The sequence below is a fragment of the Haliotis asinina genome, chromosome 10 (assembly GCF_037392515.1).
Source record: "Haliotis asinina isolate JCU_RB_2024 chromosome 10, JCU_Hal_asi_v2, whole genome shotgun sequence".
Taxonomy (NCBI): Eukaryota; Metazoa; Mollusca; class Gastropoda; order Lepetellida; family Haliotidae; genus Haliotis; species Haliotis asinina.
The window spans coordinates 16,488,417-16,549,754 of NC_090289.1; the positions used below are offsets into that span (position 1 = coordinate 16,488,417).

The 61,338-nt window shown below is 40.3% G+C and overlaps 2 protein-coding genes across 3 annotated transcripts; both read right to left on the reverse strand.

The window, feature by feature from the left end:
* Window positions 1-19,304: 19,304 nt before the first annotated feature.
* Window positions 19,305-38,524, reverse strand: LOC137298907 (uncharacterized). Of its 2 annotated transcripts, none has more exons than XM_067831277.1 (23): window positions 38,470-38,524; window positions 36,343-36,415; window positions 35,914-36,111; window positions 34,006-34,093; window positions 33,202-33,596; window positions 32,800-32,961; window positions 32,348-32,527; window positions 31,933-32,091; window positions 31,321-31,674; window positions 30,752-30,929; window positions 29,739-29,914; window positions 29,018-29,125; window positions 28,545-28,687; window positions 27,359-27,502; window positions 26,628-26,722; window positions 25,763-26,040; window positions 25,039-25,238; window positions 24,632-24,793; window positions 23,753-23,871; window positions 23,017-23,279; window positions 22,411-22,480; window positions 21,063-21,262; window positions 19,305-20,291 (listed from the first exon to the last, which is right to left on the reverse strand). In XM_067831277.1, the coding sequence occupies exons 2-23, from the start codon at window positions 36,407-36,409 to the stop codon at window positions 19,960-19,962; spliced, it is 4,071 nt and encodes a 1,356-aa protein (XP_067687378.1). In that variant the 5' UTR covers window positions 36,410-36,415; window positions 38,470-38,524; the 3' UTR covers window positions 19,305-19,959. The 2 variants fall into 2 exon arrangements, with proteins under 2 accessions (XP_067687378.1, XP_067687376.1); XM_067831275.1 differs by lacking the exon at window positions 38,470-38,524 and adding an exon at window positions 38,235-38,283.
* Window positions 38,525-40,316: 1,792 nt separating this feature from the next.
* LOC137298908 (uncharacterized) lies at window positions 40,317-60,110 on the reverse strand. Its single transcript, XM_067831278.1, has 23 exons — window positions 60,061-60,110; window positions 58,421-58,502; window positions 56,939-57,127; window positions 55,994-56,081; window positions 54,911-54,987; window positions 54,454-54,594; window positions 53,968-54,159; window positions 52,603-52,752; window positions 51,728-52,078; window positions 50,782-50,959; window positions 49,037-49,212; window positions 48,514-48,621; window positions 47,853-47,995; window positions 47,345-47,488; window positions 46,902-46,996; window positions 46,518-46,786; window positions 45,019-45,215; window positions 44,342-44,509; window positions 44,066-44,184; window positions 43,696-43,958; window positions 42,725-42,794; window positions 42,128-42,327; window positions 40,317-41,877 (listed from the first exon to the last, which is right to left on the reverse strand). The coding sequence occupies exons 2-23, from the start codon at window positions 58,494-58,496 to the stop codon at window positions 41,543-41,545; spliced, it is 3,729 nt and encodes a 1,242-aa protein (XP_067687379.1). The 5' UTR covers window positions 58,497-58,502; window positions 60,061-60,110; the 3' UTR covers window positions 40,317-41,542.
* Between the last annotated feature and the right edge of the window lie 1,228 nt (window positions 60,111-61,338).

The following is a 61,338-nucleotide window of genomic DNA, read 5'->3' on the forward strand; positions in this document are numbered from 1 at the left end:
TCACACTGGTGGCGAATGCCATCAGTGGGTACTGGGAATACGCGATTTAGTTACCGACAGATGTTTGTGCTGAGCTTGTCGTATCGTTGTACGAAAGCGCCCATCAACACGAACACATAGTGTCCCTAAAAATAAGTATCCCTTCTTACATCTATTTCAGTGTAAATATACGAAGATGGATGTGTCAATAATGCTGGTGCGTTAGGACACATTTCGACGGATAATTACGGTTATTTGGTTCGAGTACTGTATTTGTCCAGTTATGGTTAGTCGTATACCATCACTACAGTCATCTTCATCATCGTCGTCACTTGAAAGTCACTGTGAACAGGAACCACAAAACGACTTTACGCCAACCATCTTCAGCTAGTAACATCACAGCGAACACGTTGAACATCATGATAGAGTACAATCGTCAAACACCTTTAACACCCTTAGTGAACTCTCTGAGTAATATTCATTATTAACACCATTAGCGAACACCTTGAACACGTGAAGCAAACATCACGATCGAGCTTCATACTCTAATCAGCAATACTATCAACGAATACAGTTATCAAACATCATCAGCGAACACATTAAATATTATTCTACAGTACCGTCATCATCAATGGTAATCACTGTCATCAGCAACACCGTCAGCAGACACATTTAACATCATAATCAAGAACCATTGTCAAACACCTCCATTGCCGTCCACAACACCATCAGTAATCACCATGAGTAATCATTATCATCAACAACATCCATCAGGGGACACATGCAACATCATAATCAAGAACCACTGTCCAACACCTCCATTGCCGTCCACAACACCATTAGTAATCACAATCATAAACAACACCATCAGAGGACACATTTAACATCACAATCGAAAACCATTGTCAAACACCTCCACTGCCGTCCACAAGACCATCAGTAATCACCATGTGTAATCATTATCATCAACAACACTATCAACGAACACAGTTTAACATAATCAAACATTAATACGGTCATCTGTACATATAGTTAATGATTGTAAGGACTAGGTACAATCGGTTGCAAAATGAGAGTGGCAGGGGTACAATACACCCTTAATTGGCAGATAATGTAATCAGCAGTAAATTATGGTGATAACAAACTCAAAATGACTTTTCATCCTAGTTCCTGTATCATTCGTACTAGAAAATGATACAAGAACCTGCATCGAAACGTTGTGCTCTTGAATTAAAGAAGTTTTCATCCACATATACTTGTTCTGTCTTCTAAATATGCCACTGAAACACGTAATTCCATAAAACCGTTATTCGTTTTACAATTTTCAACTCACAAATTCAGCAAAAGGCAAGGGTTAAAAAAGGTTCTATATAACCGTCATTGCATTACAAGCGCAGTTTAATGTGACTATTTGATGAAACAGCTGAAAAAATAGATTCCACATTCTTCAAGATTACGACAGTATTGATCACACCGTTCAACTGTAATTACACAAGACTTGTAGTTTGAAATCTTAGGTTACATCTGAAGAGTTACTATATAGACATTCAGACAATGCCATTATGATGTTATCAGCATCCACAGCTAGCCGCCATAACTATTCGTCCTAATCTCACGTAAGTCCTCCGTTGTGTATCGTAGCCCTGAGTGTGATAAAGTTCTGTCCTGCTCTGCAGGCATGTAGATGGAATTTGCGAAAGAAATTGAAAAAGTATTCGTTTAATCGCCGAGTTAGAAAAAGCAACAAAGTAAACACTTGCAATGCATACGATTTATAGGCATACGGCTCATTGTCGTTAAAGTTGGGAACTCTGAACTTGGATAGGTTTTTAAAGGCAGATTGCACCCATGCAGTATAGCTGGACATAGTAATGTGACTATGTGTCCTAGTCCAGCCAGCTGGGAATGGGTGTGAATGTGGATGGGAAAGCCACAATAACTCGACAGCAAGAGTTGTAAGAAGAAGGAGATCCATCCTCCTCAGCATGTACTAGTTTCGTGGATAGGTGCGCCATATATCCCTTAATAAAAATTATAAAATTTCATTAACACGAGAATGACATATTTAAACTGCAGATTGTCCTGCAGGTAATGCCACGTGAAAGTTAAGGATTAAGAAAAGGCATGGTTTTTTAGGTCTTGAGTAACAGCCTACCATAAAATGAATTGTGTGTCGGTCTTAATGATACCTGTTCCAGATAATACCCATAGAGCTCATTTACTGATTAAAGTGACGATAAAGAAAGTTCTTAACTTCAGTAGCGCTACTATGGGAGAAATTCAGAAATTTTGATATGGTCTTAACAAAGGAATAGACATAACGGGGACATGTCCTGGCACATTGGACTGTGACTCAGTCCCTGAAATTAGATGATCTTGATGTAAAAAGATGCCCAGTTAAACTGCAACAGAGCTAGGGGATTAGTTAGACTTTATTCTTTTTTAACTTTTGCACTGCAAAAATGGTCAGGCGTGGTATGGGGGTTGTTGTGGTCGGGGAGGGGTGGAGGAACCATTGAGGTTCTGGTTCTGTGACAGACTCCCTTGACTAACATGATTGGATGGTCAGGCTTAATGATTTAGGTGATGCGTCACATCACCTCCGAACAGCGGACATAGATGCTCATGATGTCAATCTCATGGTTGCCTGGTCCAGACGCGAATGTCTATATAGCAGAGTGTAAAAGAACAGTGAAGCTAACTTACATTCATTCACTCACTCACTCCGGTCCTACTAACATGGGCCGATATGGACACAATGACCAAGTATCCATATTCGGAAGAAATGGAAGACTCATTACTCCCGAGATTCCATAGATTTAACTTCGTTCTTTCTTCCAACGAGTAAAATGAATGACATACATCGATGTAATAATGTATGTAACCCACTCAGTTCCCATCATAAAACCATTCTCCAGAAGTTATGTTAATTGATATCCCTACAAGTGTTGAACTTACGCCACACTGTGTTCGCAGTAAACACGTCAACCGTTCTCAAGGGGCACAGCATATGTCAATGTCCTACGATAGCCTCATGATCACACGTTAAGCAGGCTCATTTGAAGAAAAAGATGGAGTCAGTGATTACATCTTTGGAGTTTAGTAAAGAAATAGCTGTTTATGCAAGAACAGGATTGTGAGACCAATAGCACAAACTAGCGATTCCCAAATATCAGTTTAATCAGAAGAATATCAATCCAAGCATGTAAAATGCTTCAGAGGCCAACAAGTGACAGCCGATATCAAACACTGAAGCCTCGATAAAATTTGCATGAGGAAATTATCTCAAAGAAGTTTCAAATAGTGATGAAAAGGTTACGTGGGCGAGGTAGTTTGGTTTTAATGCTTGAATTAAGCAGTCCCATAATAAAGTGCATCACATCGTTTTCAGTAAAATCCAATATGTATGAATGCAACGTTTCAAATGGTTTCAATGGCGTTGCTTCAAAATGATTCAAATTGTTTGTTTATCGTGACTTGAGGATATACATTTCGTTAATCAGCAGTCTGAATGGAATCGATCCATTTCGTAATTTACGGAATGGATAGTTATCTACCAGACGTGAACATGCCATTGTTAACGCATTGATGCCCAAATGTTTGATTAAAGACAACAGTAGAAACAACTTTCTCCTCAAGGAATTTTTTTCAGAACTGGTGATGAATGCCGCTAATGATTAAGACATGGCATTAACGGAGTTCAGCAGCTGAATGGTTCTGATACGTTTCTTGACAGACAGTGTGTTTGTTTTGTTTCAGTATCAGTGATTAGGTAAAATGATAGGCTGTGCCTATCTGTTTCTGTGTGTTGTGTTGTGCTGTGTTGAAACAACCACACTGACGTTCTTGTAAGGATTTGAACCAACGATCCAAATTTATGCCATGCAATGTTACTCTACTCTTTTGGTTGGTCTCCTACTGCCTTGTTTATTACATCAAGAACAGAAAAATAATGGTCGCTCACTTCACAACGCTGCCTCGAACACCCATTGCCTCACTGTCGTCCAGGATGATATGACTTGATCGGGCTTAGTTATGTGCGTGTTTGCGTTTCATCGTGACCTCATAGCGAGAATCATTGCTCGTCACTTTAACCACTGGTTTCAGTGTCAAAACCCTTTGTTGATAGCAGTATTGGGTAACAATCAGTTACAGATAATTTCTTTCCAAGAAACAAAACAAACTGATGATGTAAATTTCTGGGGGAATGAGGAACGAACATCTCCGACATATGGCAGCAGTTTGTGAAGCGACCTCAGTTATGGAGGACGATAGGGATATCGCTTGAACAAACCAAAATAAATGTTAGATAAACTTTTCATGTTCAGTACATCCCTCTGCATCTTTGCCAAGTCCTTCCAGAAATGACTTCACGGTGCGTCTGATGACGAAACCATGAATGAAAAGCTTGTCTGCAAGCAGAATGCATCGCTGCATGAAAATTGAATGAAATACACATGCTGTTATGCACCCAAACAAGAGAGGAGTGTAGACGCAATGAGTTGGAGATGATATTTTATTGCTTGACATGAAGGGAAAATTCACTATCGGAAAATCGAAATCATCTCTCTTGTGACACAGTTTCCTACAGAGGTCGCCAACAATGTAAAATTCTATGCATAAATTCATGTAGGACACTGAATATGTTTTTTCAAATGTTTTCTTGAGTTGCCACTCCATGCAAAGTGAAGTTGTTACCTAGTCACCTAGTCACCAGAAAGAGGAAAGATAATTTAACGTCACTTCTAGGACGCGCACAAAGACGCAAATATTAACGTCAACTACTAACGATTAACGTCAACTGTAGGAACTCTAACTTTCCAAGTCAGTATGAAGGACATAAATATGCTGTGTGTGTGTGTGTGTGTGTGTGTGTGTGTGTGTGTGTGTGTGTGTGTGTGTGTGTATTGTTGTGTTGTCTTCTCAAAATATGTTGCTGTAAATGTTTGTAGCAATAATATTGAAGTAACGGGAACACTGCATGTGTGTGATTGTATCTAAATTATTTTCATCGATCACTGAGAGAAACTTACATTGGTATTGTCTGCTATTAACTTCGGAGGAGATGCGGCCGTTACATGAACTATTTCAGTGGTTGGGCGTAATTCGAAAAATATAATGAACTAGTCAGAATTGATTTGAAATGCTGGAAGAATGTGGTTTATAAGCCAGAATAACAAAAGCCAGGAATGGTTGGTCCTACACAACGCGTTTCTTTTTTAAAACCGATGATAACACGTTTCACTAGTATCTCGAACTGTGCTTATATCGACATATTCGAAATACGTGTAGCGAAAAGTAATGTAACATATACGTGACTATATGTATTTATATGATAATGTCGTTCCTTTAAGGACATGTTGCAATAAACTCAGTGATATAGCTTTCACTTGAAAGTTGAACTTTTCGTCTTACCTAACTGCAACCTGGTTGAAATTCAGTTAGAACGCATTTGGTAGATGCCATCCCTGGGAAGCTCTGACGCCATCCTTGATGAAGGGATGAGACAGAGATCACACCTTAGTCCGTATTTTTTATGAAAATTTGGCAACTTCTCTTCCTCGATAATTACCCCTGGCTCCCTTGTCTAGAGGAAAGAAATAGAAGTCTACGTTGCCATTGATCACATACTCGACTTATTTCGTCAATACTAATCACTTTTTCTTATCATGAACTCTTTTGTCTTATTGATGAACGACAGTCATGAAACACACTGTGTGTTATAAGCCTTAACGTGATTGGAGTAATTAGTCAAAACGATGAGATCGTTCTTATTCTTGCTATTAAATATGCACGACAAAGGCAAAAATACATTACGCCCAGGACTTAGTTTCTTCCAGTAATCGATTTTATTCCAGTGCCCTTTGTTGCTGGTCTTAATATTTCACGCGGTGCAAAAATAGACATTTTCTTATTGCTTCCATCTCTCTTGTGAAATTGGAAAGAATACTGAACTCCCACGTTTTAAGCACCTATGAATTTACATATAGATTTGTGTAATTTAGGTTATTTCATAAAGCTAATGTGATTCAATGGTTCGTGTACTTGTTGAGAATGGAAGAAATCATTACAGGTAACGAAACATAAGAAACATACTTGCCCATGAGATTTAAGTATGGTAATAATCTAATTGAGTGTACCTGCGAACAGGCAACCTGTAGCTCCTGGTAATTCACCAATGGACTGGCGTATGAATTATTAATGTAAGTGATTAACCTAATTGGAGTTCAGGGTATCAACGGTTTACTGCAGTGCTAAGGAGTGTGGTCCTTCGGCTATTCATTGTAACTGTGTGAATAGAACACGATACGAAATGATCTTGGTCATATGCATCTTGTACCGATGCATCTTGCAGCATTGTGACTTTTCAGTGTATTGTCAAATAATTTATTAACATTCGATGTTGTCGGTCTTCCATTTCATAATGTGAATTTCCTTCTGGCATGCGAAAGTTTATGTTATATAACTACCGGTAAATATACGGATTTGATTTGATCCGGATGAAAATAGTATTTTTACAATTCAACATTATATATAAAAGTCACTGAGAAGGTGCGATGGGTGTTACACCGCATTTTTGCAACGCCACAGCGGGAACCTCCGAAAATGGGCTTCCAATAATGTGGCAATCGACGACCATCGGGTAAGACAGGAACCTTTATTATCAGATGCTTTCCAAAAGATCTATTGTCAGATTAGGCAATAATTGACGGCACTAACATAGTCTTCTGATGCTAATCTTTTGTAAACCCATGTTAGTTCGAGAGAGAGAGGGAGAGAGAGAGAGACAGAGAGACAGATAGATAGATAGATCGAGCGAGGGAGCGAGCGAGAGAGAGAGAGGGAGAGAGAGACAGAAAGATTGGTTTTATGGAGACGCATGTACAATGTAAATGACTCCCTTAATTGCATGTAGAAAGTAAATAATACCGCCACCCCTACACCGAAGACCATTCCCCACACGGGTACACTCTGATCACCCTTGTCATGTTGTTGGAAAAACCGCATGAACTCATCTTTTCCTTATGATCCAACTCACGCCACGACATGTTCGTGGCTTTTGATACATATGTGTGTACCGATGCATGTGAAGTTCTCAAACTGTTGATAAAGTTGCTGCATAGTTAAATAAAGCATTCCAGCAATACGGACCTTCATTCACAAATGAGTTACAAACTCCTATGCGAGGTGTTACAATTATACATTGTAACTGACATTCGAAGAATGGTCGGAACATTATGTAAGGGAAGTAACTCCGTTTAGTGTCATTTTGGACTGTATATGTATTTCACGAGTATTCAACTGAGCAGTACAACAAGCAATATTCCTTAGAATTAATCACTACAGTAGTTCCATTATCAAATCTTACATAAAATCTTGCCAACGAACCGTCTTCTCGCTAGTGAGTTTAGTTTTACGCCGCATTCAGCGATATTCCAGCTATATGGCGGCGGCCTGTAAATAATCGAGTCTGGACAAGGCGATCCAGTGATCATCAGCATGAGCACCGATCTGCGCAATGGGGAACCAACAACATATATCAACCACGTCAGCGAGCCGTTAGTCGACTCATGACCTTCACGGGTTGTCAACTCACTAATACGTGGACAGTGCAAAATGCAGTTACTGTACTAAAGAAATGGAATATGTCACACATATATTCCAGGAGTGCAACAAGGTGACTTTAATGTTAAGAGACCTAGAACGCTGGGGATCGAACAAAATGAAAAGCCGAATAACAACATCCAAGGAAAACGATCTTTTGGGCTCGCTATCGAAAATAGCAATCCCTCAACCCTTGTAATTATCCTGTAAAAACGAATCATTGTCGCTTGAGAAAGAATACCTATCCACCAACATTCCAGTTCATGCAGACGGGCCTCACTAATTCTTTTAAGTTAACAATGTAAACCGCTGCCATTAACTGTAGTAGAGACTACTAAAACAGAGTTTGGTTAAACCTTCACTGCCATGCTCTATTCTCGTAAATACATTGTCACGCGAAACCATGTAAATGTTGAGAATGAATTAACAGATTGTATAAAAAATATTCTTTAGAGCAAGTTATAATAATAGATAAAGGCTTTTGAGTTTTTATTACGATTTTGAACAATTTTTAATTTTCACTTTCAAAAGTAATGTGTTAATTATCCAAGGCGTAACTGAAGCAAGACGAGAAATTTGTGGGATTCCTGTTTCATGTTATCAAGAACTAGTTCCACGAGAGACGGCTGAGTACAGCTGATTTAAATTTACTGATGGTTTTACAGATACTCTGCTACCGTCCATTAAACAGTAACATTCACACGTTGATCAAATGGCAGCCGTGGCGTGATGTCTCGCCTCATCTTTCACTCGCCACTGCTTGCCTAATGGGTCTATACCTTATTTAGATCTTGTTCCGTGGCGTGTGGCAGTCTTTGTGTTGATAACCATGAAATGAACAAATACGTACCATTTGCGTATAAAATGTGATGAATTTTTAAAACGGGGTGAAGTTAGAATGATGTTTACCTCACGCGATGCATTTCTGTAAACTGTTTATGTGTTTATTGGTGAGATTCTCTGGTGCTCTGCCTCACGACTGAGTGTTGAAGGTGTCTCGTTGGTCCTGGATCATGATGTGGTTTGGAGATAGTGTGATACTCCAACGTATTTATAAGCATCGGGTGTAGTAAAGACAGAAACCTAAACGCCAGTAGGGTAGTCAAGTGGAGAGACAGATAGGCAAACACGCAGGTAGATTAATATGTAGATACTCATCCTCTTATGTTTAAGAAAGGGCTACATATCTAGATACAGGCAGATTGACAGACTGTCGATCAGACGTACATTCAATCAAGTGTACAGATATATGGTTTTATATTGATATAGGTAAAGTGTTTGACGATGAACGACTGGCTGACAGATACACATACACATACACACAGAGAGAGAGAGAGAGAGAGAGAGAGAGAGAGAGAGAGACTCACATACATACATACATACATACATACATACATACATACATACATACATACATACATACATATGCAGTCACGTATACAAACTGACGGATGTATATAAATTAAAACTCCCGTGGACAGACTGTTTGACGAATATACACTCAGTCAGGTGGGTAGACAGATGCATTCGGCTAACAGAGAGAGAGGCAGGTGCAGTTTGGTAGATAGACAGATAGATAGACATGTGTTCAGTCAGGTAGACAGATAGACATACATTCATTCAGGTGGATAGACAGACAGATAGACATATAATCAGGCAGATGGATAGACAGGTAGATAGACAAGTATTGAGTCAGGTGGACAGACAGATAGATAAACACACATTCAACCAGGGGAACAGACAGGTACACATACATTCAGTCTGGTGGATAGACAGACAGACATGCATTTTGTCAGGTGAGTAGACCGATTGACAGATATTCCAACTGACAAACAGGTACACTGACATGCAAACTTATAGAAAATCATGAATGTATTCGCATATCTGCAAGCGGACAGGGAGAAATTTGAGAAATGCACGCACGGGATAAGCGACAAGTAGCCAGACAGTAAAACAAAGGTCACAGGTGAGAGCTTCCAATTATTCAGTATTTACCCAGTATCAAATGTACATATTATCCTAACCATCTATGACATGAACATGAACACAAACCTTGAGAAGAATCCTTCTGCTTTCGCTAATGTCATATGACTGCCATTTCAATTCAAGTACCGTCTGGCGGGAACTCATTGGTCGTGTGGGGATGCTTCTCATGTGACCGTAAAACAAGACCTTGAGACATTCTTAACAATTAAAATAATTATTGTGCAAAATACCGGCTAGTATGTCTATGCATATGCACTGACATCTGTGTATCCTCAGAACGCAATGTTTCGAATCCATGAGTGGAAAAAACATAAGGTTCTAGTTCAGGAACTTCCTTGCAGTCTGTTCGAAATCTAAGTGTGTACTCATATTGCGCGATATGCACTTTTGCATTGGTACGGGAGAGTGGCCTCCCTTGACAATTGAGACGAGGCCTAGATAAAACAGACAAGAACACATGGTCTATTCGGTGATGAACCTCAAAGGTGTCATGGTAGAGTGCATGTTTGCACGGGAAAACTGAAATATATCGTGATGTACATCATTGACATAAGCTTCTGGAAAACTAGTGATATTACTCCGTGTGTTCTATCAGGGAAGCAGTCCAATTTGGCAAAGAAACAATGAAGTTATGTAATTCCAACCAAGAGGAATTAAGGTAAAGATTAGGTACAGAACCATTACTGAAATGACGAGACTTGAATCGTTGTACATAGGTACTTACAGAAATGCAATCTTTACAATAATTACTCGTCTAGTAAATGATTAATGTCCGGTGCATAATAAGAATGCCTTGTTCATATCGTGTTGTAATTAGACGAATAATGTTGGTAACAATAATTACGTTTTTGATTCTCAGGGGCATTGAAACATAAATTTCTGATACTAATGATAATATTTTTACATGCCATTAACTCATTAATATAGGTCTAGCATTACCCAGAGCACTCTGATGATAGGTACCATGTTGGGCTGCCACAGTAAGGGAAGGTCGTTCTATTACAGAGGGTGAGTGAGTGAATAGGGATCTTCAGACTTTACAACTTGTAGTTTTGAGGAGAGCTGAATCATGGCACATATTTTAATGCCATATTTCAAAAGGTCAGGAAGAAAGTAAGCAGAGCGGGTGTCTTGATGAATGGATGTCAGGAAAGAGCAGATCAGAAGATGGCCCGTCCTGGAGTGTGGAGGTCAGGAATGAAGAGAAACTGTTGTTACGAGGTCTGATATCAGAAAAGAACCGGTAAGTATGGGGTGTCGTGGCATAGGGGGTCAGGAAGGAACGATTTTGACCACTGTTTGTCTCGATGAGTGAATGGTGTGTTCGAATCACATATTGGATTGTCAGCATGACTACTTCTGTAGACTAACGCTTAGTTTCTAAACATATATAATTTTGATAGTAATAACCAAACCCAGAAAAATAAAAAGGCGTCCCACTGTTCTGATACTGCGAGCCAGACTACTCCTCTAATGAGTGAGGAATCAAGTATTGGTGGGTTCAGTAATAAGCAATAACTATTTGCTCGAACAATATAGTGATACACTGTGTTTAAGTACAGTGCAGCATTTAGGATCATTAAATATTATGTGATACAGATAGTTTATTTGATTTAATCTATGCATCTTGCCAGTTCTACGTGTGAACGACTATCAGTGTGAGAGCAGACCCCCGTAAATCCAATCAAATCCACGGTATTTATTAAAGATATCATCCTTACTGTGATGAAATGTTGCTGATTGACCAGGTATACAAGTACAATGACTCTGAGTCACGAAAAAGCTGATCTAGCACTTTGGACGACGATACATAAATAACCTAATCCTGGCAGTACATTTCTGCACAGGATGTGCCAATATCAGCCCATGGCGGTAGCCTAGTGGTATAGCGTATAGCGTCTGGAGACCTGTCTTCAATTCCTCACATAGGTACAATGCACGAAGACCATTTCTGGGGCTTCCTGATATTGCTGGAACAAATGCCGCGAAAATCATACTTACTCAAAATCCGTCAGCACCATATCTACCTCATCTTGGAAGATAAAAAGATATATGCTGGTTGATGCGAGGAGACAGACATTTATGAAGAAGACTACATAGCGTTATTGGGCGTTAAACGAAAAATAACTCAAGCCAGAATGTGAACGAGGGGTATATAGATGAAAACTCAGATCAAACGTTTTAAGCATTTTTTGTACTGACTTTCAGCATCTACATATCTCAGCCATCAAAAAATATGTTTATGAACTACTGAAGCAGTACACGGTCATCTTTGAAAAGTATCAGGCCACAAACTGTTTGAAAAGACCATTTTTTTCTCATGTTGAATACAGCTTTTTCGTATCGATTCGAGTTGATCAACACTTCAAGGCTGACGTTTAAAATTTTATCTTTTTCCTGCCCATGTCCATTAGAAAGGCGGTTAAGTGCCTGACACAATAGAGGAGGTATTGATTATGCAATCAGTATGAAATTGACACTTAGTGCTTCTCTATTCCGACGTACTATGTGGGTGGGATTACTGAAATCAAAGAGCTATATGCAATTTCAGTGTAATGATTTCGTTGTATTAAAGACATTTCTGTAATAAAATTATAGTTCAAGGGTAGCAGTGCTCATATAACGTTTGAGTTTCTACTCTTGATACTAGGATGTGATAGGGATTTCATTTGTATACAAGTACAATATTCATGGAAATTTGTGAAGATCTGAAAAAATGCAATTCATTTACTTGTTTTGAATAAAATGAATTGCCGTTTTAGAGATGAAACGTCTAATTCGTGTCTAACGTAATGAACGTTTATTCACATTTTGTTAATATTGTAACTCTGATATATGACCCAAGTAATCAATCAAAGTAATCATACATAGATGTTCCCATCATTACTGATCCAGATCAAGGGATGCAGATTAATCAAGCATTGGTAAAGTTTCACATTCAATTGCAGTCTGAAGTGTCCAGATTGCTGAGGGACTGTTCATATTTCTATTTCGTTGTAATTACATGTGTTTATTGTTCTTTTTGTTGTTTGACGCTTCAGTCAAGAATATTTCAGCTATAGTATGTAAGATTTCATTATGTACCAAACAACGCGAAATAGTCATGTCCATATATGTCTGTCTCCTTGCCTGAACCAGCATACATCTTTCTGTCATGCTAACGGAAGATATGGTGTTGACGGATATTGAGTGAGTGAGTATGATTTTACGCCGCTTTTAGCGGTATTCTAGCAACAATACGGTGTGGGACACCAGAAATGGCTTCATGCATTCTGGGGAATCGAACCTATGTCTTTGACGTGACGAGCGCACACTTTAATCACTAGGCTACCCCACGGCCCCTTCATCTATAAGGTGGCTGGGATGCCGTGCTTTCAACGCCATTTAGGATGAGAGAAAAATGTTTTGTTTCTTTGTTGTTTAACATCGCATGTGGTGTAGAACAGGTTCAGTCTACCCACGAAACCACGCGTGTGGTTATCACACTGAGCGTCAAATCGTTCATTTCACGAAAACACTGAACGTCAATTTCTGCACGGCAAATGAGTTAATCGACGCCAGATTACGACACAGTGTTGCTCGGGGTAATTCTATTTTGAGGGAATGGTTACATCAATCTTCAAAGAATCTGAAGTATTGCTGCGATGAAAAATCCCTGTGTTCTCTCTTCGAACTTGGAAGGTGAACAATACATCGTTATCATCATTATTATATGTAGGATAATTGGGTCTTATAGATGTTTGTTTTATGGGTGCCTTTTAAGAGTGAGTGAGTTGATTTTTTTTCTCCGCACTCAGCAATATCCTAGCTATATGGCGGCGCTTTGTGAATAATCGAGTCTGGACCAGACAATCCAGTGATCAACAACACGAGCATCGATCTGCGCAGTTGGGAACCGATGACACGTGTCATCCAAGTCAGGGAGTCTGACCACCCTATCCCATTAGTCGCCTCTTACGACAAGCATAGTCGCCTTTTACAGCAAATAGAGATTGCTAAGGCCTATTCTACCCCGAACCTTCACGGGTTTGTCTGTTTAAGAAACTCTGAAATATCTTTGCGAAGCTTTGCGCATACACAAATATAGTTGTACGATAGAGATGTGTTAAAACACCTAATACCATCGTATTGAAACGAGGTGGTGGGGTCACCTTGTAGCTAAAGCGTTCGGTCGTGACGTCGAAGACCCGGGTTAGATTCCCCATATGGGTACAATGTGTGAACTCAGTTTCAGGGGCCCGTTTCACTCAACTCTCGTGAGCCTAAGATCTAGTAACTTTTCTCGTAGTATTTGTACCTGGTATACTGTATCATATGAGGTGCAAATACTACGAGAAAAGTTGCGACATCTTAGGCTAACGAGAGATCCCAGGCTAACGTTGCGAAACGGGGCCCTGGAGTCCTCTGCCCTGATATAGATGGAATATTGCGGCGTAAAACTAAATTCAGTCATATATCTAGACACGTGGTTTCAACCTCATAATTAGACACGCACCATCCTATTGATTCTCCTCTTTATTCTGATCGTTTGCCCACAAGACCTTTATTATACAGTGTTTCCTCTCTAATGGCAAATATCAGAAGTGAAGCATCCTAAATATACCATCATTAGGAAAGACTTAATTCTAAAACCAACTATATACATCATTCATATACCTGTCATGTCTGTGAAGGGATCCAGATTGGAATACCGCCCACATTTTTGTGTTTGATGTACGAGGCGTCTTTATCGTTCACTTCGTTTTCAGTCACCTTTTACGCGGAAAGTATATCCACTTGGATTTTCCTGAAAGGTAAACAATGTTTTAAAGTTTTGATACCGCATCTTATCACGAGGGTCAGATTACTTTCTTTGATTTAATGGCAATGTCTAGCTTTGGATGCAGTTTTCTTTTATTAATCAACATTAAATAACGTTTGCTCTATGCTTTTGATGAAAATGTATCTAAGCAACGGTTGTCTACTCCGACTTCTCACTTGTGCAGCTGGTGCATATTGCTGCACTTCCGCTGGACGAATTCACCAGGATGCTGCCGTATAGTGTCTACAAAAAACAACCAACAAATAAAATGGTAGCATGCGCTAAAATGTCCATAAAAACTGTTGTACTTGACTCTTTTTATCTCACAATTGCACAGAATGTTTAAAAAACTCCCCCCAAACAAAGTCTTCAGTGGTGTTATTTAGTTGTCTCCCTTCTTTTAGTCAGGTCACGTGGCCACACAGTAGTAGGCGACGCTGTGACAGAATTAGATCGCTCTGAATTGATTCTATTATGTGTATGAAGTTCGGATAACGTGTGCTCTTCAGATGCATGATATGAAACGTGTCTGCAAAACAGGATAAACTGGAGCAATTAGACACTGCTCGCACTAAGTACCTTAAGTCAGGCTCCGGATGTCAGTGAATGTTTATTGGTAACAACTCACATCGGATAGTACATTGCTGTCGTTCATTCGGTGTTGTCATCTGGGCAAAATCCTTTTGAAGTGGAAAGGTGAGGTGGTGAGGCGTGGACAATGAGTAAGACTGTACAGACCCATCATAACAGCTTCCTACATGGAGAAAGAACTCGCATAGTGCAGACATCGCATTGCTCCTGACCTTTGAAAATTGTCATGTCCGTCTCAAATTGTTTTCAGAGCTGACAGTGTGGTGTGGCATTTCTTTGATGGAATTTATAAATTTTAACATTAAGCCACCCTTATTCTTACAATTTGGTGTTTGTGAAAGTGAAATCCCATTTATGTTTGAACAGGGCAATGACAGCCTTCACCCATATACAAAGACAAATCAGCGATTTCAGGACATTGACGTCACTTGATTTCAGGCCGTTTCGTCCGTGAGAATGTGTGGCGGTGTTAGAGGGACACTGGTGAGAAATTACAACCTAGCAAGGTCGGTGTTGGGGAGCCGCTTTAACCAAGCCTTGGCTCTCGATTTACCTTAACATACTGCAAATATTTTGATGGACGAGACGCAGAGAAACGTGTGTTAGTGTATTAAGATTCTTAAATTATCAACTTGACGTTTCACTATTATGAGGTGTGTATCTACGTGCATGTTGCAAGGGAAATTAATTCATTTGAAAGTTTAGATGAACTGGTTGCGAACAGTTCGTGCAATTTGAATAAATCACTGCCGCCCCGTTAATACCTACATCTTAGGACTGAGACATGTTTATAAAATCATCCAAAACAAAATCCAGATGTCGCGACGTACGTATTATCGTATCTTCCCCATCCTGCTGGTGTTTCAGCACAGTTCCAGGCTGTTAACGATAAAACGGTTCGATGATACAGTTTTCTCCACATTTCTCACGCACAACACAGTTAATCACACACCTGTTGATAGTTTTTATTTTTTAACGGGAACTTTTATTACCGAATCTATAAAACTACCAATCTCTCGACAGGAACGAAGTTGAATTTTCTCGATAATGGACCTGAACATCACAACTGGGTATGATTAAAAATAGCTCGTTTCCTGGTACGTGTTGTTTATCGTCCCTCAGTGGGCTGCGAGTATTCACGAACACCTGCCAACGTTGTTATCGCACTGCGACATTGTGTCTGCCACTAATCGCTTCCTTTATTACTTGACTATATCGCACGAGACAACGATACGAAACGGGAATATCCCTTGTCATTGGCGTTTAGAAGTTCCTTTTGCTCTGTATGCACTGGATATTAGTACCAAAGGACGAGTTAATTAAACCTACGTTTGATATGCGCTCACGTAACGTCCCTGAAGGAAAACAACGTCAAATGACATTACACCATTTCGTGACATTGTCATGGAAACATGGCGTCATTAGCAGATGTTGAAGGAAATAGGGTATTATAATTTTGTGAAACAATAGTTTGACGTGATAAGTGAAGGGCTGGAAAGAAATGATTATTGATCAAACGTATGGCATTTACAGAGAAACCGAGACCTGTTAAAAGTGTTTTTTTTAATACTTTCAGTCTTTTTTATCGCCTTTTCTTTTGTCACGTTCACATCGGTTAAAAAATATAAGCTGCCCAGATACAGTTGTGGCTATGACGCATGTGGATACCGTTGCTAGGAATCACTGAAGGGCTGCAGGTGCACCGATGTTGACGTCGCATGGATGACTGGATGACTCTAGAGGTGGTGAGTGGTTTCATTTCTGGCAAACCAACAATGGATCAAATTGATGAGCTGCGGCATGTTTATAGTATTTATATATCACGTACAAAAACAACAAGTACTACTACTACTACTACTACTACTACTACTACTACTACTACTACTACTACTACTACTACTACTACTACTACTACCACCACCTTTGTTCGTCTCTTAATCGTTTATACATGCCAATCAATTCTGGAGGTCGGGCTTTGATTAATGTGGAAGCTCTTCATGACAGAATTTTATTGTGTACTTTTGCACATATTTATTTATCGGGTGATCCCTGTTGATGCACGTCAAGACTCACGATGAAAACAAGGAATTCCACAGCTATCTTAAGCGTACCAAGGTTGTTGGACACAATCTGAAATTTGAAGTTGATTTTGTTGATGGCGATGCACTGCTAGACGGTACAGCGATGGGAGTAAACCAGGTGAAGTCCTTCACCAAGTCTGCACAGAGTCGGTCCTTTGTGGAGAAGCTGTCTGAGAATCCATTGTATCGTGTGTACAGAACAGCAATCCAAAAAACTCCTTCGCCTGGATGAAGTCGGCTGGTCTCAAATGTGAAACTGAGGGCTACCTTTTTGCTGCTCACGACCAGTCACTACCAACTCACAATCGCCAGAATGTGATTCTAAAAGAAAATGTCAATATGAAATGTTGTCTGTGCAATGAATTCACAGAGACTGTGCATCACCTTGTCAGTGGATGCCCTTCCTTGGCAAAACAGCATATCTTAAGAGACATGATGGCATGGTTCGCTGCTTTTGCTATCGTCTCCGCCACGCCTGTGGCTTTGACCCCGAGGTCCATCCATGGTACGACCCTGAACATGGCCAGGGCGTCCTGGAAAGTGATGCTTTTAAACTTCTCTGGAATAGGCCAATATGCAGCCTGAGACGAATTTCTGCCAACAGACCTGATCTAGTAATTTTTGATACAGCCAATGGAATTATCTATATCACTGAATTTTCTGTCCCTTTTGACAGCAATGTGATTGGCAAGATTCAGGAAAAGCATGATAAATATGCGGACCTCGCCTTTGAAACGTCTCGCTTGCATCCCATGTACACTGTCGTTAGGCTCCCCATTGTTCTCGGTGCCCTTGGTTTGGTACCTCCTGGACTCTTGGCGCAGATCGGGAGAGTGCCCGGGTTCTCCACCTAGTATGTTTTACGCCGCACTCAGCAATATTCCAGCTTTATGGTGGCTGTCTGTGGATAATCGAGTCTGGACCAGACAATCCAGTACGCAACAGCATGAACGAGCTACGATACCGATAGTTTAGTAAGATGCTTCCTTTGATAATTGCGCAGCGCAAGATGCAGGATGTTTGGATGGAGATTTCCAGCTTCATTGAGTTTATGTTTTAATTGTTTACTTGATCTGGTTTCCAGTTTCTTGTCAGCTATAAAAAAGACTAAAACTACTTCAACTTGTCTTTATTTCAGATATACTGTACATTCCTTTAAGAAATGACTTCAGATGAGGTAAGTCAATGAGAACAAACAATAGTTGGTCGTAAAAGACTATCGCTATCGTAATAGTTGTTTCCCCCTCAATAGTCACCCACGATTATATAGCTTCAGTATAAACCGACATAAGATAAGCCCGGGAACACGGTCCCCAACTTCTCCAAACTCGAAAAACTGACGTTATCTTGCCGCGCTAGGTCGTGAAATACTGTCACCTTGTTTAACATATTTGATAAGAGATCTTCTACTACACCCAAGATCACTTTCACTAACCGATGAAATGCAGCATTTGGTTTAAGGGATAAGGCTGAGCAGTCAAAGGGAGGCAACTCTGACATGCGAATCGTTGTTACCAGAGTCCTGCCCGATGTGCTAAAAGACATGAGTTCAACGTTCAAATCCCTTCAACAGCAATACGCACACTACTTCCCCTCTGACTCTGTTCATCTGTTGATTGGACGGTGTGCAACATTCGTTAATCACGGTGACAAGGGGACAAAATGGGCACCCGTCCAATACTACATGGTTACTCTTGTAGAGAACATGTTCCCATTATTCGGAAGTGATTGTAACTTTCCACCGCCTATAAGAGTTATATTCATCATGAATCCCGTACACAAACTGACGGAACAAGTAAACTGCCTTCACATATTGTACCCACGTGCGGACAATTGTGACAAGCCAACGCTTTAGCCACTAATCCACCCCATGAAATTATGGTAATGGTATTCGAAGGAGTTGAACTGGGAGAATTGATTCAGTACTTAATGATACAAGACACATTTAAGCTGAAATATACACAAGTATGACACGATTACATGCCAACCATTATAAGCTTGGTAAACCCTTCCTGGCGTAGGCTATGGGCGTGGAATCCTGCAAAGTGGATCAATACCTAGGTCAGACGCTATGAATTAGTTTCAGAGCATAACGAATGAATGCGTTTTAAATGTCGTCAGTTTGTTTCAAGGATCGGACAGTCACCAGCTTGTAAGACAGGTTTAGGTAAATGCAACATATTTTTCAATGATGCGTTGTGCGTTGTAAGAGTTAACTCACTCAGTTATACCCACTATCAAACATAACATAAGGCAAAAAGGATGGTTCATAGCATATGATTTATTACAATTTTATGTGACGGCACATATACTTTCGCACGTCATGGCATCGTTTCGCTGGCGTCGAATTTCTGGTCTCATAAATAAGAACCACCACGCCCGAAAGACATATTTTACGCCCGTTTCTTATTGTTCGTGGAGCGTGTGTTTGATGCATAAAATTGCCAATAATTTGAATAAAACCTTATTTTGTAACAGCAAAAACAAAAATCAGTGTACCTTGTCAATATTTTCTTGAAGGCTTGTACGTTTATGAGGCCTCGTTATATGTACAACAACCAATACATAACATAGTGAAATCCTATCGCGCCATAACGGGGACATTAAAGTAATTCTTCTATGCATTTAATGCCTAAAGTAATACTTAGATTGTCTTGTTGTACTCGAACATGGTGCCAACATTAGTAAGTTTAGTACATGAAAGTTACATACCAACTAGGGATACAACCTTGCACATACCACAGAAAGGAGATTTCGGGATACTGACACACGTAATACCTTTCAAAGCTTTCAAAATGTTCACAAACAATCCACAACAATGTAGTTTAAAACGGTATGGAATCATCATTATTCTGTCATTGCTGGATTTTATGTAACACACACGTCTGCACAAAAATAGGAACGCGAGTGCTAACATCAATCCAAAGAAGGCGTTTTGCATGAATGTCTCAGCTGAATTGGAGGATGTTGGTATGCCCCGTTAGACTCTCCAGTGTCAGTGGTTCGGTTCTGCTGCCCACTGGAACCGGAATGGTTCTGAGAAGCCTTGCACAGGCGCCTTCTTCCGCCATGTACGGATTTCCTCTTCTTGCAACACATCTCTCTCCAGCTGTCTCTCACCTCCTTGTTACGGGCTGTGAAGAGGATGAAGATGAGGAAGCCCTGTAAGGTGTTGGTGATGGTGAAGACGTACTGGAACACCACCCTGGCGTCGGCAATGGCTAGGTAGCCGAACACCCAGCTTAAACCTGGAATTGTTTGAAAAATAGCATTGACTTGGATTGCTAAAGTGTCGGTTTGTGACCCTTGTAGTGTAGACATCACTAACAGTCAGTGCGCAACGAACTCAAAACATCAAGGGAGGAAACATTAATCTGACAAAGACATAGGGAATATTGTTGACATCTTATGTAGCTCATACTCAACATCTTATTTTGACTTTTAGATGCATAATTCAAAAACAGGAATCTCTGAATCTTATCGGGTGTCCGCGTTTCTTCCATGCATAATGGTAACCAAAGTGGGGGAATTGATTGTTCGATTGTGATGCAGTTGTCATGATTGTGTTTTAAATATTTCCTGTGAATCAGAAAAGAAGCACAGTGTAACAATTTTCATATTTCTGTGCCTTTTTAGACATGAACCAATAGTCACACTATCATTTTCTTGTACACAGACAAATATAATCTATTTTGAAATATACTGAATTGTAGTCAACAATAAATATATATGTAGAGGCATAGATGACGTATCCTTACTTTGTCATCTAGGTGATTGCACAAACCTGTTTGGTCATGTGGACAGGCGTCCGACATCGGATGAAAAGGTCCGTGGTTCGAATCCCAGCAGGTTGTAATATTATGGCGGTTACATTAATAATAACGGTTACCTTGTCACTGAAACAGGTACTGAACAAATGCGTACATCTTTTCATAAATGGATATATCTCGCCACGAATGCCAGTTCAAGAATTAGACGGAGCTACGCATGGTTGTAAGTCTCTTATTTCATGTACCAACCCAGAAGTATAAAACAGAATATAGACGCCCGGATGCTGACTGCATTTCTGTCCTGTTTTGACTGACTCGAGTGGACAGCAGACGAGGACGTTCTGCAGATGTTGACCACCACCATGATGTAGAGGACGATGTTGCTGACGATGATGAGGCCGACGGGGAGGGAGAAGCCGTAGTAGAAAGCCGTCAAAGACATCCAGCAACTGTAAGTTAGTGTTACGATATCGATGTTAGTCAATTTAGTGTTCACTCTAGTACGGTGTAAAGCAAGAGGGTAAGAATGTTTTCCGAGATTGGTTTTTAATTCAATTGAAAAGTGAATGTAAAATGTAAAATCTGACCATGTATTCTTACTCATCACAGATTTGCTACAATAGTTTCTTAAAAGTAATTTGTGGCGGTGTTAAAGTAAATTGGTTCATGTAGCATGGCAAGAAATGAATATGTACTTATCGTAGTGATGACTTAGATGTTTTGGATATACAGGTGTTATAGATGTTATAGATATATGTTATATAGATGTTATAGATATATGTCATAGATGTTATAGATATATGTTATATAGATGTTATAGATATATGTCATAGATGTTATAGATATATGTTATATAGATGTTATAGATAGATGTTATATAGATGTTATAGATATATGTCATAGATGTTATAGATATATGTTATATAGATGTTATAGATATATGTCATAGATGTTATAGATATATGTCATAGATGTTATAGGTATATATATATATCGTAGTGATTTTATAGATATGTGAATTATTATGTACTTGGTATAAATATAAATGAAACGTAGTGGAAGAAAGTAGGGAACGTAGAATTAAGAACTTAACTAGACGAGATGACTAAGTTACCAAACAACAGTTGTGTATTATGCGAATTCGTTCGATTAATTTGTTTTAAAAACATTATCAAATTATATTTTAAAAAGGAAAGTTTTAGGAGTATTATATTTGGATAATGACAGCGCAGGAAATAGATGTGTGTGCTGCAAGTATTCTTTTCAACTCATTATCGAACGTATTGTAAAATATAGTGAGAGATGTAGCTTGTCCCGATTTTCTTAGTCAAAGCAAGTCACCTTTGCAAGCTAACGGGGTTTCAGCGTATAATACTATGAACCGAACTTCTAACATGGACTTTTGTGGCATGAACTGTGACAGTCTCAGGCAGATGAAAGCAGAAGGGCAATATAAAGTGTACCTGTGTACGTCTGCCTTTGGTTTCGTTGTACACTCATAAGATCTGCGTTTGTGTGTACCAAAACTGATCAAAGTGCCTTCATCACAACTTATACATACCATAGTGACATGATAATGGTCTATGGGGATACTCACTATGTATCTCCCCCTCTGTACAAGTCGGGGTCGATGGCCAGAATGGCAAGAGGAGGCAACAGGGGTATACCTAGAAACAAGTACCAAAATACATTTTTTAAAATATTTATGTTTGAGAAAAAAGGGAATGAGCGTGTAAGTCATAACAAAGTAGGTTGGCTTGTTGTTTAACTCCTCACTCGAAGCCACGTATCTTGTCAAACAGACTGATGGGTACTTAATTGTCGTTCTAAGTCTCTGTGTTTAGATCTTAATATGATGGTCTCTTTACTTCTCGTGTTATTTACTGGGAATCGGTCATGCCACGAGGGAGTGAGTTTAGTTAAAAACGCTCAGCAATAATTCAGGTATAAAGCGTCGGTTTGTAAATAATCCAGTATGGAGCAGACAATCCAGTGATCAACAACGTCAACATCCATTCAAGGCATAGTTGAGATATACTATAAAACTTCCATTACCACAAATGCAAATTTGCGTGGATCTGAGTTCATCACATTCCAGACTGTCACATCAAGTGGACTGAGATGTCTCCAGAGAAATGATATCCCCATAATATATAAAATGAGAACATTGAATTTTGTGAAACTATAACGATGAGACACTCACCCCAAGCTGGTATGGCAGTCTTCAGTAAGAACCTGGGAATGTAGGTACCAAGAACCTTGACAAACAGGATGTAATGAAGCACTGCCTCAATCAGCATCCACATGAACGAAGCCAGGATGAAGTAGTGCAGCAACACGGCCACCACGATACATCCAGTGTGGTTCACGGTCTCGTTGATGCCAGCCAGAAATACCGTCCACGAACACAGCTCCGCCAGGGCCAGGTTAAACATCGTCTGCTGGGGACGAGTTTGACGTAACTTCCTGTTTGTAGAAATATATTCCTTCATAACGCACACAAACTTGAATACACTCCAGGCACTCCAACCAATCCACGCGCAGTTGTCTTGGTTATCAAGTATACACTACAACAACACTAACACAAATGTCTCTGAATGCATATATTTTAATTTTGATAGAAACAAACAATTCATGAATTTAAAAGGGAGATACAGAACCTGAGGAAATCTGGGCTTGCTTTTTAAGAGATTTAGTATTGCAGAAAGGCCGTGCTGAAGTTAAAATAATTCGGTTCTTGGACTGTGAGACAACTTGTTTCGTGGCAATGGATAAATACATCATTATTCATAAATAACTATTTTTGTCTAGTATATAAAAGATGTGTCTAGTCACAAAAGAACTATAGGCGTGGCTCATGGGTATCTCATACTCATAGTTTGCTGAATGTATCCAGAAAGGGTGAGAGACATCAGAAATGTGTTCATACTAATACTTACCTGAAGGTTACAAATGAGAGCACTGTTAAAGCCAGCCCAAATATTGAGAGTCTAAGTCCTATAATGGTGATGACACTGAGAGCAAGGGAGTGTTTCAGACTGGCTTGGCCGTAGAAATCCTATAAGAACAGAAATGGTCTGAAAAAGGCTGGCTTGTGGTGATGATGAGGTTGTCATGCTGCAGTGGTGCACATGTAATGGCAGCGATCTGTAAATGATGGACCAGACACTAGAGGGGTCAACAGTATGAGCATCTATCTACGCAACTGGGATACGATGACATGTGTCAACCGGTCCTGTTTGTCTCCTCTTACATCAAACATTGGTTGCTGAAGATCGGTTCTAACCCAGATCTTGTCGGGTTTAATGTTAATGCATAGCACAACAGGTCACATAATGCAGGCACAACAGGTCACATAATGCAGGCACAACAATTATTCATGTTACGACGCATGTAACCACTGTGTAAAACACAATATATCTGCGTTTGATGGCGGATGGTATGAAATAAACAAGACGTTATTATTCGATGAAACACGTATCATGCGTGGGTAGTGTTTCGGCCACTGTTTCCAGACAACGAACTGAATTGTAGTATCTGGTTTTGTGCAGTCTATCAAATGCATACTTAGTTTTGCCCGGTCGATCATCGGATACATTCCCAAATTCAGATAAAAAAACATGCCAGCATGCCATTTACTGTTGTAATACAAGTAAACCCATTACACTCTTTCGCTATAGAAATTCGAAAGACAAACACCTTTATACTGAGACCAACTACTGTAACCATTCTTGTGCTTACGACATCCGTTAGTCTTATGAAAACAGTTTTTCCTATAACCAGATCCTCCAGAAGTATACAATATAAAGCAGCAGTACCAGTAATACAGCGAAGTTTGTCAGGTGATCACAAACACAGACATCACGGCCATTCTGCTCTCCCACATAACGACAACCGTGAGTCGACCAGGATCCGGCGTTGTCATTTCCGGTGAAATTCCAGTACCCACAAGAAGTGACATCTGTGTGTGAGCCCATGGACTGTCCAAGAAAAAGGTTCTTGTCAGTTGCAAAACAAAAAATATGTACAAGTACAAAATGTAAGTGTATTGTTTTCTTTGAAATATTCGTGAATAATGAAATTCGAAACTTTACTTGTTACCATAACGTCAAACAATCAAAGCGACATTGATTCATTAGTGGAGGACCAGGCCATTGTTATTATGGACTGTTGTTCTGTACAAACAAGGATTTCTCATTTCCTGATCACTCAGTATCAGCTGTACCTTCATCGGTAAGAAGACAGTTGTTACGTTTGACTGGTTCAAGTCTCGGACGGGACGACCATCAACGAGAAGCTGAGCTGCAATGACCTTGCTGTTGAGGTTGTATTTGATTCCTGGCCTTAGTGTGTTCTCCCGTGCAGTGAACAGGCGGATGTTCTTGAATACACTCAGTACCAGAGTCACGTTGTGACTACGAGAATCTGAAGTACATGTCATTATGTAGTCATGACAATTCTTGATAAAAGTGGGTCAGTGAGTTTAGTTTTGTGCCACACTCAACGGTAGTCTAGATATATGGCAGCGGTCTGTAAATGTTCGAGTATGGTTCCGAACACTAGAGTGATCCACATCATGAACAGCAATCTACGCTACTGGGAACCTATGATGTGTCAACCAAGTCAGCTAACCTGACCACGCGGTCCCGGTAGTCGCGTCTTACGACAAGCATAGTCGCCTTTTGGGGTATGTATGGGTTTATGAAGACCGATTGTACCCCGAATCTTCACGGATCTCTTGATGAAAGAATACTGTTCGCCATTCCTCCTGTAATGTTTTGAAATGTAACAGATGGCAGCTATATGCTACCTAGCCATCATACCCGCTTGTATCCATAGCGCGTACCCTGTGGTCATGTTATCAACCACTGGCTTGCTTGTTCCTGACTCAGTAATTGACAACGTGCTACGACATTACATCTTTTTACTGCGAAAAAGGACTTTCTCACCATTTACAACTTGCTCGATGTAATCTTTGGCAAATATAATTGCAGCTTCGGTATCCCCATAGTTCAGTTCCGAGAGAGCGAACAGAGAAATTAAGCTGTCATTCTTTCCACTTTTCTCGTATTCTTTTTCAGAAAACTGAAGACCAATTACAGGGTTTTTCTGGATCGAATCTGTCAAATCCCAAACATCGGTGCCGAAGCTGCTGGTGACTATCCGCTGGTGTCCCGAAGGCTGTGGTCTAATCTTGCCCGTAGCCATCTCAATAGCGCCCAGGATTCTGAAGGTCAACGAGTTAAAATGCTGGATCTTGCAACATTTGCACAAAACACGTTCTTAGAAGATGCAAAATAGTGCCAGAATATTTCGTCTTTCAGTGTGAAATATATGCATACGTCCGACATAGCTGAAATCGTTTGCAATCAACAGAAACAAAACCCTGATGTTGTTACTGTCCTTTGCCACTTCTTAGTGTAAATTCTCTCAGTTACGTCCCACGGTTACACCCACAATCTGATTTCTGTTACAGTTGTTTCGGTTAGTCGCATCATGACATTTCGTTTTGAAAAGAATAGCATGGTTTCGTGACACCCAGCATGGTCAATAAACTAGTTATATTATCAATCGAAAAATCTCAGACATATCGTTTTATCCCATATTCCCACGAACATATTACGGTCTTTTCAATATCTAGACACCAGGAATAACAAATGGCAACCCTTACCCATGAGATTAGTATAATGTTCCAGCCACACATTCACCTCTTTTTAACCGAAATAGTGAACGCTTACGAACGAGGACATTCTTTCTATATCAACATTGTACACCCAACTGAAGTGATAGTCATGACAGTGTGAAGATTCTGACCTGTTAGGAACTTGACCACGTCTCTCTACAGTTGTCAGGACTGCATCTTCCGAGTGCAACACTCTTTCGTAAATCCTCATCATACTCTGAAACGTCTGCAGTTCACAATATACGTTAAGGATTCAACCCAGAGCTGATACTCAAAGCATTAATGTTCATACCACTGGCGGAATCAGATTCTGCGATAACGTCATTCAGCCATATTTGTTTACGGGTTGCACTGCTGTAATGACGAGTGGGCGTTCAACAACCCACTTTGATTTTGGTACTGTACGAGTTCTGTAGTTCACACATCTTCTGTCGCACGGGCCAATACTCACTACATAAAGACTGAATGAGATTTAAAGAATTCAAATTCATGCAAATGCAAAACCATAGGTATATGGTTCATAACATTTATATATATCTGGAAATGTTTTATTATGTTTTAGTGAATGTGCTGTCCATTATATTGGTATATAATATATTAACTGGTGAGAATTGTCCAGACATCGAAAATATTTTATTCAAGACCGTACAACGTCATAAATCATAATTTCAAATACTCATTATGTATGCATAAAGTCATATACTCAATATTCTTGTCATAAGGCAGCCAAATAGGTATAAACAACCAAACACAAATGTTTTCGAAAGTCGCCTGAAAATTGAACTAAGTGATTACCATTGGCCGTTCAAAACGCGTATAGCCATATAAATCCAACTGCACATATACAGTTACGCTTTCATACCTGTGCGGACATCTCTGAGATACTGGCGACGTTCTCCAGGATGGTGGTTATATAGATGAGATCAGTCTCACTCAGCGTCGTGTCATTGATTATCGCTAGGGACGTCTGCAGAACGTCGTCCACATTGCTGTCAGTCACATCAATCTGTCACAGTTTGTACAATTGCCAGTAGAAGTACGTATAGTAGTCAAGGCATTTAGTCGTGCTAAATACGTATCTGTCAAAGACATACTAAATCGTTAGTAGGGAACTCTGCATTTTGCAAACTGTTCTCAAACTAACTATGGAGCTTATGTCACTGCTATTAAAACAACTATTAAATATGCCTTAAGTAAACATCGTTGCTGCGTTAATACCTATTGAGGATAAACATTAACATTTCATATTTCTAAACACACTTCGAGTAGGGTACTTAATATGGCCATTACAATGCTCCTATAGTGAACGTCACTGATTATGTGAGAACACTATTTCGGGTAAATAATAAAGAACTAGGTCTGAAACGGTATACGGTGGTATTTTGCCTTCGGTTCGGCATACTGTAATGCAATAAATAAATCGGTATTTTCGGTTTTCGTACATGCATTTTGTTAACATTTTCAACAAAAATGTCTAGACGTCGAACCATTTTGTCAGAATCTATGTAGGTTTGGCTATTGTAAGTTTTTCTTAAGATGATCATATTTGTTTTACCGAACCGAAACGGGCTAAACCGAAAGCCTTGTATTGTATTACGTTCCGATTCACGCAATACAGGACAACAGAGGGAAAGAATACCAACTTTGTTATGGTTTGAAATATGTTCCATTTATTGTAAAAGACACAAACCCTGTGAAAATAAACATATCACTGAAGTGATGACACCAGGTGTTCGTGAAAAGGTAAGCATGTTATGACTTATACCTGTAGAACGCGCCTTTTACGGAAACGCATAAAATCAAAGTTAACTATTCTACACAAAGTACAACGCATAATATTACGTTCCCCGGCAAAACTCTATGTTCGCACGTTACCTTTACATCAGTAATATTGAGTTTTAAAGGAATTTGGAAGACACGGCATTTTACTCTATGAAATATGAAACAGTTTTAGCTGGAAGAAACGTGACGCCATTCATCAACTGTGGACAAATTAACTTTGGCTGTCGAGTCAAAAACAAAACGCAGTCCACTAGTCGCAGAAATACCTGTGATTGTTTCTTCAGTGTGGCTGATACCACGGAGTCAGTTAAACCAGTCACATCACAGCTGGCCTGAACTTCGACCTTTCCCCAATAGGCTCCGTACAGCTTGTTTCCTTCGCACTTCCGTTTAGCCAGGGCCTTGTTATCTGGGTATTACGAACACGAACGTCGTTGAAAGCAGGAACTACTTGCCATATATCAAGAGTAAACACAATTACTTGATACGACAATTACCAATACTAATATTTTCATTCAATGACTAACGTTCGCTCGTCATTCCGTGAGCATGATGCCCATTTCCGGTGTCCCCTGTCGTGTCCCCTTACCCGAGCGACTAAATTGAACAGGTTGCCTAGCTTTCTGCACTTCAGTCGCGGTTATTCTTCGGAATACTGTGTTATATGTGGGAACGAGACATTAATCAACATTCACTGAGGACTTGCTAGTCAAGAAATGCATATAGGCAACATACATACTAGCTGCGCATTTCACTTTGGCGTAGAAAGTCCTCCCGATCACGGTCGTCGGAAACTGAAATGTTTGGTTGGTTTTCCTGTCCACATACATCGATCCAAAACAATAATCTGGAAAAAAAAGAAATGCGTGTTTATGGTTTCAAGACCTGTCAGACATATTAGGTCTCTTGAGTGTCACTAATGGTGCAACATTACGTCTTCAGAGTAAACAGTGCAAATGGAGGCAGTTGAATATACATGATGATAAGAAAGAATATATGTACAGTAACTCTGTATATACAGCAAGTTATAGGTCAGGGTAACCAGAGTAACATAACGTCGTTTTTCTACTTCTTGCGGTTCAACCAGTACGTCTCCTTATATCATCCTTCTCTTTGTGTTAAGCTGTATTGATCGAAAACATTTTAACATGTTCTTCAGATCTGATTATGGCAAATACCTTCAAAGAAAAGATGAGGTCTAATTATGCAATGTATTGACAAAACTGAACTGTTTCAGAGTTTTCTGCAGTATTCCAGCTACATAAAAGTGCACATTTACCAAGAAAGCCCACACTTTGACGACGATTCATTTGCAATTTGACCTACACCGTGGATTCAAACAAAAAGAAATTGACAAGCGCTTCTCATAACATGAGAAAACGTTTTAATGAAGCAGAAATTCAGTTCAGTCGAACCCCTTTGGGGGATTATAAAATATTCATAGTCATACTGCTGCTTACCAATACTCCTTAGAACCAATGTGCCTGGTTGGAAATATTTCTTGGCAGTGTCCGAGTCAAAACCGCTCTTCAGGTCAAGCTTTGTCGTAGAGTATATAACACCAGGGGTAAACATGCTCCTTGTTGGTATGGCTGTGAACTGATAGGACAGGAAATCCAGCATGGAACCGTTTTGTCTGCAAATGAACACCGGAAACACCAAAATGTTTGTTTGTTTTGTTGTTTATCGATGCACTCAGCAATGCGCCATCTATATGCCCGCGGTCTGTAAAATAAACCGAGTGTGGACCAGACAATCCTGTGACTGGTATCATGAGCATCAATCAATACAATCGGCATACGTTCATATGGGTCAACCAAGTCAGCGAGTCTGACACCCGATCCCATCAGATCAGTTCTAACCCGGATCTGCACGGGTCAACGCACGTAAAGTAACTGTTGACAAAAACGTGACCTCACATATTTTGCATGGGCTGCTGAGGACCAGCTCTCACCATGAACTCCATCGGTGAAGACGAAAATGAAGCAACATTTATATAGACGCGTCAGCGCGATTGTACGTATATATTGGTATACACATTTGGAAGGTGGAGTGAGTTAAGAAGTTCTTCTCGACGTACATGTGTATTCGTCATAAACACTATCCCTTACTCCGTGTTTCGAATTCAATATGGATTTGGTAATAAAATATGATATATTCACACCATGCCTGCACTCACAATGGAGGCTTTCAATAGTATCGTGAGATGACGTGATAACTAGAATACTGTTAAAAGTACTGACGCTAAGTGTTAAGTATCAAAGTACCATTGAAAGGCGTTAAACATTCACGCATCTTGAGTTTCAACTTAAAAATCGAATATGATAATAACTACCTTATAATAGCCATTACAGGGAGTGTACCTAATGTGAACATGTACACTATCATTATCATATCTTATAAAAAACTAACGAAAATTAATAAAAGATGTGAAGTAACTGTTTGCTCAATATATAGGTTGTGGTGGACCTACCTGAACCTCAGCGGATAAATGTTGGTAGGGGCCTGGTTCCTGGGGGTGTTGTTATATGCTGTGATGAGTGTGTCTATGTTTGGGGTCAAGGCACCGAGGAGGTTGAATTTGGTGTATATCCTGGTCAGGCTTCTACGGTTTTCCAGGATACCAATGCTCCCCGCATGCAGGGTCAAGTCTATACAAAATACAGCTGTAACTTATTCGAAATGCTGGATCGATGACACTACTACTACTACTACTACTACTACTACTACTACTACTACTACTACTACTACTACTACTACTACTACTTTCCTTCATTCCATGCCAAATGGGAGCAGATGAACAATGCATTACAATACATGATTGTGTCATCATGTAAATTCTAGTTTACATTCGCTTCAATTGCATTATTTCACCACTGACATTGCAGAATGTACACCTGCTGAACTGAAATGAATATAAAAGATAAAATAAACAAACAAAACAAACTTACTACTACTGCTACTATTACAGTTTGACTGTCATAGTACAAACAAAACATATACGTTACACGAAGTTACGACTCAACACAATATATCTCCTACCTTCAAAACGTAGAACTACGAGGTTTGAGCGCTGGAACCGAGTCCTGTTCATATCCAGTGCCTCGCACCAGTAGTATCCGACAATATCCATTATCCGTCCCTGTCCTGAGTACATGGATGCTGGGAAGGATATAGTCACCTCATCCCCTCCTGGTTTGTAAAGCCGCCGGGCGACGAGACGGCCGTTCCTGTACCATGTAACCCGATCTATTGGTGTACTCAGACCCTTAACCTTGCATAGCAGTGTCAAACCAGGGGCCTGTCCCGTTGTGAAATACGCCTCCACATCCCCAGACTTTCCCAGTGGCCTAATGGAATTTGCCCCTTGTGCAACGGCGGTTAGTTCGAGTTTATCTGAAGAACGATTTTCAATAGATTTTTAAAAACATGTTTCTGTTGTGGATTGAATTTTGTAATGCCCATTTAAAAAACTAGTCAATAGGCCTTTTGTATATATATTCTATATGAAGTTATCAAATATGAAACATAAACATATGAAATGTAAGCAGATGAAATATAAATATATGAACATATCCTTCATTGTACGTAAACCACACGGAATGTCTCTGGTTGTATAATATCAGACTGAGTATAGTTGCATTTTATGCTTACTATCATAGATAACTGGTGTTTCACAAAGGTAGTTCAGCCTTGCGTTGCAGTCCCATTGACGTGGAGTGGTGGAATTGTCGTCAATACCGCTGCAGCCTTTACCGTTAGATACCCATGCTTTGGAAACCTTTGTCATGCCTTTACTGTCACTGTTCTGTGCTGTAACACAGAAGAGTTAAAATAGATGTACTATCTACGTTTACACATTTCTCAAGTAAAACATTACAAAATTGAAAAATAATAGAACTCCGTTCTTAACATTGATCTAACTGTGCCTTCTGTTGTTACTATCTATTTTCACTAAACTGTTTGCAGAGACTTGCACACCTCGCGCTTTGTATTTAAAGAAATATTGCTTACGGCAACGTATGCCCATCTATATCTCCTCTAGATCATTGCAGACTGTAACGCTTACATTTAAAGTACTCCAAGGCTTCAGTGACAATCCGCCTGTAGTATGGTGTTGATCTGGCCAGTTGTCCACCTTTCACCTTGCACCGATTCTTTGCTTCAGTGAATGTGGCAATGTCTTCAGGCACCTCGTAGCAAGTCTTTATCAGGAACGACCCGACGCTTCCATTTAAACAAACAGGAACTGGAGAAAAGTGGCAACACATCTTTTAATGGCCATTCTGTGCAATCCAACGTGAATGACTTAGACAAGGGATCATTAAAGGAAATTGTGTTATACCCGAAAGGAATTCATATTTGGCTAAGAATTAGTTCGGTGACCACATTAAGATATCAATGCATATAACTAAAGATTCAAGTTGAAGAAACCTTTGTTTTAACTAATATTTTAAAAGGAAAACCAAAGGAAGACCAATTCGGTCCATATGATGCAACGTAATTTCGAGCTACAGCTACCTGGTTTTATTTCGAGTTCCATTAGAGGTGTGACGGCACAGACATACGGGAGAATGGTATCACATCTGGTAAGGGACAGTGTCGACACTCCGCCAGCAAGTCCTTTCGAATCAGATTCCAGTAGGTTCAGATTACCTTCAGCTCCATTCCCGAAGTTAGATTCTTGGTTGAAAATAAAATAAGACGTTACTAAATATGTAATGCACTGTGTACATTGGATGTCGTGTGTCGACAAGTAAACGATGAAACACTTAGCATCATGTATTCAAGAATATAATTGTCTGATAAAGTCGCTACAAATGTTACTGTTGATTGTTATCTGGCGAAGTTGGCTCCACAAGTCAAGATAAATGTTTGCAACACTGAATATGAAAAACAATGTGGTTTCTTGCTGTGTGTTACCTGTGAATCCAGAAAGGAAACCGGTAGAAGACAGGGTTGGATCTAACATGGTAGAAGAGAGTGGCGCCTGCCCAGAGTTTGAGTCAGAGCCAGAACCAGAACCAGATCTAGGTCCAAAACCGGAACCAGAACCTGAACCAGATCCGAAACCGGAACCGGAACCGGAACCGGAACCAGAACCAGAACCAGAACCAGATCCAGATCCAGATCCAGATCTAGACCCTGAGCCAGAACCAGAGCCCGATCCAGATCCAAGGACCATATCAGATTCACTCGTTGCCGTCATGACTCCGAGGAGAGAAGTTCTTTGACCGAACGTGGCTGGTATTCTATTCAACCTTAGAGAGCCACATTGTTGACCTTGTGTCGGTTGTCCAGCATCCCAAAACCACGGCCTTGAACACATTAACGTTTTGGCTTTGTAGATATGGGCCTCAGATGAATTACAACAAACACCTATTCATTAACAGGCCAAAAGCCTCGATGGGAACCGCAACACCGAAATTAAAGTACGAATCTAAAATCTATATTACCACAATTATTGTGAATGATTGGGTGGTGACCATGGGTGCAGTCACTTTATGGTTATGTCATTGTAAAAATGTTTGGGAAAATGTACAGTCATAAAATGTCCCTGAAGATAATATGCAATAACATTGCCATGAATTAGATTCACATTAATCCTCCGATGAAAAACCCACGTTCTCCCAAGTGTCGTACAGGAGCAATGCAATAAATATAACACTGTATTCTGCAGGACACATGTATTTACAACGGATCTGTACCAAACACGTGTTCACCAACCCGTCTGTCGTCACGCCTGGCCAGTCTAACGAGTCCATCCGAAGCTTCCCATCTCGGACATAAACGCCACCCCACGTCCTGTGAATACCTTTAAAAATGTAATTACAAATAAACTATTACCACACTGTTAAAAACAGGCGTGTTCAAGATAACTATAATATCTAAAAAAGAAACGCATAGACGAGAAATCTGTGGCGAAAATGTTGCATTTTCAAACGTCCACAAAGTTTCGTACATGAAATTTTACACCAGTGTAGAAGAAGGTAATGTCTATACAACCAAGTGGATAGTTTTAGAAAAGGGAGACGTTCAGCGCAATGGTGACCCGACGTCGGGCTTCATGGCTCTGACCATTCTCTTTCAATCTGTTTGACCGGATATCCTCTGAAGCCCAAACACCCTGACTGCTGTGCTCTCAACCGTGGCAATACGATTACGCAATTGTAGTACCCGGATGTACCGATCTTGGGCTGCAGTGGTAACTCGAGGTCTGCCTGTACGGGGACGGTCATTGGCTATGTCTGTTTCGTTTCAACGAGCTGCAAGGCATGATATCTTGCTCAGACTATCATTCAGACGGTCGGTATCAGAAGACAGGTAATCTCCAGTGCATACTCTTTGCTGATCAATTTCAACTGGCAGGTGATTTCTGCTACGTCGTGGCGATGCCTTTCTAAACCTCATCAAAATCAACCTTTTCAGGTGAACTCGATCTTTTACTTGTGTAGTTGTGTAAAATGTTATGTGTTATCAACAATTTTGTTACATATTTTGACGATTGTTTCAACATAATAGGTAATTAATAGATTTGTAAGAAAATACAAATCGCCAATGCGTTTCGTTTTCGGGATAGTATATTTGAAAAATCAAGAGGTAACGAATCATCAATGCAAATACACGTCACTAGGTATAACGGCATTTTGATACCTATAAATCTTGACTTAATCACTTATGATCTTAGTAATTATGTCATGATCTTATCATTTTGGTAAGTATGTCATGCACATGTACAAGTGTAAATACATCTGTCCATTTCTCATAGTGGGTGTTACAATTCCACATGTGTGGGTAACTGTTGAATCAAGCAGTATTCTGTACCTTGAGAATGGTTATGGATGAATCAATGTCTCATTGCTTATCGCCAAATGGAAGTATCCGTATACACAACTGAGTTTCATGCAATCGTACTTAGCTTTCATAACTGGGGAAAGGGGGACACTATCCACTGCCAAGCATCCAGGGAGGTGTGGGGGCATGCTAGCGTGAGATTTAATTTTAATTAGATGCAATTTCCTACTTTCTGTAGGGAAACTGATTCCATTTATGTCATCACAAATATTGTATAAAATATTGTTTTTCTGCAACGTTTAACCATTTTTCATGTTTTTAAAAATGGTTTCCTTTATGAAATTGCAGCTTTAGTACATATTGTTCTGAAGTAAATTGTATACATACGTCTATATATACAAAACCCTTCAGTTTAAGTATTGATATACAATAGTTGTATTTACACTTCAGTGGCATTCCTGATTGCATCTGAATTGATATCATGTACATGATATCGATGTATGTTCAATATTTTGGAGTGGATTGAATACAATCATTTTATAATTGAGCCTTTTGTTCGCTAATTATCTTTAGGTACCACTGAACAGGTTCTTTTTCAACTGTACTCGATCCCCTTCATCCGGTATTGACCTACTCTACCCTAGACATGTTTCGATGCGCCTTGGTTAATTTAGAGTTACGAGAACGGGCATGAATAGACTCGCGACTTGTCATCGTATGCCGTCAATCATCGGCTGGTGTGGTCCAGGCACGATTTCCGCCATATTGCTGCATAATTGCGACGTTACACAAACAACAAACGGCCATAGAGAACAACTCTCCACGTCATACTGAACTCACCGGCCCTCATGAGTTGGTTTGACAGTGCAGTGCCGTTTGCAAACACAAACGTCTCCTTGTGACTGAACAGTATCCCCAAGTCCCTGTGGCACAGTCTCCATGCTGCTGTCCACGAGGTCGCTGCGCCGATGTAGAAACAGACGTAGGTACCATCTGAGATAGAGGACAGGAGCAGGTACCCCGGTGGACATAGAGCTCCTGGCGGCAGAAGACCAACAGGTGAGGAGGATATGAATTATAATAAATGACGCTATGATTGTGTACACCTTTTCTGTGCACGTGTATGTGCGTCCGCGTAAATATTACAGGATCCAAAGATCAAAACGTCCTTGTATCTCATCTGTTGTCGAAGCTCGAAGACAGACCTGTTCTGTTGATTTAAAAGAGACAATGTTACACCTAGTTGTGTGAAATGATTGTGAGCATCACCTTTTTGATAATTAGCTTGGCAACCAGACAGGAATATGAGCAGGTACCATGCTTTAGAGTGCACCATCGCTACCTGAAATCAACAAGAAGTTTTAGGATAGTACAGTATAGTATTACACGTTGATTTTTAGAACTGTTAAAGTTATTTTCCACCAGCACATTAGACATATTTCTCCAGTGTTTGCAAAATCAACACGTAGTTCAAGATGCCTTCTTACCGTATCATCAAGAACAACAGAAACCATGTTCTACAACTTTCAGACTGATTCCAAACTAATTACTTTGTGCGTGATTGTTGGTGCCCGACAGGCTGTAGGAGCGCTCTATCCAGTCAAACTGTACGTTTCGGTCTATGTGATCAATTTAAGTTTTAATAAAACCTTACTTATCGTGATAACTAGGTAAATGCTAAAACGTACATGAAAGGCTGATCCTAGAGTCTTTTCAGCCTCAACGTTGGTTCTTTGCTCCTAAGCAGTATAGGACATTAGTCCTTCTTGGAACCGGAGCTGTGTCACTATATGATTCGTTCTTGATTCGTTGATTCGTAGATTCGTATCTCACAACAAGGGGTTGACATTTGATTCTTTCTTTGTACAGCTTGTTGTTTCAATAGGAAATGATTCGCTGTTTTACCATAGTTGCGGTACTACGAAAGATTTGTTCGGTGTACTCTAGCTGTGGCACTGGCAAAAGATTCGTGCTGTGTACCCTAGCTCTGATACAGGGAAAACATCCGTTTGGTATACTCTGACTGTGGTCGTTCTGTGGACCTATTTATGCCACTAGGAAATGACTCGTTCTGCGGACCTAATTATGTCACTAGAAAAAGGTTTGTTCTGTGGGCCTAATTGTGTCACTCGAAAATGATTCGTTCTGTGGGCCTAATTGTGTCACTCGAAAATGATTCGTTGTGTCACTCGAAAATGATTCGTTCTGTGGGCCTAACTGTGTCACTCGAAAATGATTCGTTCAGTTCGCCTAGTATTATTTGCTTTTATCCAAGCTATCGTAGATGGAAATGATATCTGAAATCAGTCATGGATTCCTTGCCAAGACACGCAACGCTATGAATGCGTTCAAATCCGTGTCACTTACAGTATGTTGTGTCTCATGATGCAAGTGATGCATCAGCTGATGAGTAACTCCATTGGTTTACCGTGACTCAAACGGACATCACTATGGCAACCGCTCACCATCACAGTTATAGAAATACTATCATTACACTTCTACTTTAGACTTCTATAATCTAGTAGGCGCATCTTTATTGCTATGCGCATTGCGTTTCATTGCATATATCACTGACATAATCGAGATTATATCATATATCATGATGTGTCTGGCTAACGCTGGTAACAGAACCTGTATACATTGAATCTACGTTTGCTCTTACTGATTCGGAATAAGACAGTTAATATGTACGTTTAATATGTATCAAACAGAGGGATAAATTACAATCGGCCAATTATTGTTTGATATGTACGATTTCTCAGAAACTGGTTTCTATGGTAGCTTAAGGAGAGCACAAGTGAATACATATATTCACTAATTCCTAGTTTCAACGTGTACAAGACATACGTGTGTTTGTTTGATTAAATTTTATGACTTGCCTTTATATGCGTTTGTCATGAGGAAGGCCTACCTTTCTCGAACACGTTAGAAAAATAAGCATCGTATCATAGCTTTAGATCTCTGCAGATACATCTCATCGTTCTGGAAATGTTTTCATTCATATCGCTGTATACAAAGACTTCAGGAGGAATGCTGCTCGAAGACAGCAGAATGTGTATGTGTAGAAAGTTTTGTCACGATCGTGATATTTGGACAAAGCATCTTGCAGACCATATGCTGAACGTAAACATATATATTGACATGTGTAACTGGGTATTTACCGACAGAACATCCAGATGTAGCACTGAAACACTCCCGAGCTGTACAAGAGCTCACCAGTATGTCACATTGTCACATGTCTACATTCTTGTGAACGACACAGATACAGCAACCACGGCCCCCTCCATCAGTGTCGTCCTGTCAGGTTAATGTTTATACACGGGATATTGACTGAAACGGACATGCAATGTACATGAAGTTGACACGATATTGACATCAACGATGTAACACACTCACCCGTTTTACACTGCCCTCCTGCTAAACACCGACCTCTAACAAATCTTGTTTTTACTCAATATCAGATTGTTTATAACCCGTCAAGGATATCCGGGTCAGTATGTGTCGTCAGTCAAGCGAGACGTGTGACAAAAGTCCTCTTCAGTATGATATAAATGTTTCTTGTTGAGAGAGGACATGTACAAGCATCAAATCCTACGACACACACAAATGAAACGACTAGCAGAGAGATTACATTAGATTTAACTCGTTTTCCCTCTAACACGTATTCTTAGAGAATTACTAGAAATAGGTCCCTTGTTAAAAAACATCTTTATGAAACATGTATAATATTGATCAGAAAGAATGCGGAAAGAGCTTTTAAACTGTCTCATAAAATCTGTAATGTTCACATAAAGCGTGGGTAAATATGAAGATGACAAGAAAAGTGTTTTTTACTTGTGTTAGTTGTGTTACTGATTTGAACATATTTGTTCATCTGAGCAGCATGAATAAAGGCATACGTTTAAATATGTAAACATTGTGATGTGATTTATCTTGTCTTTGCGCTCATGCAATTATCGTAAATAGTAATTCCACTGAAGGATACACATAGATCACAAATTATGCATATGAACAATTAGCAAATGGCATGCCGTTTACACTCGTTAGTGCGGATGAGTTTAAACCGGCCATCTTGATTTCTGGACACACACAGTTACACCAAAACATTTGTTACTCCGGACGAGAAATATATGTCCGGATAAAAGGACCTATACTTTATCTGTTAAACTGGAAATCATGTCAAACGTATGTATGAAAAAATATTTGCAATATCATATGGAATGTGATTTAAGTGTATTCTGTTTTATCTGTTTTCCTGGCTGTATGTCACATGAAAACAATGTTTTAACAATGATAATGTTAAATAGATTTCCCCCTGCATATCCGCACGGCTGCGGGGCTGAGAACATCTGACTTAGCGGGACTGACTACAGCGCCTCAGGGTACAATGATATTCCGTGGTAAGTAAACACAAACACACTTTCACTTACTCCTTGGTTCTTGGGTCAGGCCCTAGAGGCAAGACATTCTATGTTGAGTGTGATTAAGATAACGGTAATATCACACTTTGGGAGAAACGGGTACATGTTAATGATGACTAGGTAGAATATGACAGACGCGATTGGAATTTAGGGATCCGGACCCGGGTTAGAGACGCCTGCGGGTCGTCAAACTCGATGACTTTGCCGGCACATGCCACCATATCCCATATTGCATACACTGATGTTGATGTTGATCACTGGATTGTACGGTCTGAATCGATTACTTACAGATATATTTAGATAGATAGAAATAGATAGATAGGAATATTTCTGAGTGAGGCGTTAAACATCATACAAATGTATACATTTCTGGATCCCGGTCGCTGGAATGAAATATATGAGCTTCAATGATGAAGTCCGTTTGAGTGTTTGCAAGTACGGAAACCTATCAGGGCCAGGCTTCGCTATTATTCAGCATCTTGTACCTTGAAAATGGCAAGAATGGGTATGTCAGTCCAGTTTATGTGGATTAGGTTTGGCCTGGATGTGATCAGAGATTAATGATTTGCTGTCGAAATCAGTAACGGATGTCGGGTGTTCTTTAAAACGCCTGTTGATGGGTCTCGATGGGTTTCGCCTATGTAGTTGTCCACAATCACAGTTTATTTTGAAAGTGACATATTTCGGGTTGTTAAAGATGGTTGGTGGTTTTCTTCCGATAGCATGGCGGCTGGAGGATGAAGAAGGTAGTATTTATGTCTGCTCGGTGCAGTCTGCTGATTTAGTCTGATGGTTTACCAATACAGGGAATGGAGATTTGTCGATTGTTTATTTTTTAATGTCCATAAATCAAGTCATACAGTCAGGTCATTCTATAACAGGTTAGCATAAATACGATTCACAAATGTATACAAGGCCGTTTTACAGGCAAATGTACATTCAGGTTAAAATGAATATGTACATGAGAAAATACAAGCAGGCTGTGATATAATGGCCAAAATTTTGTGAAAATGGAGATCTTGATGCAGATGAATCTGGTTTGGGTCTGTACAATTGGTTGGCTGAGGTGCGGAATACAAGGACGTCAAGGAATTTTAAAGCTAGTTGGTTGTTCTGCTCTTTCTTCATTATAAATCTGAGAAAATACAGAAGTCGTTATCCATAAAGCATGTCGATATTGTACTTCTCAACATACCACTCAAAGATGTTCCGTAATGGTTTGTTTGTTTCATATTTTTGAAGTATCGCTGTATATATGTGCTGCATGGAGAAGGCAGAATAATAGTTTTGCACTTACATATATCAGGATCATGGCCGTACAGTTACAGATCGATCACTCTCTGTGGAACCTTAATAGCTTGATTATACTACCTTCTGGTTTGACTGTTGCTGTTGGCTCTACTTTGGAATTCATTAATGCTTCTTGTAAGGCTTCTGGGTCCCGATCCACAACCATTCGTAGCGTTACGACGTTTGCAAGCCTTTGATAAAACAATATGACGGGTAGTAACGTTCCGAAGGGGTTGTAGATCAACTCTGTTGATGTTGCTACTGCTATTTAAGCTGCTCTGCTTACTAATACATCAACTTCATACCAAAGCGTCGAGTATGTTATGGCTTATATAGATCCATGGGGTTTTAGGTAAATTGTAGGCTACAGGCACAAGCCTCAATGTAATATGATGTGATGGGAGATCGAGGCTGACATTTTACTTTCTATAACAGCATAACTTTGACAATATACACAGCTAAATAGTTCACAAAGAAGGCATTTGAAGATGATATAACTTCAATACACAGACTATCTCCGGCGGTCCACTGAAATTTTACACATAGACAATTCTATCCTGTAAAGGCCCTTTACTACGATTTATGTCTGTAGTTCGAAATATAGAATTGTATTGGATGGTGGTACCGTGAAAAAGACATGGCCGCATGTCGTATCCTCCTTTACTAGGCAGCAATATGAAGCTTTCTTGTCTCAAATTATTTCAAGTCCTTGCATTTATGGATGAGTGTTGTTTTCGGAGATAGTTTTCTGCTGATTGTTATGCGGTTGTTTGTTGGTGGTGAGTATCAGAGTTTGTTGCAGAGACGGGCAAAGACTCTCCTGTGACGCCTGTGTTACCCTGACTATCGGTGCCAGTGCTATAGGTGGATTCCTTCGTACTGGCTGTTCCAGTGACACTGTATGCGTTCGATTTCACGTCTCTGGGCTTCTTCTTGCAGCACATCTCTCTCCAGCTGTCTCTCACCTCCTTGTTACGGGCTGTGAAGAGGATGAAGATGAGGAAGCCCTGTAAGGTGTTGGTGATGGTGAAGACGTACTGGAACACCACCCTGGCGTCGGCAATGGCTAGGTAGCCGAACACCCAGCTTAAACCTGGAGTGGATAGACGACAAGAAGTTAATTGTTCGTTGGTTCGAATAAACAGTGAACAAATAGTATATTTAACCTTGTAGATCTTGTAGTTTGGTATGCCTCCAGAGGTTCAGGGGCTGAGGGGTAGCCATGGGTACAATGTGTGAAGCCCATTTCCCATGTTTCCTCAGCCGTGATATTGCTGAAATATTGCTAAAAGCGGCGTAAAACCATACTCATCGGTTCAAACGTTCTGATGAAATTTACGTACCAAGAAGTACAAAACAAAGACATGACGCTCGCACGTTCAGTATAAGTCTGTCACGATCTGTTTGTGAGCTTCGGACAGCGTCTGACGAATTTCTGCAGATATTGACTACCACCATGATGTAGAGGACGATGTTGCTGATGATGATGAGACCGACGGGGAGGGAGAAGCCGTAGTAGAAAGGCGTCAAGGACATCCAGCAACTGAGAAAATAATAATACTAACGCTTTTTCTGGTTTTGTAAATATTCAAGGAATAGTGGTGCATCGTGTTACATTTTTGTGCATGCTGAACATCTATTGCGAATACAGTTACATTATGTGATGACGTTCTTCAGCAGTGTTTTAACTCCTATGATTCTGGGGTCAAATGATAATCGCTCTGTGAAACCTGATTAAAATGCTGCAATCGATCGTAATCAGAACGAGTCCAACTTTCGCACCATGACCACATGATCCTAACACACCAAGAGAAACATGGCTCACAGGTTTGACCCAATAGTCGGGAATCAACTTGTCTGTTGACATCACATGTGAACATAGTACAACTTTTCTTCATTGATAAAATACTCTTTATCAAACAAAAGATGAACTGACTTACTAGTTCTCGCCTCCTCTGTACAGAGCAGGGTCAATGGCCAGGATGATGATAGGGGGGACAAGTGGTATACCTGGAAGCAAGATCACGATAGCTATTGTGTCAGTGACAGATCGTCTTCAAGCAAAATGTGTCGCTGATGTTTTACCTTTTATGCCGTGGAAATTATCAAACTTGGCCGATGATGAGAAGACTCGGACTATTCCCCTTATAATAAACAGGGCTTTTATTCCGTGAAGAACAAGCCGATCCATATTTCACTACATTGCAAGTTGGCATGTGCACGTGGACTCCCTTTAAGCACATACTGAGACGGCAAATTCCAAGCCACGGAGTTTATCATAAATATTAATTCGCACAATTAATACTAAGGGATAGGAGCTTTTCAGTTCGATCGAAACAAGGGATGTTATCGGACCTTAAGAGCTAATTATTCTTCTGGGAAATACAGGTCCATTTGCTTAGTCTGCGACGATTGGAGGTGACGGATTTCCATTTACAGGAACCTGATAATACCGAATCCTAACGTGACCCCTTTTTATTAAATACAGATATTTCACTATGACTCTATGTACCCCTGGGTAAAGATCTCATCGACTCGTGATATTAGTTACGTGAAGCAGCTCCTATTTTAAAACTACGAGTAAACGAAATGTCTAGACAAATGGTATGACTTCTGTGTCTTGAAAATAACATAAAGGGTCTGTTCTGAACCAACAAAGTGTATATATACTGAACAGCAAAATAAACGCAACTCTGGCTTTTTGTCAAGTTTTAAATAGAAGACACCAACAACAACTCATACTTTTATGAGATTTCATTATACGACACGTGTTTCTTTTGTTGTTCAGTACATATTACAGATTGTCATTTCCGACTACACCCCATAGATCATACCACAGAGGATACGTATTTGTGTTTACACAGTTAAGATATTATTCTAGTAGATTGAAAACCATTTCGCCCTCACTCACCCCACGCGGGTATGGCTGTCTTCAGCATGTATTTGGGGATGTAGGTGCCCAGGACTTTGACAAACTGAAAGTAGTGAAGCACTGCCTCCATCAGCATCCACATGAACGACGCCAGTATGAGGTAGTGTAGCAGCACCGCTACCGTGATACACCCGATATAGTCCTGGGTCTGGTTGATTCCGGCCAAGAACACAATCCACGCGAACAGCTCGGCCAGGGCGAGGTTGAACAGCGTCTGTTGTACACGATTGCGGCGTAGCTTTCTGTGGATCCCAAACCGTAATTAATGCTTTTTCTTCTTCTATATAATAAATTACGAAATTTAAAGTTGAAGTTTCAGTTCTAAAAAACATGAAAATATTTAGCTCACCTGAATATAATAAATGTGAGGACTGTTAGGGACAAGCCGAATATTGAGAGGCTGAGTCCAACGATTGTGATGATACTGAGAGCCAAGGTGTGTGTGAGGGTGCCTTGCCCGTAGAAGTCCTGGAATTGTATAAAACGTAATTACTAACAGCATCACATACAATTGCTTTGCCGCAACATTACCAGTGAGTGGGTTAGTGTAGCTTTACGCCGCTTTTAGCATTATTCCGTCTTTATTGGTCAGGTATAACATCAATCTGAACAACACTTCATTTACCAGCAACACCGCAAAGTTCGTAAGATGATCACAAACACAGACATCACGACCATTCTCCTCTCTCACATAACGACAACCGTCAGTTGACCAAGATCCGGTGTCGTCATTTCCGGTGAAATTCCAATATCCACAGGTGGTTAGATTGCTACGTTCGTCTGTTGGAAGGACCTGTACCATAGTGAAGAAAAATATATCATAGCAAAAGATATCTGTTAAGTATTATAGCAATAATCAAAGCAGTTGTTATACCACTTGAAAAATTAAACGTACTTGTCAATATACTTGTCATTAGGATATATTTGTGATAGTGTGACCTCGAGTCAAAATTAATTGATCGAAGATATTATTCAAATCCCATATTCGCCCAAGGGTCGGTTGCGGTAGCTAAGTGGTTAAAGAGTTCCCTCATCGCGCCTAACAACAGGATTCAATTCCCTACCTGGGTACAACGTGTGAAGTCCATTTCCGGTGTCCCGCGGCGTAAAACCATACTCATTTACACTCATTTTCGCCCAGGTCATAAGCTTGTACTTAATTTGATGTATGATCATACGTTTCATCAAAACTGATTATGCTATACATTGTCGCTTCGGGATGTCCTCCCACATGAAGCAGACATGACGTCAGAAAACTGAACTGGTTTTCGCAGATGTTACAACAGTCACAAGCCGTCATACCTTATTTGGCAGGAACACAATGGTGACCTGCGAACCGTCCAGTTCGGATATTGGGCGGCCGTCAACGAGTATTTTCGCCGCAATGATGTTGCTATTGAGTTGATACTGACGACTGTCACCGGCTGATGATTCACCGACGTCAAACAATCTGGTGTTTTGATACACATTTACTGAAATGCGAACCGTCTTGGCAGGACCTGAAAATGCATGTAACATTGAATGTGTATACTTGATTACATTTAACAATCATAAACAGACCTGATGAGAGTAAGGTGGTTCTTTGTCAATGCTGCTCCTGATTATGATGTGCGATTGTAATCCCATTGTTGATAATCATAATGTTCATTTACTCACGAGTGACGTAGCCTAGTGGTTAGAGCGTCAGGCACCTAATTGTGAATACACAAAGTCAGAGAACTAGAATCCGTTCTCAAAAACATTCTGTTCTCTTGTCCCCCAGCAAAGTGAAATGGGTAACGCGATTCCTAACATCTGTGTGAGTGAGTTGCGTTTTACACCTCTTTTGACAATGTTCCAGCAAAGTCATGGCGGGAGACACCAGAAATGGGCTTCACACATTTTACCCAGGTGGGGAATCGAACCCGGGTGTTCGGCGTGACGAGCGATCTCTTTAACCTAACATACGTATGAAAATATTAATAGAATGCTTGATACATATGCGGGATAGCCAACTTATGTATATCTTATACACCGCGTTTGTAACATACAACGTCCCACCTGATGCTGTATCATCTGTATATGGGCTGGAGGCCACACATGCTGAATAAAACAATTGAATAGAATTAGATAGATAGATGGCTCGTCTATTGACGGTGGGGGACAGCAGAAGTGGTCTTCGATTAGCCATATAGGAACAATGTGTGAAGCCCATATCGAGTGTCCCTTTCAGTGAAACTGCTGAAATATTGCTGAAAGCAGCGTAAAACTATACTCGCTCACTCACTGTTACTTTTGCAGCAAAGAAACCGTAAGTGATTCCTTTTATACAATTTCAGGACTTCAACGGGCAAGGAAGGCACCCTCACTCACACACCTTAGCTCTCAGCATCAACATCAACGGGCAAGGAAGGCACCCTCACACACACCTTAGCTCTCAGCATCATCACAACGATGTGATCAATGACGTATTTAAGTGAGTGAGTGAGTTTAGTTTTACGTCGCACTTAGCAATATTCCAGCTATATGGCGACGGTCTGTAAATAATCGAGTCTGGACCAGACAATCCAGTGATCAACAACATGAGCATCGATCTGCGGAATTGGGAACTAATGACACGTGTCAACTAAGTCAGTTAGTCTGACCGCCCGATCCTGTTAGTCGCCTCTTACGACAAGCGTAGTCACCTTTTATGGCAAGCATGGGTTGCTGAAGGCCTATTCTACCCCGGGACCTTCACGGGTCACTTATTTAAGTAATTTATAATAGCTGTATCTGGAATTTCCGTTGATATTGAGTGCATGATGTAAATGCATCCTTACCTTCACCGAGCTCAGACAGGAAATCGTTCTTGAAGAAAATACTGCCGAATGTGTCAGGATTCAAATCGGAAGCTTGGAACATGGGCCTCAGGCTCTCATCCCGCAGCGTTGTGCCATTGTCTACGAGCTGCAGACCAATTCTTAGGTTAACTGAACCCTTCCCAGTTGTCTCCCATATCTCCGTACCAACAGTGTCGGAGACAAGCTTTTGTTGGCCAAATGGCTCCGTCGTCAGTTTTCCCAACACCATGTCCATTGCCTTCAGAACCCTGATGAAACATTACAACATGTTTGAAGTTGATTATGGCGTCAACAACATGAAAAAGATCTCGTATAAAATCAAATATTTCGACATACATTGTTTAGTGTGTTGAGTAATCATACCTGTTCGCAACTTTGCCCATCGTTTGGGATTCCGCCAAGACTTTGTCACCTGTTTCTAAAACAGTCTCGTATATGTCGAGAAAGCGTTTAGCAGCCTGAAATATACAGAATGTTTCCGTAACTGAGTAATGATACAAATTTAATGATGTTTCAATGTTATAATGAATATATCTTAAACGTCAGAAGCCACTCAGGAATTATTGAAGCCGTGAACAGTTCAGAAATGTCCATATTTCAGATCGCGTTTAATACGGTTTTCTCAACCAATAATGGGTGTGTGGGTAGTCTAGTGGTTAAAGCTCGATTACCCACGTGATTGCAACGTATGCATCCCATTTGTGATGTCCCCCGCGTGTTATCGCGGGAATATTGCGGGAATATAACACAATTAAACTCACACACCATTGAAGCAGAACTGGTATAACAGTGAAAGCTTGACCTACATTCATTTTGATTTCCGGTACTTGCTCGCTGTTTTCCATTATATTTGTCACATAAAGGAGGTCAATCACGGTCAAGGTCTCATTCTTGATGATGGTTGAAGCATTCTGAAGGACCTCCTCCACATTTCTATCTGTCATCACAACCTAGGACAAGGAATGAGGAAGAAATCTAGGCTTAAATATTGAAATTTACATCGAAATTAGCATGGTATACATTGCCGGATCATTAGTGGAGATATGAAATTAACATGATTTTAATATACTGAACAGCAAAAAGTCCACGCACGTTTCGAAAAATGATATCTCACAAAAGTAAGCGTTCATGCTTATGTCTTCAATTCAAAAAACGTGACAAAAACAGAGCTGAGTTTCTTTTGTCAGTATAATTCATTAATCAAGTGATTAATAATCCTGATCAAACTGAAATCTTGGTACAATGGCACCAAATCGACCATCTGATAGCGCTGCACTGATGTAATTGAGAGAGCAACTAAAACGTGCATTATACCCGAGACAGTGTCTCCAGGGAAGGAGATATGGGGGAGGCAAGTAGATCTGGAACGTCGCAGACATCATTTAGCTGGAACTCTCCCCAGTAGGCACCGTACAGTCTGTCCCCCTTGCACTCAATTTCTCCAAACGCTCGATTGTCTGTTTGAAACATTAATGAGATTTACAGCAATGAAGGTGGAACCAGGAGCTCCCGCAGCGTTTCTTTTGTCAAAATTTAACGAATAAGAATCTTTTAGTGAGTAGAATGAATTAAACTCATCAATATTTCTGTTCTAACATGGCGTTTAACGTAATGAGAAGGTGGCAGGATGCGATGGTTTCCATTTCAGTGGCGCTGTCAAGCCAAAGGGACAAGCTTGGATTCGAACCCACGACCAGTCGCTTCTGGCACACAATCAAAGGACACACAAACTGTGGCATCTGGTATCACTGGACCCAACAAAACTTACTGAACAATTATGCCATTGTTTGAACGTATTACAATGAACAATATGGTAATTTTATTGTACAGACAGGTTTATCAAAGTGTGTATAGAACTGAACTCAATTACAAACGGCAAGCATATTAACAGGGTATTGCATTGTTAATATCGTTTATAAATTACAATAATATAATTATGACGGTTATGGTATCTGCCTGAGCAGAGTATACATACTGACAAGACAGCGCTGTGGAGAGAAGAATGTCTCCCCGAGTCTGGTCTGGGGAATGAGGAATTCCTGGCCCGTCTCCTCCACGACATGAGTGAAGTCAAAACAGTAATCTGAAGACAGTGATGACAGTTTCCCAATACAGGGATTGTGTGACACATTACAATCTACAATATTGTGCGTTTATAATTGTACCGATATTGTTCTAAATAATGGATTTGCCTCTAATTCCTGTCTTAGTGGTCAACACTCTTGACAAATATACAGAGTGTGAGTCAGGCCGGTACAACGTAAATCGGAAGCGATGAGGTGGTCTCAGAAGACAAAAGAATGGCAAACTAAGATACGTAATCAGGGAGAAGGCAGTCACCGGTTGCTAGCAGGCGTAAGGGACACAACTCTGCACTTACCATCCCGCGTGACAATTGAAAATGTTGCGGTAGCAATTATTTGACCACGACAGACCATGAATAGCATTAAATTGTGTTGTGTTAATACAGCAGATGAATGTATGAATGTATAACATACCAATACTTCTGAGTTGGAGAGTCTGGGGCAGAAAAACATTCCGTTGGGCGTTTTGGATGCCAAATCCTATCTGTAAGTCCTCTTTGGTCATTTTCAGATTTTCTTTCGGATCAAGAAAACCATCAGTCATTACTGAAGACTTGTATGATATGAAATCCATTATGTTGCCATTATTTCTGAAAAGAAAGAGAAAATGAAACATCAGAGTCCACGATCAATACATTCCGTAACGTTGTGTGTGCGTGTGCGTGTGCGTGTGCGTGTGCGTGTGCGTGTATAAGCAAGACACTTTTTTCTGTAATGGAGCGTCGCACCATATATGTTATTAAGTCACCAGGTCAGGAAATGTTCACATCTGCCACATTCAACCGTTTTCTAAGCGGACAAATGAATTACTTAAAGGCATACTTAATTACTTACTCCAAGTCTTATGTCTTAGGAAGCTGTTTGCCTCGAAGTTTCAGTTATTGATTTTAGGCAAGTTGTAAGAGATAATAAGTGTTTTACTGTATCAGGATCGTGTGGTCACAACAAGACTTAAGGAACACATGACCTTAAATGGGTGTTTTGAAGTTAATGCAATCCGCATACCGGAAAATCCACTCCACAGAAATCGCACTCGTCAAAGTGCACACTGAGAGCTGTAGATAAGGATGGTGCTTGAGGATTGGTTCTACTGGATCTGAGTAGTGCCTTCGATACTATTGACTATATCATTCTGATACACGTGAAACCAGGAGGGGTCTTAGAAGCACTGCTCTTCAGCGGTTTGAGTTCTACATATCAAGGCATCAATCGGTGACCATTGATGGTCACATCTCCTGTCCTAAGGGTCTTGCTTACGGTGTGCCCCAGGTATTGCTTCTTGGACCTCTACTTGTCACCATGTGTACTTCACCTCTGGGTGATATCGTCAGATCCTTCAATCTTGGACTGCATTTATATGCTGACGACACTCAGATTTATATATCATTCGAACCCTTACTTTCCTCATCAGCTGTGTCTTCAATTCTCACCAATGAAGAGGAGTCTACTGCATTTAAAAACTGGATGTCGTCATACCTCAGACTGAATGATGATAAAACCGAAGTTTTTCACCCTAAGCGTCTCCAGTCCAGTATCTCTCTTCCTTACTTCAGAATTGGTCAGTGTGAGATTCAGGCAAAGCTTGAGGTGCGTTACTTGGGAGTTATTTATGATTCCTCACTGCCCATGGAGCCACACATCAGTAACAGCTGTAGAGGGGCTTACTACAACATCCGCAACATGGGCATAATTGGGCGATACCTGGACGTCAAGACTACAGTATCTCTCATTCAGTGATATGCAACATCTCCTCTTGGCTACTGTAATGCGCTTCTTGTTGGTCTCCCAAATTATGTTATACACATGCCTTAGCAGGTGCAGAACACTGCAGCCGGGATGGTCTCTGAGTCAAAGAAACCGGACCACATTACTCCCGTTTTTCACTCACTTCATTGGCTTCCGATCCAGTACGTATAAAATATGAAACTCTACTCCTTCTTTTCAAAGTATACATGCCACCATTCTGACCAAAATATTGAGGGCTACAATCTCCTCCCTTTCACCTCTCCTCACTAGGTGAATGAGGAAACAGTAACCGTTGTCACAGACATAATGAGCCAGCTCTCTTACCAGAATGTCAGCAGAGATATACACATAGGATTCTTGATTCCACTGAATAACAGTCAACATTAAAATTTAAGAAAACGGGATTCCCTTACCTAAATCTCAGAGGATGTATGAAGATGGGAAATATGTTCCTTGGGGTGCTGTTATAGGCCTTCACAATCCGGTCTATATCGAAGGTGACAACACCAGCTAGGTTGAAACTGTTAAAGATGCTTGGAGGAATCTGTCCAGTTTGTTGAAGCTGAATGTTCCCCGCGTGCAGATCTTGATCTTCACAAAAAGAACAGAAAAAGATGAAATGAATATCTCACTCAAGCCATGTCAGTGTTGACTGTAATAGCGAAAGGTCTAAGAAATAGAGAATAATTTGTTAATGTTGTCAAATAACATGTATCTTCCATTGAGTGGTCTGACAAAGTTGAAATCTCCACGAATTCACACTTTCACTCGTGTCGTGAACATATCAACTTTGTCAGACCACTCAATGAAATACTAGCAGGCATGTTATTAAGTTATTAACTTATTAAGTTACCATGTCTGCAGTAGTGAAAACCTGGCTTAGCTTTACATGTGTTATTGGTATTACCGATTGAGCAGGATACCTTCAACGGTTTGCAAATAGAGTCTAGTATCTAATATCTATTGTATCTATCTATTGTATCTATCTAGTATATCTAAAAATCATAAGAGAATAACATATTCCAAGTTGTTTATCCACTTTCTGTTCGCCAGCGCAAAACAAGGTATCCGTTGTGATCGACACACTTGGCGTGGTGTTTTGTCACTAAAATGTGTGTTGTTAAATGCCGCACTCCAGCTGTAATGAGGGCAGTGTGCACATAATCGAGTGTGGACCGGACGATCCTGTGACCAACAGCATGACCATCGATGACGTGTGTCACCAAGTCTGCCGTAAATTGACGCTTGCGATAAGCATGGTTTGGCAAAGATCAATTCTAACCCGTATTTTAGCGGACCAGGGCAGTACAACGCAACGTAAAACGCTTCCACTAAAAGATGACAGATGTAGAGTCTTACCTATATAGCGTAGGAAAATGTTATTAGAACGTTCAAGCCTCGTGGTGTTCCTGTTGAAAGCTTCGCACCAGTAGTATCCCACCAAAGTTATTGGTGTGTCTCGCAAACCCAGCGAGACGTTAAGATGTACTCCGTCTTTAGACGCTGAATACATCCCCACCGGCAATGCGGTACCACTACGATACCATGTCACGCCATGCTTCTCAGGGTTATAACCCTTATAATTACAATTCAGTCTGGCAACTTCGGGAAATCTGGACTCTATGGGTAGAAAAACCTCAAGATCGCCGGACTTTCCAATCGGACGTGTATTGAGCTCTGTTATCACCGTGGCACTAACGCCAATCTTCTCTGAAAAACAACAATATTTGATTCGTGTGAAAAGTGAACAGATTGGCTAGACGACCAAATATACGAAGGTTTTGTTATCAGAGTGAAATTCTTGTTATGTTAAATGCTAAATTAGATCCGCATTGACATTGCTGGTTTCGTTACGAATTTACACTTTTTATGGTTACCGGCCCCGACAACCAGGTTTACTAAACGTGATTTACAAAACTGACACATCTCCATACCATTATTGTTTTCATGTTTAGAAAGTTTTAAACGCATATTTGTTTGGCTGCAAAAAAATAAAATAAATAAATAAAATAAGATAAAGTAAATATGTAAATGAAATAACCGACACAACGAAAATTTTTACGGTAATGAGAAACATCAGGAAACAGTTTGCATGAGGTCATTAATAGTAGTGTTGTTTTAATTAGGATCATAATTCCTATTGTGGATGGTCGGTTAAAGGATTAGTCACTTGAAGAATGTAATCAAACTGACAAAAAAATATCACCCATGTCTGTGTAGGCTTAGTAGGTTACCTTCATAAACAGCCGGTGTTTCACATAAACTCGTCAATCTTGAGTCGCAGTCAAAGTGGTAAGACATACTGGACCACTGTCGGTCGATGACGTTGCAAGAACTACCAGCATCGACCCACGTAGGCCCCCTTACCGGACTTTCTACCTCTTCTGTAAACAATTGAAACTCCATAAATGTCCATAAATGTAGAATAGTGTGGACATGCAGTTTTTTTCCCTTTACCAAACACATTACTTTCAAAACATCAATGTAGAATAGTGTGGACATGCAGGTTTTTCCTCTACCAAACACATTACTTTCAAAGAACTACCAGCATCGACCCACGTAGGCCCACTTACCGGACTTTCTACCTTTTCTGTAAACAACTGAAACTCCATAAATGTCCATAAATGTAGAATAGTGTGGACATGCAGTTTTTTTCCCTTTACCAAACACATTACTTTCAAAACATCAATGTAGAATAGTGTGGACATGTAGGTTTTTCCTCTACCAAACACATTACTTTCAAAACATCAGTTATGCACAAAAAGCAAGACACGTTATATAGTTTCCAGCATATTCGAGAGCAGGATATTTATTCAGAAGCTTGTGTCATCAGCTACCAATTAAAAAGAAAGATGGAATAATGTCTGTGTGTAGATTTATATCACACGGCGGTAACAAATAGAAAAAAACAGTTGTGGTTTGTCCTCACATTTAGAAGACAAAAACGGCCTTGATCTCGTCCAATCTAGAAGTTTGCTTCCTGCCTATTTACTGAGACCGATATCATATTGTTAAAATTCTCACAACCAAAGTTTACTTCATTCTTTTTTCTGCACATGGTGATATTACTTCCGTGTTAGAACATATATTTCTGACTGAAAGTGTGATTTCTAAGCGAGGTCTAATGACACTGGTGTTTTGTTCACGTCTTCCAGCTAGTGTTGAAAAACAACGGAAAGAACGTTTTTGCGTTCACGTGTACTATCACAAACTGCAGATGCTTGTCTAAATGCTGTGACTGTCAATATTACTTGGGCCTCCTTTCTCAAAGCACTAAGGTGATCGTAAGTCACTGAGGTAACCGTGGCGCAATGTTAAAGAATGGGCGTTAAGGTTAACCTTAGTAAAGGTTGCTTCGTGAAAAGAGATCCTGAAAGTTAACTGTGACGTTGGAAATATCTCAACGTCAGATAGCGGGTCAACACCAAGATCATATAGACAATTCAAGACATTCGTACAATTCCTAACAACCATTGCTCGTCCTGCTCGTTTCGAATCAGCAAGTGACCGGAAACACCACTCAAACATAAAAATTATTTCCGGCGTTCGTTAAAACTGTTTGTTATAAAGGTAGTTTGCTGAAATGAGAGGGTATATACCTGTTATACTCATCTTCAGTTGAGTGATTGCCTGGGAAACAACGCTGTGGTGGAATATGGAGTCGGCACGAGCTAGTCGTCCACCGTCTTGTCTACAGACATTCTCTGCGTCCTCAAAAGAAGCAAAGCGTTGTTCCTTGTAACACTGGTGTAGCCGTGGGGAGCCGTAATATCCATGCCGACATGACGACACTGGATTTAAGAAAGAATAAATGGTAATTACACAACAGGAGTACTGGTCAGATCCACATTCATACATTGTATCCGAAAGGAGAATCGAAGCCGGATCTACGGCTTGGCGAGTCAAACGTTTGACAAGTACTTAAACACTAAGGATCAAGGATTTACATTGTGTTGTGACAATTACTCTAAATACTCTGAGAAAAGAACATTTCTGGTGTCCCCCGCCGGGATATTTTGTTGGTATATTGCTAAAAACGGCGTGAAACTAAACTCACTCTTTCAATGGAAAAAAACAGATCATACTTATTTGAAGACTGGGTCTCAACAGCTGCTCGGTGACACAGACGTATGGGAGGCGCACGGCATTGCAGTCGGTGAGAGACACCGGTGTATAATCCCATCTTTGAGGTTCAGAAGTCTCTTCCTCTCTTCTCTCTACTGGTTCTGAAATGACGACAAAGCATATATTTTATCATCCTCCGCTGGACTACTGCTAAAAGCGGCGTAAAACCAGACTAACGCAGCTCTATTCAAGTGAAATATGCTAATTCCAATTCAAGATAAGCCTATGCAGATGCATATTTTACTTTCAAAGCAGTCATTGGCTACTGGCTGCATCGTGTATCTGGTTCGCATAGTGCAGTCAAAGCAGTCATTGGTACTGGCTGCATCGTGTATCTGGTTCCACATACACCAGAGTTTCATTCAAACTCTTGTTTCTTTGTGTTTAATAGTGAGGCTGATAGTGAAATATTTGTACCAGTGAAGGATGCTGATGTACACAACTGTTTGCCTCCCGGCTCTCCTTCGTCAGGCTGTCCAGGAGCCCAGTTTATCCTGATGTAAAACAATGGGGAAGAAAGTGGTCAATATTTCATTTGAGTCAAACACATGTGCTCGGTATATACAAGTATTATAAATGATGCTTGAGAATGTTCTCGCCAATCGCTGAATTCAAATTAAAAGCAATCTTGGAATATGTCATTACATTATTCTTTATTTTCAATAGTTATTTTTCTCTAAAAGTTAAAATAGCCGTATATTCGGACCTTAGTTTCATCTCGCATAGGAATTCAAAAGAAAAAAATATCCTAGAAGATTTTTCATCCTTCTCTTGAGCGTCTCGACAATTTCCGTAAAGCACGAAAAGGCTTGTCATCCCAGTCGATGAAGGGTAGGTCCGAAAATACGACAATGCAATTATAGTGCGCGTATGACTAAAAGTCCCGGTCAAATAATCATTCAGAATTAGTGTTGACTTTGCATACGTCTTGTATCAAACATATACCCATGATATATGTAATACTGTATATTTACTTCATTGGGATGTGTTTTAATAGCTCTTATAATATGCATGATGTTTCTGAGAACTATACGTAAGTCCCAAGGGTAGACAAATCTTAAAATTCCAGTATTACCATTTGCGCTTAGACGGAACCCAGTCCACAAAAAATGGCCACGACGGGACACGGTCTACCATGGAATAGCGCAAGTTTTACGTGTTTGGTATGCATCTGTGTTGATGTTTTTTTATGAATTCAAGTGGGCATATTGAAACGTGTGTTTTAGGTCGATGGTGCTGCTTTCTCATGAGTGTGTATCCAGTCTCTGTCCATTCGTACCTTCTCGCCTTTTCCCATGAGATTCTAAAGACGCCATCCGGCTTGCCGGAATGACACGAGTAGTTACGAATGGTTCCTGTCGGCCAAAGTCCATGAATATTCGTCTGAACATGTCTTATAATGTGATATTCTCAGATCATCTTTATACCGCTAGCAGGAGCTACGAGTGTACCGAGTCTGTGTTTCAGGAAATCGGGAAAAAATGAATTTCGTCGACAAACCTCGTTGAAATATCGCCTGGGTTCTCGAGAGTATCAACTCTAAGTTTCCCATCAAGTATGTGTATCCCGGTCCATGTTCGATTTATACCTGCATATAGCAACAGACTGTACAGTACACAAAATTACGAAAAAACAAACAACGTTTTAAAACCAGAATATACTGACTTACGATGAGACAACGTTCTCTACACCACAGTATTCTAAACCAAAACATCTACAAATCCACAAACATCTTATTGAACATAAAATTGCGATCAGTATTAATATTTTATAATAAAAGTACATTTAGAAACACAAATTTCCTTCTCCGTTCGTCGTTTCCTAACGTACCTGTCATATAGTCGTCACAGTAAACCCGACTCTATGAAAAACGCACTTTTGTGTTTTTTAGTTTATACCAACAATGTCTGTATGACAGGAGTATATATCATTCTAGTCATGAACATTATATTTCGAACACTACATGCGAATGAGTGTTAAGGCTGTATCGATACGTCAAGCGCACATTTTCTTATAAAAAAATTGTCTACAAAATAAAGAAAAAAAACTTTCTTGTACATACAAAATCGTCTGTTTTAAACATGAAGTGATCGCCTTTTTATGGCTTTATTCGATCTGCTGCACTAACTGTTTTTTATGGCTGGACTGAGTCCAGCTAGACTGATACTGTCAATCAAACAAGCTCTGACCAAACGGCAGTTTGTGGCCCTAAGGTTCACCGTTATGAGAATTTGATTCAAAGAGTCATATGATTCAAGTTCTGTCTGTCTGTGTGTTTGGCAGCCATCCCAGACAAGTTCCTGATGGTCAACACCATGAATCGTATCGACACTGAGTGACGTGCAACTGCCAAACTGCTTCACATAAAAACACTTTTCTTGTGACTTATTTTCGCGGGGAAACGAACGTCGTTTGTGTCCAGTGCTACATCATTTGCATACCCACCATTTATGTTAAGGTAGTCAGAAAATGGGATGCCTGACTTCCCCTTGAACAGGTCATTGAAGCTGTACACAATACCAAGGTCACTGTGACATTTCTTCCACGCCTCCGCCCACGTAGTCGGAGAGCCGATGTAGAAGCAGTTGTTATTATAGTGTGGCAGGCGAAAGTATTCCGGGGGACACCTTTCATCTGGGGAAGGAGGAAAAACTAGTCACAGGTGATAATTCGTACAATGGAACTAATATTTAGGAGGAATTGGAGATAGCAAAATGCAAAACCACGTTGCGTAGCTTGCGTCCCTTGGGCGTACCCGGATCCGCAGGTCAGTTCGAATACGATAGTCTCGGCGGTATCACACCCTTCTTCGTTCTGGGCATTATTTCCACATTAACATGGTACACTGTGACAAAACTCAACTTGTGATAATTCAAATACACATATCATTCTTAAAGGTATGACAGGGTGAGGCGTCTCATTAAAATAGTCATCGTCTTATTCTCTGCATAGTGTTGTCCCATAGTATAGATCAAAGGTGTCAGGATGAAGCAACATTGTACTCACAAAACAATTCAAGTGAGCGTTATTTTGGAACTTTTTCCTCCTTGTTTGTGTGGGTTTTGTAAAACGCCACTGTGTACAGTACTGAATTTATTAAAGCACGGCGTGTCAGCCAGATTGGTTCTCTAGGGATGCTGTGCTGGTGCTTCAGTGAAGCATACTTTACTGTGGTGGGTTAATTATCCTTTGGGACTCTTCCATTATAAATAGGTAAAATCCCTTTGTTGTTTTGCCTGGTTTAGGGGTACTGACCTTTTGGTAGAGAACCCGTCCATGCAAACATTCTGTGTGCCAGCTTGATGTCGCCCATCAATGAACGCTACTTAGCAAAGCGAAATAACCCCTTACTATAACATAGCCGGGCCGCCGGCCCGCCATCTAATTGGGAAATATAATTTACGTGGCTTCAAGAAACAAGTGTCTCGCGCCCAGGGAAGTCCAGGATCTTCATAACTTAGAGAATAGTGTTGTTATTGTCGGTGGTGATGATGCTCAACGTCACAGTCTTCAGTGAGTGACTGAGCGACTGAGCAAGTGAGTGAGTGAGTGAGTGAGTGAGTGAGTGCGTGAGAGGGTTTATTTTCGCGCCGCACTCAACAGTATTCCAGTTATATAGCGGTGGTCTGTAAATAATCAAGTCTGGACCAGACAATCCAGTGATCAACAACATGAGCATCGATCTGCGGAATTGGGAACCTATGACATGTGTCAGCGAACCTGACCACCCGATCCGGTTAGTCGCGTCTTACGACAAGCATAGTCGCCTTTTATGGAAAGCATGGGTTGCTGAAGACCTATTCTACCCCGGACCTTCACGGGTATCACAGTGAACAGAATGGCCAGCCAAGGTAGTTCCCACTGGGATCCCCGAGGGGGTATAGTTCCAGTGACGCTATATAAATAATATAGGTAGGTATGCAGTACCTTCCACAACGAGCGCCAGGGATACAGATGTCACCAACAACAGAAGAAGCGGTGGTAGGCTCGGGAACAAGGCCATGGTCAGCTGGAATTAACGAACCGTACAAAACTGATTATCCAATATACTTATACGCTTGCATAAATTCACACAAATCATTGGATTTAGTTCAGATACTAGACAAATGGATGTATGAGTGCAATATTCCAGCTATATGGCAGCGGTCTGGGAATCCAGTGATCAACAACATGAACAACTCGATTACTCGCCTCTTGCGACAAGCACGGGTTGCCGAAGACCAATTCTAACCTGGATCTTCAAGGGTCATGTGCCATCTAAAGCAAATTAAATACATAAAAGAAAGGTGTCAAACACATATGACTGAACTGGCAACAACAAAAGCAATACAACTGCAATTGGTAGAGACCACAAACCTTAACTCGAAATCCAGACAAGAACAATGCTTCCATATTTACAAAACTAAGTCACGACCGATTTACAAATTATGAAATGATGATTACAGCGTTTTCCACAAGAGTAACGACAAGCCTTGGTGATCTGTCTGATACTGCTTGCTGTGTGTGTTTACACGCATACCATTGGTCGTTCCAGCATTTATGTGTTTCTTCCGGGTCGATGCTCTGGGACGTTACACGTAGGTGTGTGAAACAGTCTTTCTCTATCAAACAGGATCCTCGGACATACACAGAAGGTATTTATGGCAGGGAAACACACCCTCTCTGTCTATCTGCACTATGCTCGCGCTCTACAACAGGACGTTAAACTTGCCCGGTATAGAAAAGAAGGTTTTAGATTATGCTTCAGCGAATATTGAATTCTAAGGATTTCCATGCGCGTTGCCTTTCCCATGTGAACACTTGAATACTATCTCTGTAAAGAATGCATACCACTACATCTAAAGAACTTCCCGTTAATCGTGTCACACAGCGTTGCATATAGTGTGAATTCGTTGGTATTCTTTGGACAAACTGAATATTTTTGGAAACTCTTTTCTTCACAAAGAGACGTCGCAGGGAAAGGATCTGTAGGCTCGGAATCAACATAAACAGTGCGTACAGTTTTACGCCGTCGTTAGCAATATTCCAGTAATCCAGACTTAACACGATGTACCAGTGTGGGGAATCGAATCCGCATGTTAGGCGTGACGAACGAACGTTTAGCTATTAGACTACCCAACCGCCCCGTCAACTTTAAGAAAGTCACTGGAAACACTGTAAGCCTTCAGGGTGATTCAGGTAATGATTTTAATAGCAGGTATTTCCTCGCCATGCCACAGGGGGTCGAGTAGAAGATAACATGCCTGTTTGAATCTTCACCAGATGGCCATGACTTGGTAATGCTTATGAGGTGGACCGAGGTGAAAATGTTCAAGACACGAGAAGGACAAGTCAAAACCCGTGAAAACAATGTTCGGTACGTCCACCAACCCACTCACAATTGCTACACATATGACACACACCTCAGTATTCGTCACCCTCCACGGACTATGCACAGTAAACCAAACACTGTCACGTGATCTATATGGTTTACCGAGTCACATCAGTACATCATACACTAAAATATAATATTAAACAGAACACATTTCGGTTGAAACATGTACACAGGAATGAAATCGAAACATTACCTGACAGCGGGGTGGGTGTACCTAGACTCGGGTGGTTCTCGCCGTGTTTTGCTATGGGGAAGGTGGGGCTTGTATGCTCGATCAATGAACAGGCCAAGCGTGACAAATAAACGCATATCCAATGTCGTGAAAGGTGAATGAGTCAGAGATTCACGGCCGCATTCCGAACTTTTACGGCTGGTTGTGGTGAATTTACGTGTATACATGACGAGTTTGGATTACAAATAAAATGAATAATATTTGTGAAGAAGGGGTGCACTGTCAGTTGAAAAAGCTCAAAATTTAGAATCGACCTGGGTTATTATGCTCCTTTCTAACAGAATACTTTGAAACGAAAATGACTTCTGAAAGGTAAATGAGAAGAAAATACCCTATAGGGAAAGAATCAGGACTGAAGTATGCGTATGCGTGTGCATGTGCGTGTGCGTGCTTGCGTGCGCAATAGACAGCTGGAAGACATTTTGGGGACCACAAAGATATTATAGGACCTATGTAACAGTGAGCTTAGTTGAATTCTCAAGCCTGTACTAGACCGTGTATTGTATTGCATTTGCAAATAGTTCAGTTTTTGTGTGGCTAATCATAAAGTACCGTTAAAATGTCAATTGTGAAAGCAACATGGAATAGATATATATTGCATTCTACCATGACTTCAGTAAATACTGGATTGTGATTGGTTAATCAAAGTCATCAAGGGGTATATAATCATGTTATATACCTCTGATTTTCAAACATATCATGTACTTGTTTAAAATATGAATAACACGGTTAGGGTAGAATGGAGATAAACTTATTGTGTTGGAAAATCAGCGGTATATAACGAAATTATAATAGCTCACGCGTTCGGTTTTAAATCAAATTTAGAGCTATTATAATTTCGTTACGCGTTCGGTTTTAAATCAAATTTAGAGCTATTATAATTTCGTTATATACCTCTGATTTCCCAACACAGTATGTTTATCTTCTACGTATGTGGGTGTGTTGAATTTTAACCCCCTGGATGCCAAGTTTTTTTTTCAGGCGCACATTTTCGTAAGGTTTGACAAGTGAACGTTGTGCGAGATTTGCGCTCGCGTGGTACTGTATCTACGTACGGCTATGAAATTGCATAGAAATGTAGAATATTTAATTTCCTATCCGTTGGTATAAATATAACTGTGGCTACCTCAGGGGTTTGAGAAATAGACTCTGCTAAAAGTTGTACAAACATTTGTGTGTGTTGAAAAACAGTAAATTTCTCCGTTTTTTATCGTGCACCAATAAAAGCACTCTGCTACG

Coding starts and splice junctions, on each gene's coding strand:
- LOC137298908 (XM_067831278.1), bottom strand. CDS start 58,496: ATGGCCTTGTTCCCGAGCCTACCACCGCTTCTTCTGTTGTTGGTGACA. Junction 49,213..50,781: donor ATACATCCTCTGAGATTTAG/GTAAGGGAATCC, acceptor CTTTCTTTTCAG/AAATAATGGCAACATAATGG. Junction 44,185..44,341: donor CGAACTTTGCGGTGTTGCTG/GTAAATGAAGTG, acceptor ATACAATTCCAG/GACTTCTACGGGCAAGGCAC.
- LOC137298907 (XM_067831277.1), bottom strand. CDS start 36,409: ATGGTGCACTCTAAAGCATGGTACCTGCTCATATTCCTGTCTGGTTGC. Junction 30,930..31,320: donor CGTAGTTCTACGTTTTGAAG/GTAGGAGATATA, acceptor TATTTTGTATAG/ACTTGACCCTGCATGCGGGG. Junction 21,263..22,410: donor TACAGAGGGGGAGATACATA/GTGAGTATCCCC, acceptor ACTAACTTACAG/TTGCTGGATGTCTTTGACGG.